A 72,089-nucleotide genomic window follows, 5' to 3' on the forward strand; every position below is an offset into this window, starting at 1 on the left:
TAAACATGAGAAAAAATCAATTCAACTTTATGCATAAACTACATGAGTTTAGGTATCTTATGTTAAGTGTCGAAGGATTTATTTCCAAGCTCAAGATCAAATTTCCACCTAGCTCTCCAATTCCACCAACATGTAATGTTTAGGAATATCCCATCACCCTCGTCATATCACTATGTTCTTAAGGCTCAAGTTACCTATGTTTTATACATTTAGTTATTTCTTCTCATGCTTTCCTAATTCGGGTGTTGATAATTTATATTTAGAGTATATGTATATTTTATTTTACTTGTTGCCTGATTCTCTTATGTCTATAAAGGATTCCCATCTCGATTATTTTGTTTCTTTTCCCCAAGGGGGGAACACTCTCTCTATACATTTTCAATTTTCACACTACCTCTTGAAGCTATGTTTGGTAGCCATATTCTCCATATTATATTGTTTCTAGACTGGTTTTGAAGATGGCGTGCCAAAGACAACAACACTAGTTTATCTAATGCAAATATTTGATATTGTCAATGAAAATTAGCTTATACAATAAAAACTAAATTATAACATTTTATTATTGTTAGAATTACTATTATGAATTATAAAAATAATTAATATATATGTTCAACATATATACATTTGAAAAAACATGGAACACGATTCTTAACCACAACATTCAACCCAAATTTAATATGATAATTTTAATCTATAAATAGGTTTTGTTATAATATAATGGACCAATAGCATGGCTTGTAAATCACAAATGCCCAAAAAAACATAAATCATTTGATATGACACTTATTCATATGGATTTTTTTTTATTAATCACTTTAATTAAAAGGGAAAAAATGCATAACTACTTTGAAGATAAATATCATGCTTTGATTTTTCATGGAGGTTAAATCTCTACCATCCACCTAATAAATATTGATAATTATATTAAAATTCTAGAAGCCCTATTGAACTAGCTTGCCATATAAACTATTGTTGTTGGAGAGCATAGTCCCTGCCACTGAACATACAAATTATGTTTTTGGAAAAATTGCATAAACAATTATAACCTACATTGGTCAATGCTAAATTAATAGTGATCAATAGATGAATTGAATTATTGGCGAGAAGTAAGGAATTAATATGTGTAGTGGATAAACTAATTGATTACTCTTGCACAAGGACTTGGATAAATGTTTCGTTGGTAAATATAAGTTTTCCCTTTTTGAAATCTATTGTTTTAAGGAAAAAAATTGTTTACTGAAATTCTTTCATCGCTCACGTAATGAAATAGAACTCTAAAATTGTGTACAAGAACCAAGTAATAAACACAACTACTATGATGCTTTTTGCAATAGTAGATTTCCTTGAGTATCAATATCTAATGCAAATTATAGAAGTACCAATAATTCAAACTAAAAACTAATGAATTAAACTATGCCTAACACAAACTATTAACTTGACCTAGTTTTCACTTTCATCCCACATGAGTATTGACTCTACTGGGTATCAGACTACCAATGGAGGTTGGTTGTCATTAACTTTAGGACTATAATTTTAATCTATTTATCCCCAATGAGTATTGACTCTACTGGGTATCAGACTACCAATGGAGGTTGGTTGTCATTAACTTTAGGACTATAATTTTAATCTATTTATCCCCAATGGAGACTACCAATGGAGGTTGTCATTAACTTTAGGACTATAATTTTAATCTATTTATCCCCAATGGGGGGTTTTCGACTTGCATGTCCATGTAGGTCGAAGTCTTATGATCAAATTTATTTGAATTTAAATCAACCTAACTAACATGTGCATGCGGAAGGGGCTACATAGGAATCTAAGGGTCTAGGGGTTATATAGATTGCATTTGGAATCGAACTTGTGATGCCCCCAACTTGGTTCAACCAACTGGGGCATCATGCGGCACTGACAAGAGTCATTTTAATTAACATTCTTTTCATCTTCCGACTACGCCTACCAACTGGCTTATTATTACCAAAGTCTTCTTTTTTTATTATTAACTCATTATTTGCGGAAAACATAACATAAAAATGCAACAATACCAATGAAGATACGAATAACAATATCTTATCAATCTAAACTTTCATTATCATTTTTAAAATTTTTATAATATTTTACAAGGGGAGGATGCCCATGAGTGGTCGTAACACTCTACTCGACTTTTTGTGCAACTGTGTTTTCCTGCCGAATTACTACGCACTATGATGCCCTTCCTCCACGTTGTCATGACCTTGCACATTCTCCCGACTCCGCTCGTAAGGAGGGAACATACCCGAGTCACCTAACTCAACCTATGCTCTATTCGACTCCTTCCCATGGCCCGCGGCATTCAACACTTGCCTACGTTATCGCATTACGACTACCCATTCGATGATGCCCTTCCAACCGAGCTCCTCCGATATACTTATATGTGACTCACCACTTGTAATTTCGAACAATCGTGTCTACTCGGTGGTGGGTGAGTTGACCGGCTAGTTGACCTGTCCACCACTTTCACACGCCCTTTAACTTATTTGTGGGTGAGTCGACCCACCATGTTTAACTTGTTCGTTGGCCATTTTCTACATGATTCGACCCATCGGTTCTACCTCGTCACACTATGTTTGTTCCCCTGTGCTCGATTGTGCACCCTCGGTTGTGTGTTTAACCAAATCATATGTCTCATTTTACTGATCTTCGCTCATCGTGTCTCCTTTAACCAAACTTTCCACTAAGAATGCTCTCCATCCTAACGGCTTTAAACAAACATGATTCGGGCGTGTGCCCAATGCACCTTCCATTACGTGTGCACGCTCGTTGCACCTTATAGGCACACCTATAACCACGATTCGCCTAAGTGTCATGTACACCCGGTTGGGCGCCTGAATTACCCAAGGGCGGTGATGTCGACTTAGGGTCTGGACATCCTTTGCCACCATGATTCATTTTCGTCCTTGGTAATCTAATCGATCGTTCCATCTCGTCATTGTCATCTGCAATCTCCTTCTTCCATCTCAACATCGAATCCTCTATTTCCCAACCACTCTCCTCTAGTGCGTCCTTCCGCTAAATGAAGAAATCCCTCCAAACGACATTGCCATCTCCTGTAGTTCTAATATCCAAGATATTATCCAAACCTAAGTTTGGTCTATCCATAATCATGGCTGGTCCCCTTGGTGGTGTTTCTCTCTCAATATGATGTGCATTAAGTATACATCTCTTAAGCGGACTCATATGGAACACATGATGTTTTGAACGCATGTGGTTCAATAGCTCCACCTCATAAGAAACTTTACCAAATCACTTATTCACCCAGAATGGTAGTTCATACCTTCTAATCAAAGTTCTTAGTCCCTTTCGGTGGTTGAAATAGATCTCTAGTGATCGTAAAAAAAGCCATGTCCCCAACATTGAAGTACGCGTATCTCCTATCCTTATCTGTCCATTTCTTCATTCTCATTACTGCATGAGTCAAGTCCACCCATGTTAACTCCAAAGAATCCTCCCATGCTATCAAGAATATCTTCAAATACAAAATTCTAAAAAATCCTCTCGGTAACACGGTGTGTGGAGAAATTGGCATCGATCCATTGAAGAACTCAAATGGACTATACCCGGTTCTAGAACTCTTCTACAAGTTGTATCTAAACTGAGAAACATCGAAGCTTTCAAGACAATTCTTCTAATAATCCATTACATAATGTCTCAAGTAGTCCTATAGTAGTGTGATGATCTATTCAGTCTACCCATCTATGTACAGATGGTAACTCGAACTATTCAACAACTATGTCATGACCAACTTGAACAAAGTGGTCAAAAATCTACCTATAAAATGTGGATGTCTGTCACACACAATACTCAAAGGCATTCCCTGATACTTTACAATGTCCTTGAAGAATAACTTAGTAGTCTTCTAGGCCCCACAAGGTATATTTTTTGGAATGAAGATGACATACTTGAAAAAACTATCCACAATGACCATAGTCTCATTATACCCCTGTACCTGTTGTAAATGAGTGATGAACTCCATAGAAACACTCATCTAAGGTCTCTTTGGAATCAACAAAGGCTGCAACAACCCTCCATGACTTTGGTTATCTGATTTGTCTTTCTGACAAATGATGCACATATTTACATACTCCTCCACATCTTCCATCATCTTCTCCTAAAAGTACCCTCTCTTCAATAATTCGAAAGACCAACACTGCCCTAGGTGGGAAACCCATGAAGAATCATGGAATTTCTTGAAGAAGTGCCTCCTAAGTCCAGATGAATTTGTTATATAGAGTCAGTTACGATCATAGAACAAGAGTGCATCTCGTAGAAAAAACTTCTTCATTTTCCCTTGCTTCACCTGCTTCAGAATTCGTTTCTCCTGAATATATTTCTCCACACTTGCACACGTAGTCTACTCTACATCTCATCGGTTATATGAAATCGACTCCTACTTCGTTCAACACAATCTTCCCTCTCCTGAAGTGCGGACAATTGTCCCTTCGTACTTAGGGCATCTACAAATGTATTGAGTCTACCCTCTCTATACTCAATAGTCATGCCGAACTCTTCCAAGAAGTCCTGCCAATGAGCCTCCCTCACTAAAAAATTTGGTTGGCATGCAAAATAACTCACTGCAATGTTGTCAGTATTGACAATGAATGGCTTCACAATGAAATAGTCCCGCCATACCTGTAAACAATGGATATTTGAAGCATCTCCTTCTCATGAACCAAATATCGTCACTCTCTATCCTAAATTTTCTGACTTTTATATGCCACCGGATGTCCATCCTGCATGAGCACTCCCTTAGTTGTGAAATTAGAAGCATTCATGTGCACCTCAAATGGTCTCTCAAGTTCAGGTAGCTTCAATATCAGTGCTATAACCATAGTATTATTCAACTTGTCAAATGTTGCATGACATCTCTCCATTCAATTCCATTGCTTATCCTTGTTGAAAAGGTCTATTAATGGCACAGTGATCTTGGAATACCTTCTACAAAACAAATTTGGTAGTTTATCATCTCCAAGAAGAATTATATCATGAACATTCATCAGTTTAGCCCAATCCTCATTTTCCCACACCCTGCCTGGATCCATCCGTGTGTCGCCTTGATCGACTGTGTTTCCAAGGAATGGAATATCAATTTGAGCGAACATGCACTTTGAATTCTTCAAGAAAAATCAATACTTCCTTAACGCCTTAGATACGAAAGAAAAGTTCTTCTTATGATCCTCCATGTTATCACTGAAGACCATGATGTTTCCCAAGTATACCACTATGAACAAATCCAAATATGGATGCAAAACATCATTCATCAAAGTGAAAAATGTATTAGGAGCCTTGTGCAACCCAAACTGCATGACAAGAAACTGAAAGCTCCCATATCTCGTCATTGTTGCGGTCTTCTTCTCATCACCTTCTGCTATCCACACCTGATAATACCCATGCCTCAAATTGAGCTTTGAAAACACTCAGGCTTTCACAAGCTTATCAAAGAAATCTGCAACAAGTGGCAAAGGGTACTTTTTCTTTATCATCTGCTTATTCAATGCACGATGATCAAAGCACATCTGTATCTCATTCGTGTCATTATTTTTCACAAATAGCACTAGAGCACCATTTGGGTACCTTAAAGGTCATATGGACCCTGCATTAGCCAATCCATTCAATCGGCACTTCAACTCCTCCAATTATGCCCCTCACAAATGGCTTGGCTCTACCTCAGTGTTATGGTCCATGACTTTTCTCAGTGGTAGTAATTTTGGTAACTCATCGAGCATAAGATATGCATATTTTGCCAATACATCGAAAATATCTATTGGAATAGGTCTCCCCACTCCATCATCAGCCTCAAGTTCCTTGATGACTATGGCATATGTCTCAACATCCAAATCCCACATCACCCTACTCATGCTTAGTGCAAACACATGCTGCACCTTCACCTCCATCTATTGTTGGTGAGTAGGATAATTCCATGTACTTGCGTCTCCAATCAACGTGATCTCATCGCAAAACGGCACAACAATAACCTTGTTTCCCTTTAGAAAATCCTACCCCAGTATCATGTTGAAGTCATTCATTTCCATCATTGTGAAGTCAAAATAACCCTCCTAATCTACAATTCTGACCAACATGTCTCTTTCCAATCCCGAAAATTTAGCCCTTTAGTTCACTACCTTGTATTCGACTTCCTTGGGAGTAAGCTGCAACCCAACTTCCTTTGCTAACCCTGTCATCATAAAATTATGGGTGGCAACTATATCCACAAAATCTTGGGCGGTTCTCCCATGAATCTCCAAGTCAATAAAACCCAAACTATGTAACGAACACTTCTTTTCTCCAAGAACCCTAGCCTTCATACATCTCTCATCTCTATTGCATTCTATTTAACTGGCTCTAATACCAGTTATCGCACCCCTAGCTTGGTTTCACTAATAGGAGGGTCCCGTGGCACCGACAAGAGTCATTTTACTTAACATTTTTTTCTTCTTTCGGACTACGCCTACCAACTCCCTTATTATTATAATTGTCTTCCCTTTTTGTTATTAACTTGTTATGTGTGTAAATGTCATACACCTCTGTTCTACAAATATTTTTTTCTCTTTTTTTCCACTTTAACTATTAATCACTCTTAAACAATACTTAATATTAGTCATTTTATAATCATAAACTAATAATCAAGGGGTTCCCCATCAATCCAATTTCTAATGATTTTACACATAGTTCCCTTAAGTAGCATGTATACAATGTTTTTTCACTATTTTCATTATTAACTATTGCTTTTTCACTTAATTTATATATCCTATGTTCATAACCCTCTTACACCTCTTGGGGACATGGAAAGTTATTGGTAATGAATACTTCCTTGTATGATTTTAATTATATGCCATTCACATTGATACTCATTAATATGGAATTTATTATGGTACTGGCCTATGGTTAAATTTTTGCACTAGTGATTTAATTACGCAGATAGCTCCATGGTATCCCTCTTGTTGACTCGCTCACCTTGAAATAGGTAAGTGACTCATTTATTGACACCTACCCCAGAGCCATAAGTCGTTCACATGGCTTGTTAGGAGCTCACTAATCCACAACGCAGATGTAAAGTGCGATTTTGATAATTGAGATTTCAGCCACGAACCCTAACCTTTATTTGACACTTAATATGCCGTCCTCTGCCTTTTCCACCATTTTCTCAGCTCCTCCTCCCACTGTTTGGTTCACGACGCTTGTGGTGGTGATTGCGCAGAGGTTCGACACTTAGAATAGTGACAGGGAGCTCCATTACAAGGTATAATTATCACGTTTACATCAGCAAAGAGTTTTACATATGTTTTTTGGCTCTTAATAGCTCTATGCCTATGGCGTTATGACGTGTTAGTCCATTATAGTTTATCTTATGTTTCTATTTATTCCAGTGCTTAATTATTGGCTTATTGGATTATATCGCTTCACATTTTTTCTTTCTTTATACATTTGATATTCCTTCCCTTCCAGTGGGAGAAACGATAGACATATTCGACTCACAGGGTTTTCGTCAACTCACCCATTCTTCGTTAGTTCACGGTTTCTATAGTCACCGTCTTGGGTCACGAATGAGGTTCCCCTCATCATTATGTATGCATCCTTTAATTTATGGTTAGTTCACAAAGAGAATAGTCTTTTAGATAGGAAATAACTAGCTAGGTTTTTGTGAGGTTCTCCTTTCATTTAATTTCTTGTTGTTTGGTGTGAGGATAGGGGACACCTGGTAATTATTTTACTAGACCTAGTCCCTATGCCTTCTATTCTAGCTGTAAAGAAAATTTTACATAGGTTGATCATGACTGTCCCAAAATAATGACTTGATTTCCTTTCATTTTGTAATGTTCGCCCTTGTCATCCTTATCTTATTATACTCAATTTGTTTTCTAGTTTTTTTTATTGAACTATGTTTCAGTCAATGGTTTACATGCCTAACTCTAGGTAATTTTTAAAATCAATGGTCACCTACACAGTAAGGTTTATTCTCTTACTCCTTCTCACACCTGTAAAATAACATTGGACTCATTGTTTCCCTCTCTCCTACAATGAACCCCTCGGTTGCTATTACCTCCTTTCTGCTAGAATATCTACATTTAAGGTAAACATTTTGGGAGGTGTTTCGTTTCCATGATTTTTGGATTGGTGAACGACTAAATTTTTCCTACTATATGCACATCCTCAACAATTTATGCATATATTTTTCCATGGTTATACATGTGGATTTTCCTATTCGTGTTCACTTCTTCTCCCAACTTTTCTCTTAAGAGGAGGACTAACTCCAAATTTCTGGTTCGATTTTGATATATGGTTGTAGGGTTTTATTTTGTTTTCTTTAACGGGTTATGCTTCATTTATTCCCATTACAAGTTCTTTGGCTACTTAACCTCGAGTTTAAATTATATGAGGAGTTCTGACTAAGTTAGTTTATTTAGATTATGAGCATGATCTTGCACCACTCTAGTGTGATATCATTTGTTGCATATGTAACTTATATAAACATATTCTACATAGACCATGTAAATTTTGAATACTAGAAGGTAATTGACAGTGGAACAACACAATATGAATCTGTCATGCTATTCTGGATAATTTTTTATAAGTTTTTTTTTCTTATTTGGACTCACTTATAGCTATGAATTCCTTCAAAATTATTATAAAATACTGAGTTTAAATTTTCCAATTATGGGTAAAACTCCAGTCTCTGCTTCATTTTATGTTTATTGTCTAGATGTACTCTAGCTTCAATAATGGTTTATATTTCCCTCTTGAATTCTGATGAATAAAATGAACGGTTTATGATTCATGTTTCCTTCTCAAATTCAAAGGAATAAAATGAATGAATTATGGTTATTTATCCTTCTCAAATTCTAGTGAATAGCATGAATGGTTACTACATGCATGGAGTGATCTCAATTTGTTTTTCTAAATAGGTTGTAATGCTACTTGTAACATCTGCGTTAACGACTAGGGAATTTGGCTACCTATTTTATGTATATAATATGATTCACTAGTTCCTGTCCATCTTAGGGAGTCAAACCCTTTCCATTATTTCTTCCACCTATGTGTATAAAATAAATCCCTCCAAATATTATTCAAAATCTAATTAACTCTATAGCTAAATCTGTTATTAGTAATTTGAATAGTCGACGATTTGGAGAAATTTTATTTGTTCATTATTACTCATTTCAAATAAGAAAAAATAGTTACAACTTATTCAAACTTTTACTAACCATACCCGAACAACATATAACTACACAACATGTAGTAAATATTACATCATTATACTCGTACACCAACATGCAAGAACATATCCCAGAAAAATCCTACTTAACCCACACAACAATCTAGTCTACTTATGACAAATAAAATATAATTCATAATAACTGATATATAGAATATATAATTATTCAATTATTCAGTAACTAGAGTATCTAACCATATAGAACCGAATTAACTTGAAAATAACAATCTTCCTCCCAACCATGAACCTTCTCTCCTGGTTCTCCCTTGTGCTGAAAAATTTCCCCCCAAAATCAACCACCTCTTGTTATTCTTGAGCAAGGTGTTTTATCTTCGGTTTCTCTTGTAGGTTTTCTTTACCAGATTCCCACATTTCTAGGGTCTTCTCAATCCCATGGCCTAGGATTTTCTTACTTTTTTTTTTTACAAAAGTATAATTTTTTTATTTAAAGCCCTACTTTTCCCCTACGATACTTATTCACCCATTCCCAATGTTGTTTCCCCCACATTAGGTGATTTATTATATTTTTATCTCCCAATCTAATCTATCACATAAATTCACTCCTAGGGATTTTTAGGAGTAGTTTGGGAAAGTTTTATTTCCATCCTATCCATCCACATTGGATTCTGGATTGGAATAATGATCTCATTAATTCACATGTTCTTTTACAGGTTAAGCCTCCAAGGTGCTATCTTTAATATTATTCAAATATATTAAATACATTATCATAGTTATTTCAAAGAATCAATTATGGCTTCCTTGCCATTACTACAAATAGTCCAGACTACTAAAAGAATATTTACATGAACATTGAGGGGTATTACATCTTCCCCCTCCAAAAAAACAAGAACATTGTCCTCGGTGTTTATTCCTCTACCACTTCATTTTTGAATAGTGTTAGATAAGTTTCTTTCATTATATCTTCACATTACCAAGTGGCCTCGTCGCGTGTAAAGTTCCTCCACTTCATTTTAACTCAAGCGATGACTCGATTCCAGAGCATGACAGCTTTATGATCCAAGATAAAGAGTGGCTCTGGTAGAAAGTCTGCTTCGTGTTCCACCTGTATCAAATTCCAGTCAATTACATGAGAAGCATCATGGATATATTTTTTTGAAAACGATACATGAAATACATTATGAACTTTAATATGACTGGGTAGAGACAATTGATATTCTACTAGACCAACGCATTCCAAAACTTCAAATATCCGGCATAATCGTGGTGCTAATTTGACACAACTACTACTAATGAGAGTATTTTTTCAAGGTTTAACTCTGAGATATACATGATCTCAAATTTTGAACTCTTTGTGTGTTCTTGTTTTTTCTTCATAACTCTTTTGTCGATCTTGAGATGTCTTAATATTCTGTTGACTTCTTCATACTGTCTGCTCCATTTACTATTATTCATCCAGCCCAAGAATCAACCTATCATCTAGTTAGTTGCAACTGATTGGTGTATGAAATTTTCTTCCATACAAGTCTTCAAAAGGTCTCATTTTCATAGATGTTTGATGGCTATTGTTATAACAAAACTCAACTAAATGCATAAAATCTTCCCCCTATGTGCATCAATCCATTACATACATTCTAAGCATGTCCTCCAAAATTTTATTTTTTCTTTCAGTTTGTCCATTTGTCTAAGGATGGTACACGGTACTAAAGTTCAAATTGATCCCAATGTCCCCAAACAAGCCCTTCTAGAAGTTTGAGGTGAATTTAGCATCTTTGTCTGACACTATCATTTTTGTTATGCCATGCAGTCTGAAAATTTCTTTCATGAAAATGTTGGCAACTTGTGCAGTCCCAAAGGTAGATTGTACTGGTATAAAGTGTGCCTCTTTAGTCAATGTATATACCACTACCATAATGGAGGCAGTTGATATGTGGTCCTTGGTAGCCCAATTATAAAATAGATTGAGATCACCTCCCACATCAAATCTAGAATGGGTAATGGATTTAGTAATCCTGCCAGATGTTGGTGCTTCACTTTTACTTGTTAAGAATCTAAGCATTTTTCAAATAATCTTCTACATCCTTCTTTGTACATAGCCATTTTTTCTTTCTTAATGTTGTTACCATTTTAGGTATCATGGGTGACCAAAATATGGTCTCTGTGATATTCATGTAGTATAATCTATCTCAACACAACCATGTTAAGAATATACATACTATCTTGGTGAATGAGTAATCCTTATGGGTTTGTGGCATATCATGGAATTTCTTTCTCTTATATTTTTAGCTACATTTCCTGGTACTGAGGATCTTGCTACAAATTGTGTTTCACATGTTCTTCAAAATTGGTTTTCATGTTTCTTCCAACACTTGATATCAAGGAATGAACATGTCTACTTAGTGCATCAATAATTTTGTTTTATTTTCCTTTTATATGCTTTATATCAAATTCAAATTCACTAAGGAAGGCTAACCACCTTGCGTATCTCGCATTTAAATCAGAATGACTAAAGAAATATTTCAAGTTGATATGATCCGTTACCAAAACAAATATCTTTCCATGTAAATAATGCCTCCAAATTTTCAAGGCATGTATTACAACATATAATTCTAAATCATATACAATATAATTTTGTTCACATTTTTTCAACTTCTTTACCTCATAAGCTATGCCAACATTGTCTTGTAGTAACAGGCCAATAAATCATTCTAAACAAGCATCCGTGCACACAATAAATTCCTTGTTGGATCCTAAATTTTTAAAATAGGTTTTTTTGTCAACATTTGTTTCAATTTGTCAAATATTTGTTGGCATTTATTTTTCCACTAAAACTTTACTCCCTTCGTTTGCAGGGAGGTAATTGGATAAGCTAGTTTTGAAAATCCCTCCACAAACCTCTGATAGTATCCAACAATCCCCATGAATGAGAGAACTGTTAATACATCTTTTGGTATAGGCCAATTCATAATGGATTTAACTTTCTCGGGGTCCACTGCCAACTGATATTTCAAGATAGTATGTCCCAAATATTGAATTCTGATTTTATAAAACTCGCATTTGCTGGTTTTCGGATAAAGTTGATGTTCCCTTAATGTTTGTAACGCCAAACTGAGTTTCTCTTCGTGTTCTTATTCAATTTTAGGGTACAGTAGGATGTCATCCATGAAAACTAACACAAATTTGTCAAGATACCTATGAAGAATACTATTCATTAGAAACATGAAGGTTGCAGGTGCATTGGTCAGACCGAAAGGTAACACCTCGAACTCATAATGGCCATACTGAGTTCTAAAGGATGTTTTGTGGATATTTTCATCTTTTGTGCACAATTGATGGTGACTAGTTCTTATATAATTGTTTGAAAAAACAATTTCTCCCCTCACTTGATTAAACACATCATCAATCCGAGGTAGGGGCTATTTAGTTTTGACGGTGAACTTATTCAACTTCTTGTAGTCGATGCACATTCTAAATGTGCCATATTTTTTCTTGAAAAACAACACTGGAGCTCCCCATGGCGAAACACTAGGTCTTATACAAACTTTATCTAACAACTCTTGTATACTCATTCTATATGGGGCTCTTAACACTGGTGCAGCACCCTAGACCAAGTCAATAGAGAAATATATGTCTCTACGGGAGGGTAATTTAGGAATTTCCTCTGTAAATACATCCTATAATTCTCTTATTACTAGTAAGGTCTCTAATACTTTTGTTTATGTTTGTTGTTCATCTTTTCCCACATGAACCATATAAACTTGACACCCTTTCCTTGTTGTTCTTTTTAGCTGTAACGATGATATTTGTCCAACTGAGACTGGTTTTGGTTCTCCTTTTATCAAAAAAGGCGATCCCTATGGTTGAATATAGTTTACATTTTTTTCTAAGTAATGTATAACAACTTTCTATTTTTCTAACCAATCCATACAATTTAATATGTCACATGATCCCAAAGGAAGGATGTTTAATTTTAATTTTGTGGGATACCCATTAAAATCCGAAAGACATTGTCTTGACTGATGCGTTACTTTTCATTTGGTACCAGTGCTAACTAAACCTACCAAACATTATAAAATTTACCTTACGGTAATTTACATTTCTCCAAAATCTAGAGACTGCTATGGCTTAAACTAGCCCCAAGATAAATTAAAATAGAAACATATTGGTTTTGGATAGAACCTTTGATCTCAATCATGGCAGATTGATGTTCAACCTGCCGGTCATCTAACACCGCAATAATCCTCAAAATATTCCTAGCCACGTCGTTCAACGTAGTTTCATTATGTATAACTTGAATATTCTGAATTGATCTGGGATTATGTGAACAGTGCCTTAAAAGATGTGGTTTTCCACATCACCAAAATTTTAGTGGCTCCATTTCTTTACCTCCTACGCCTTTCTTATTGTTCAATTGAATGGGCTTGGACCCTGTATGTGATTGAGTTGGTTGATTTATATCACCTATATTAAATTTCTCTTTCATGATCTTTTCCAAAAAAATTCATATATGCAAGCTTATGTCTTTTTACATTCATCCCAGCTTTATTTTTATTCTTATTCGACCATAGTCAGGTACCTTCATTTCGACTTTTTAATTGTTGGTAATAAAGTCTATGTTTCTTGACTACTTCATCTATAGTTCTAGGATTGTCGAATCCATTCCTTTCCTTATACATTGTTGGTAAACATTTCAGAAATCTGTGTACTTTAGCTTTCTCCTCTCTGATATAAGGCACATACTGGAGTAAGTTTGTGAATTTTTTCACACAGTCATCCATGGTAAGTTGTTCTAACTGTAGTTCATGGAATTATTTTTCGCAGTCATCGTAATATCTTTGACTAAAATACTGGGTTTTAAATTTATTTTGAAATTCCTCTCATGACACTATCTTCCCATCTAGCAAATGTATAATTTTTGCTTCTTCCCACCAGAAAGTAGCTTTACCCTACAGCTGATAAACAACCAGTCGAGCCTTCAAATTACTTTCATATTCATACACCTAAAAGTATTTAACCATGTTTAGAAGCCATGCTACTACATCTTCCTTCCTTTCCCCATCAAATATAGGGGTTTTAATATTCGTGAATTCCCCATGGAATTCCATTTTCTTCTTGTCCTTATGTGATTTAGAATCTGTCTTATCTGATTCTTCAGCACTTTCATATTTTTCTGACAGCGTTTTTGCCTCCTTCCTTTTCAACCCTTCTGGTTCTACACTTTTGAGGTTTGATTTTTCATTTAATTCCCTTATCATACATTCCTTCTCCTTAATTTCCTTCAGAAGTCATCCATTGCTTCTTCTAAGCTACACCAATTCTTGCTATAGACCCCTTATAACTTCCAAAATCTGGGAGTTGGCATTAAAGGTAGTTCCTCCCCCTCCCAACTCCATAAAGAATTTCTCCCCACCTGACATGACTGTAAGCCATTTATTTGCCAAATTTTTTCAATATGTTATACCTAGGTACCTTATATCAAGCAACAACATTCTTTTATAAATATTATATATCATAAATAAAAAAAATGAATTAAAAAGAAATTATATCTTTTTTTTTTCACTGTAACTTTAATTGCCCAGTTTAAGCCCAATGTTAAATGAAGACTCTAATACCATTTGTCATACACCTTTGTTCTACAAAGATTTTTTTTTCCACTTTAACCGCTAATCTCTATTAAAAACTACTTGATATTAGCCAGTTTATACTTGTAAAGTGATAATGAAGGGGGTTCCACCATCAAGAATATTTCTCAAGCTTTTACACATAGTTCCCTTAAGCAGCATGTATACAAATTTGTTTCACTATTTTCATTATTAAGTATCGCTTTTACACTTAACTTATATCTCCTAAGTTCATAACGCTCTTACAACTATTGGGGACTTGGTAAAGTATTGGTAATGAATACTCCTTGTATGATTTTAACTATATGTCATTCACATTGCTACTCATCATTCTGGAATTTATTATGGTACTAGCCTATGGTTAAATTTTTGGACTGGGGATTTAATTACACACAGATCTCCATGGTACGCCTCTTACTAACTCGATCACCTAGAACTAGGTAAGTGACTCATTTCTTGAAACTTACCCCAGAGCCCTCAAGCATTCACATGGATTTTCAAGAGCTCACTAATCCACGATGTAGATTTAAAGTGGGATTTGTATGGTTGAGATTTCGGGCCCAAACCCTAATCTATATTTGACAATTAATCTACCTTCCTCTGCATTTTTCTCCATTTTCTCGACTCCTCATCACATTAACTAGTTCACGATGGTTGTGGCAGTGATTGGGCAGAGGTTCGACACTTGGAATATCAACGTGGAGCTCCCTTACAAGGTATAATTATCATGTTTACATCGTGTGAGTGTTTTACATATGTTTTTGGCTCTCAACAGTTCTATACCTATGGCGTTATGATGCATTAGTCCATTTTGGTTTACCTTTGTTGCTATTTATTCCAGTGCTTAATTATTGGCTTATTGAACTATATCACTTCACCGTTTAAATTTTTTTTCTTGTTACATTTTATTTTCCTTCTCTTCCAGCGGGAGAAATGACAAGCATATTCGACTCACAGGGTTTCCACTGACTCACCCATCCTTCACTGGTTCATGGTTGTTATAGTCAACGTCTTAGCTAACGAATGAGGTTTCCCTCATCACTACGTATGCATCGTTTTGATTTATGGATAGGGTATAGAAATAATGGTCATTTATGTAGGAAATAACTAGCTAAGTTTTTGTGTGGTTCTCCTTTTAGTAAATTTTCTATTTTTTGGTGTGAGGATAGGTGAAGTGTGGTAATTATTCTACTGGCTTTAGTCCCCACGCGAGCCATTCTAGTCATACAATTTTTTTTACCTAGGTTGATCATGACTATCATGAACTAATGACTTGATTTCCTTTCATGTTCTAATGCTCACCCTTGTAACCCTTTTCTTATTATACTCAATTTGTTTTCAAGTTTCTTATATCGAAACATGTTTTAGTCATTGTTTTACACGCATAATTCTTGTTAATTTTTAAAATCATTGGTCACCTAGACAATAAGGGTTATGCTCTTACTTTTGCTCATGCTTGTAAAATAATGTTGGATGTGTTGTTTCCCTATACCCTAAAATGGACCCCTTAGTTGCTATTGCCTCCTTCAGGCTGGAATATCTAAATTTAAGGGAAACATTTTGGGTGGGGTTTCTTTTCTATGATTTTTGGACTGGTGAACTTCTAGAGTTTTCCTACCATATGCACATCCTCAAGCATTTATGTGTATATTTTCCCATGGTTATACAGGTAGAGTTTCATGTTCATGTTCACTTCCTCCCCCAGCTTTTCTCTTAAGAGAAGGTCTGACTCCAAATTCTGGGTTTGATTTTTATATATGGTTGCAAGATTCTATTGTGTTCCCTTTAAGGGGTTATGTTCCAATTATTCCCCGCACATGTCGTTTGGCTACTTAGCCTCGAGTTTAAATTATATGAGGAGTTTTGAATATGTTAGTTTATTTAGATGATGAACATGATCTTGCACCACTCCGTCGTGATATCATTTGTTGCATATGTAACTTATATATACATATTATGTATAACCCATGCAAAATTTTAATACTAGAAGTAAATTGACTATAGAAGAGCACAATATGAATCTGCCATGCTATTCTAGATAAATTTTACAAGTTTTCTTTCTTATTTGGAATCATTCATAACTATGATTTCCTTCGAAATTATTGTAAAATACATATTTTAAAATTTCCAATTACAGGAAAAATTCCAGTCTCTGCTTTCTTTTGTGTTTATTGTCTAGATGTACTCTAGCTTCGATAATGGTTTATATTTCCCTCTCAAATTATGATGAATAAAATGAATGAGTTATGATTCATGTTTCCTTCACAAATTCTAAAGAATAAATGAATGAATTATGTTTATTTCTCCTTCTCAAAGCTTAGTGATAGCATGAATTATTACCGCATGCATGAAGTGATCTCATTTTTTTTGTCAAAAGGTTGTAATGCTACATGTAACATTTGTGTTAGCTATTGGGGAATTTGGCTACTTATTTTATGTATATAGTACGGGTCACTAGTTCCAGTCCATCTTAGGGATTCAAACCATTTCCATTAGTTCTTCCACCTATGTGTATGAAATAAATCCCTCCAAATATTATTCAAAATCTAATTAACTCTATACCTCAAACTCTTATCTGTAATTTGAATAGTCAACGAGTTGCATAAATTTTCTTTATTCATTAGTACTTAGCTCAAATAAGAAAAAACAATTACAACTTATTAAAATTGTTACTAACCATACCCAAACAACATATAATTTCACAACATGTAATAAATATTACTTCATTATACTCATACACTAGCATGCAAGACCATATCCCAAAAAAATCCTACTTAACCCACACAACAATCTAGACTACTTATGAAATACATAATAGAATTCATAATAACTGATATATAGAATATACAATTATTCATTAACTAGAGTATCTAACTATAACCAACCAAATTATCTTGAAAAAGTATGATTTTCCTCGCAACCGTGAACCTTCTCTCCTGGTTCTCACCTGTACTCAAATCTTTTCCCCTAGAACCAACCATCTCTTATTATTGTGGCACAGGGCATTTTATCCTTGCTTTCCCTTGCAGACTTTCTTTAGCGGTGTCCAGCTTTTCTGGGCTCTGCTCAAACCCATATACTAGGATTTTCTTATATTTTTTTTTTTTACAAAAGTGTATTTTTTTCATTTAAAATCCATCCTTTCCACCAGGTTTCTCTAATCACCAATTCCCATTGTTTTTTCCCCCACACTCGTTGATTTATTAGATTTTTCTCTCCCAATTTAATCTATCACATAAATTGGCTCGTAGGGATTTTTAAGATTAGTTTGGGAAAATTTTATTTCCATCCAATCCATCCACAATGGATTCTAGATTGGAATAATAATCTCATTACTTCTCATGTTTTTTTCCAAGTTAATCCTCTAAGGTTCTATCTTTAATATTATTCAAATCTATTAAATATATCATCATAGTTATTTCAAAGAGTCAAGCATGGATTCCTTGCCATCACTACATATAATATATACTAATAAAATAATATTTACCTGAAAAATGAGGGATATGATAGGAAAACATAACAAAATAGTGTGGCAATACCAATCAACAAACCAACAACAATTTCTTATCGATTCCAACTGAGCTCCTCTGCTATACTTTTATACGATTCACCAATTGTAATTTGAAGTAGTCATATCCATTCGTTGGTGGGTGAACCGACCCGCTGGTTGAACTATCCAACACTTCCACATTCCCTCTGCCTATTCGTGGGTTAGCCGACACACGATGTTTAACTTTTTCATTTGCCATCAGCTACACGAGTCAACCTTCTGGTTCTACCTCATCGCACTTCGCCTATTTGCTCACACCCGAGTGTGGGGGCACTTCCCAGGGGTGCACCCTTGGTTGTGCGTTCCACCCGATGTTCTTAGATGAAACTTGTGTTTTCTTTAACCAAAATTTTCTCATCGTGTCGCCTTTAACCAAACTTTCCGCCAGGCGTGCTCTCCATCCGCACCCCTTTAACTGAACACGAGTGAGGAAGGCACCGAGTGCACGTGCCACTATGTCTGCATGTCAGATACACATAACGGGTGTGCCTATACCAAAGAGCTTGATGTCAACTTGGGTCCTGATAGACCCCGTGTCACGCGAGTGTGAAACAAGTCTAGTTGTTGATTACTTAGAGAAAAAAAAATAATACTCTATCTCATTAATAATGTATCAATATAGCTCACTAATTTAATCGATGTATTCGTTAATATATCTCATTATTAATGTGTTTGTAAATTATTAATATATGTACATAAATAATTATTTACTTTTCTATCAAAATTATCCACATCCATTACTAATATCATTAAACTATTAACAGGAAATGAAACTGAGAACACATTGAAATAGAATTCAAGCATTACTATTATCATTAAGCTACTAACTTGCAATGAAACAAAAAAACCATAGAAAACAATTTTAATCTTTGTACATCTTTTATAGTTAAATTCAATAATTTACATCATAGATCACAAGTTTGCAAACTTAAAATACCTTATTCACTTCAAAATTTCCACCATGTGCTTAATCCAAATTTAACAAAACATGATCTACCTTATGAGATATCATAAGAAAGTAGAAAAAGTCCAAACCTCAAGCCCACAGTAAGTAAATATTCATAACAAAAAATAATAATTATCTGTATTAATATAAATTTCCATAAGATTTTAAATTGATGCTAAGTTAAATCGTAACAGTTACCATACGAACATTAAAAAAGTCAAAAAAATCATTACAAAAATTCATTATAAGAATTCTAATAAATTGGGTTACCCAAACTAAATAAATTTTCAATGGAAATCAATTTACATAATGAATGTGTATATGTTACAAATTCACATTGAAAATTAGTATTCATTCTAGACAACCCATATCATGTTTAGAAACTCCTTTCTACAGTATAAATTAATTTCATTTATCTCGTGGAAGGATAATGAATATAACACTTTCGATATTTATGTTTCTCTCTTATTTGTCCTCCATTTTCAATATATGAATATTATCTATCCCTAAATTGCACAATTCCGATATTTTGTAATAAGCTTTAAGTAGTAAAGAGTTTCAGCTTCCATGAGTGAAAGAAAACCAAGTGATTTCCTATATATTACACACGTTAGACTTGGAGATTGTGTCTTCCTCCAAAACCACATCGTAGTCTTAAATGAGACAGTTGCTTCAGTCACCATAAGCTTTGATTTGTTTGTGAGATCGAACCTACAGAACCTGTTGCAACTTTATTCTTCTAGTCCCTACTCACGGAATGATAAACACCTTATGTATGAAATTAATTTTTTTTCATTCCATACGTATTTGCACAATTTTAAGTGGATTAATAAAACTTATATATAGATATAGATAATCATTGTGTTAAGAAAAATTCTTTAAACAAAGGTCAATTTTTTTGTGACTTCTAAAAGAAGAATATAAAGATAGGATATTAAATTTTTTCATATTTTAAAATAAAAAAATACGAAATGAATATGAAACTCCGAGACTGGCTCAGTAGCTATTAGAATAAGTAAAACATAGCACGTGAGAAGGATGTTCATTCCTCTAATAATAATAGTATAAATATGATTTTTAACCAAAAAAATAGATTTAGCTAAAACATCTATTCAACGACTTAAATGAATAGAATTACAAGATGTAAAGTTGTTTCAATATTTCAGATCTATTGAAGTCATAAACGAATAGAATTACAAGATCTAAAGTTGTTTCAATATTTCAGATCTATTGAATTCATAAACATCGTAGGAACACAATTCAAAAAGTCCCCAGATACGGATAATGGTAGACAGAGAAAAGAAAAATATTTTTGTTTTCTCTGTCTCATGTGCATCATTCTCGTTTGAATTGAATTATATGGGTTCACCTTTGGTGTCTTTTTCCATGAGATTCTCCACCATTAGTTGAGTTATGTGGTGCGGTGAGCATGGAATTGTGGTCATGGGTTTGTGCCCCACTGTGGGAAGGCCGGATTCTTAAGACATTATCCTCAAGTAGTGACACCTCAATGGTGCAAGCAATAGAAAAAATCATGAGATTTCCATGGGAACCACCTGATCCATCTCAGTAGAAGGAAGCCATGCATGCAACTGAATGTAGCTTCCACTATCTATTGAAGGAAGCCACGAAGGGGAAATCCAAAATAGATTTCTCTATTTCTATAGGAGGAGACGAGCCCAATGTTGTTGAGTGTTATGCAACAACATCTTGTTGCGCTCTTACGGTGTGGATTTGGGAAATGTGATGGTGTAATGATGTTCTGGTTACATAATGTGCACCACTATGATTTACCCAAAGAAGGGCAACATGGAAACCATTTCGCCAATCTGCATTGGAATCAGATGGACCTGTATAAAGTGGAAGCAAGTTTGAGTCACCTACTCTGATTGTGAAATTTATTCCAATGAAGAATTGAAGGCTCAAACATATTGTAATATGTGCATTTGTAGATGTGAGGTGGTTATCTGAGGTGAATACTCTCTTTTGAACTCTCAATTTGCTAATCTTCCTTAGAGGGATCGATTTCTAGAGAATACAAACTTATAACAATCAAGTTAAAGGAAAAAAAGGCTTTCGATGATCTAACTCCTTGGTGCACTGAACTTATTCCCATGTGATGACTCTCCCTCTATGTTTTAGCCAAATAGATAGGGAAATGGATTGCATAAGAGCTGATACAAAGATTTGGAAGCAATTTTAATATGCTAGCTTTCATGTTGTTAACACGGAGGAATATTTCAATATAAGTGTCTCAAATATATAATTTCAAAGACCCATTGACAACACAAGGAGACTTCGCATATTATTTTTGTGTGCATTGAATCACATAATTGTTCACAACATGTACACTCCCACTTGGTGTTGGCCTTATTCACACCCTGTGCTAAATCTCTCGTAGGTCGTGGCCTTGGGAAAGTTGTGATTCTTTCGAGAAGTGGAGTAGCGGCTGGAGTTTATGGAACATCTCTTGCATTCATGTACGCAACACAAATAGAAGAATTGAAAAGAAAATTTATTTCATTTTTTTCATATATGTGCGATGGTTCATGTTAAATGCTACACCATTGGTGAAGTGTTGAACTTCTGGAGGTACGTTAAACTTTGTTTAAATTTGTGCCTTATATGTTGCGTCGAACTGCCTTATGCGTTGGGCTCATGAAATTTATACACAATATCATTTACATTGGATTCCTTTAAGAATTTTGCACATTAGATGATGTTGTTGATATAAAAGTTGGGGCATTTGATGTGAAATGGATTGAATGGGTAATATATTAGTATTATTCAATACTTTTATGCGTGTTAATATTTATGGCATGATAAAAATTAGTAAGGACACTCTTTTTGACATTAAAATTTGTCTACAAAATGCGTAAGAAAACATGGATTTTTTGCAGCTAGAGTCTCAACTTCAGCAAGATGAGCTACATCAAAAGAGTCATCATTTTGAATTGTTTTTTGTTCATAATGTTGAGACATATTCCCATCAGCAACAAGAAAGGAGAGATGCAGTACCCATTTCAAGAGAAGATTTGCATATAGGTGTGGAAATTCAACCTGCAGTTCCCAAGCCCATCATCATACTATGGGAAGAGGTTGTTAGCAATAAGTAAAGAACAGGTCTTGTATATGAGAAGGATGTGTCCTTTCATATTCTGGACTACTCCAAACTAATCATATTTCAAAGTGCTGGGTTTATTCATGATGGTTTATCTTCACCTCTTTCAGATCCTGCTCCTCTTCCACGACAGTCAAAAGCTGTCAAATGCCAACATTGTGATCGAGTTGGCCATATGAAAGATCATTTTTTGATATTCATCTATGTGAGAATTATGGTATGCATAATCATTATTCAAACAAATTATTTAGAAACAAGCTTCCTCAAAGACCAAAGATTCATCATGGATGGATCACTTCTTAGCAACAGGCTTTAAGAGCCAAGAAAATATTTCAGTCATATGTCAAAATTTCTTCTAGAGTATTAAAAAGTCTCGCAGTTGAGTTTCCTTCATCTTCTGACCTTGTATATGACGGGGGGGAATTGATGGTTGCATACAAGCTTCAAAGCCACATGAAGCAAGCCTGAGCCACAACTTGCCATACCATATTTAGAGTTGTAGCCAGAGACAGAGACACCCCTAAGAATGCCTTTAGTTGGTGGTCATCCTTAAACCATCTATGCGGGGTTGAGACCTCTTTCAGTTTGAGTTTCTCCCTCTTCAAATAATTGGGGACACTTTCTATAACAGAAGACTTCAGCTTCTTTCCAGTTTTGGAAGATTTCCAAGAATTGCATTAAGAATTCTAGAGTTGGTGTTCATTCATAAAACACCGCAATTTGTAGACCTTCGTTCTTCTAGGATGAAGGTCTCTCTCTCCAAATCATTAGGGAAACTTCCTTTAGCATAAGATTTCATCTTCTTGCAGATTTGGAAGAGTTTCGGGAATTGCACTAAACATTCCAGTGTTAGTGGTTATCCTTAAACCACCACCGATTGAGGCCTCGAGTTCTCCCACCTTATGCCATCATTTCAGAGAGCAAATTCAGCTTATTGTTGTCATCCATTGTTGTATTTTTGTATTAGACATCTCTTCTTGGACTCGTATATACCCGTTTAGATTAAGGGGGTGAATTTTATACTCTCGACCGGCTAAGGGTTGATGTGGAATTTGAACAGTCACTAGACTCCAAGAGACCATTTGTATATAAAGACAAAGGGTCACAAGGAATTGTATTTATATGTGAATATTGTTAATATAATCTAATTGATGTTATCCTATTTGGTTGTGTGTAAAATTTTGGTTGGTAGTAACTGCTACTAAGTTTGAAAATTTACACTTTTACTCATACATGTTCAAGTGTTGAAGAAAATATAAATAATGGTAAGCAATAAATAAATTTTGAAAGGTATATTTAATTCCATATTTTACCTATTCATTTTTTATGCAAATGTTTGCTCAAATTATGGTGGGCAATAACTAATGGTAAATTGGTAAGACTTCAAAGTTATGGTCCAATCAAATGTTCAAAAATTTTTTTTTCAACAATATTGAAAAAAAATATCTATTTTTGAAAGTTAAACATTATAACTTGTATTGGTGAGTGGTTAGAGTCTTTCAGAGAGTAATAAATGTTTGGTAAATGTGAATAAGTTATGGTCCAATCAAATGTTTGAATATATTTATTTTTTTCAGTAATATTGGAAATAAATATCTAATTTTCAAAGTTAAACATTATAACTTGGATTAGTCAATGCTAAACTAATAATGGTCAATATACAAATCGATTTCTAGAGTCTTGTAGAGACTAATAAATGGTTGGTAAAGGAATATACATATAAATCTGCGATAAGCATCAAAGTACTTACTTCATTAGAAATATCTCATTGCTAAGACTAAAAAAAAAAAAATGACTTTGTTTTAAATTGTTATTATTACTATTATCATTAAGAGTCGTTTATATGTCTATTTGTGTTATTTAAATTGTTTTTTGACTAGATACATGGATTCAACACCCTAAAAAACTATTATAGATCTCATATGAAAATATAAGGCAATGCAAATAAACTCAAGAAATAACAAGATCTGAATATAGGTATAAATGATTCACTTTATTGATCAAACCCTTAAGGTAGGGCAACACCATATATTCACTCCTTAAGGAAGGAGAACACTCCACAAGCCATATGCCTGTTCATACAATAATCCTTCACATCCCTCAATGTGGAGTCTCTAACCTCTTTATAGGACTCATACATACAATACCATTGGTCATTACCATGGTTCGCTCAATACAATCTATCTAATACCATGGGCCCATTACATTATTACTAACTACTTGTGGTCCCTTAAATGATATGGGTTAACCACCTTATTTACTACTATGGCCCATCCCATTATTACATTATTCCCTTCGATACCTCCCTTTGTACCCCATGTTATCCCCCCTAAGTATATAACATTCCACCCCCCTTAACATGTTTCGTCCCCAAAACATGATAAGAACACAAATAATAAGATCTACTTAAAATAGTAGTCCACTGGTATCATGCATGTGCATCTAGCCATCCAAGAGAAAGGTGAACCCTCAATCTCGCTGGTGCCTCGCTCGCTTGAGATGGAAGTTGACCATGGAAACTCTTCTGTGTTGATGTGTAGTAGGTGGATCTTCGCTCCTCTCTATCTGTCATGTGGGGGTTGTTGTCCTTGTGGCTAATTGGTTGCCATTTTGTTGGTTGTTTTCTTGCGGGGTGATGTGGGTGATGATATGTTGAAGTTTTAACCCACGGTGTCTTTTTATTTAATTCACCCTGCTGTGGTGCCTACTGTGGTGTCTTATCTTCCAATATTACCTCAACCACTGAGCCATCATCTGATGTATCATCACCTGTATCATTTTTTGCTTCAGCCTCTATTTGTGTTTGATTGTCGATCATCAATGGCTCATCATCAGATATGTCAGTCCCTGGAACATCTTCTGCGTCAACCTTCATGGACTCTACTTGTTTATTGATGGAAATATCCTGTAATGTAATTTTCTTATTTTTGTACCAGAGCTTCAGGAATTTATTCTGCACATTAATATTAATAGTACCCACAGATTCCATCCAAGGATATCCTAAAACAACATCCATATTATCCATCTCTGAAGTATAAAAATCACCAGGCAACACATATTTATCCATAGAAATCTTCAAATCCTTGTACACTTGAACATCCTCATCATCCACTTGTGTGTTTTCAATGTGTTTTGCTGGAACTTGCAATTTTTTTACGAAATTAACATTCATAAAATTATGCTTGCAACTAGGATTTATAGATACAACGATTTTCTCCTTCTAAATCAATCCATGAACCTGCAATAAGGAGACACCCATAGAAAATAACCCTTTACGTGTTTCATTTTCCTTTTTTCTAGTCCGAGACCATTTGTTTGAAAGGACTCTTTCAAATTCTGCATCTGAAAGTTTGGACAATTGCTTGTCGTCAAGTGAGAAATACCATTTGTAAGCATTATCTCTTAAATTAAGCCACACTAAATCCTTCCAATTTTTTGCCCATACTGACTTAGTTTGCTTTATGTATTCTTAATTAGTAGGACCATTATCTTTTCCTATAAAACATAGAACTACCATGAAGAGGGTTTTGAAAAAAATTCACTTACTTGGCGAAAATTTGAAATGGCCACAATTCCGTCAATATTGATTAGAATCTCTATTATGACCTGTTTTCGGAAATGGAACAACCATTCTGCATCTTCACATATGGTACAAATCCTGATCTAGGATATTGAATTGCCGATCCACGCTGCAACTGTCCCGCCGTCACAAAAAATCGTTGAAAAATAGATAATTTTAAATCAGCGATATCTCCCTCATCTGGAGTCCGATTTGACTGATTGTTTTTTGAAATCGGGTAGTTTTTCACAAAGAATCCAGATATGCAATTATATTCTATAGATCTTGCACCAGGATGTCCAGATCTGCGCCACAAACTCGCTGCTCTGAAAAATTGTCTTCAAAACTACTGATTTTTAGATCAGCGATATCTCCTTCATCCAGACTCCGATGCAACTCATTTTTTTTGAAATCGGGTATTTTTTCACAAAGAGTCTAGATCTACAATTAGATTTTGTAGATTTTGCACCAGAACATCCAGATCTACATAGCAAACTCGCTGCCCCGAAAAATTGTCTGCAACAACACTGATTTTTAGATCAACGATATCTCCCTCATCCGGACTCCAATTCTGCCGATTTTTTTTTTTGAAATCGAGTATTTTCTCACAAAGAATCTAGATTTGCAATTAGATTTTGCATATTTTGCCCCAAAACATATAGATCTAATCTAAAAACTCGCCGCTTTAAAAATTCCTGCAAAAAATTAACAAAATTCTCCACTTTTTCCCAAGAAAGTGCTCTGATACCAATTGTTATAGATCTGATATGAAAATATAAGACAATGCAAATAAACCCAAGAAATAACAAAATTTGAATATAGGTAGAAATTATTCACTTTATTGATCAAACCCTTAAGGTAGGGAAACACCATATATTCACTCCTTAAGGAAGGAGAACACTCCACAAGCCATATGCCTGTTCATACAATAATCCTTCACATCCCTCAATGTGGAGTCTCTGGCCTCTTTATAGGCCTCATACATACAATACCATGGGTCATTACTATGGTTCCCTCAATACCATCTATCTAATACCATAGGCCCATTACATTATTACGAACTACTTGTGGTCCCTTACATGATATGGGTTAACCACCTTATTTACTACTATGGCTCATCCCATTATTACATTATTCCCTTGGGTACCTCCCTTTGTACCCCATGTTATCCCCCCTAGGTATATAACAAAAACCCATACTGAACTTCGATTGTGAAGAATTCACATGTAAAGCTTCTTATGATTTCAATGAATCTGTGGTAGAAAAATTATATCCAAAAATAAAGAGGAAATATTTCCATCCTATGTTTTACCATGGAGATTCTTAATACCATGACTTATAAATAAGAAGTATAAAAAAAACATAATTCATTTCATATGATATTTATTTTAATTAATCAATCTAATTAAAATGGTAGAAAATGAATAACTAATCTTTAAATAAATCTTAGCCTTAGATTTGTGAATACGATTAAATTTTTTTTGGGAATATTTAGTGCACCTTTAATCACTACCATCCCCTAATCATTTTTAATAATCAAATTATTATTTTAGAAGCCTTATTCTAAAATAAAGATGCTTATTGATGTAAAAATAATCATGTGTATCTACTTTTAAAAGATCAATAAAGATTAAATATATTGATTGGTAGATAATGTGGAAAGTAAATTTTAGAATTCTTCAGTAATATTTTGCAGTAACGATTATAAAGGTTACTAAAAATATACATTTTGAATCAAATTTATTTTATAAATTTATAAATAAAGGAAAATCCCTCTTTTAATTATCCAAATAAGATTTTAGAGATAAACATATTAATTATTCAAAAATTATATAAACTTAACGGAAGTAGCATTTAAAAAAAATATCTAACGTTTTTATATATATAAGAAGATATTAGGCTCTCTAAGCACATTAAAAAACAAGAGTTGCATGTCTGTGCGGATAGGAAATAGTTTTTGAGTTAGATGACCACTCACTTTGCGTTCCAATGGCTCTAGAATCAACTGCTGGTAAGTTTATCATTTTCATTTAGCACTATTAATCTACCTCTTAATGTCTCTGGATTCGTAACTTCATCCCCTCACATGCAACCATTTAAAACTTGCACTCAATAAAAGGCAACATCAAGGTTTATTCTTCATCTTTATGCTATTGGCTCAAATATTGACGAGGTCTTCTATGATTAAAAAAATAGATGTTTCCATCCTCATCAGTTTCTTTATGAAGGTTGCTTGTAGCTTTGTTAAAAACGTGACCTAACATGTTGGAAAAGAAGTTCGAATTCACAAGTAAAATTCTGATGGTTGTGTCATGTCTCTATGAAATTTGGTTTTGAAAATGATTAAAACATTGAGAAGATTGTTAAAAGCAACGGTAAAATTCTTCTTTATGATTGTCATCACTAAAAATCCATCCTCCGAAGTTCCTTGAGCCTTGCGACGATGTTCTAATCATGTTCATATTTGTTTTCCCATGGCCATGAACTAAACAAGACTCATGGGTTTCCACACCATAGGTTTCATAGGAACATCATTTTACTCAAAAATGTAAAATGTTCTATGGATCGTGGTTTTGCTTAAAAATGAAAAGTCAAAATACTTTAGTGCATATTGTACTTAAGTATGGGCTGACATATTTACAACTCTATGTGTGAGTAAAAATGTTATCTCCTACCTATATTATTTAATGAATGGCATAAAGTTTCTATCTCTGTGACATTCAAACACATTTAGGGAAGACAATATTTTAATAATATATGTATAAGTGACTAAGCCATTTTGTTGTACCTTATATATAGTAAAATGTTTTTCCTCTTTACATATTGGATAATTTGATCCGTTTTGAAGTTGAACACCATCAATAATTATGATCAAGAGATCTGATTAGATAGATGATCTAATTTCCATGGACCTATAATGGGTAAGTGCTAAGAAATAGTAATAAAAGAACATTTTTCATTTTCATGTACATGTTATAAATTATTTTGAGCATGCTTATTTGTTAAATTTGTTTGACAGTACTACGACATATTTTTGAGACAAGTGCTAGAAACAGTTATATGTGTCACCATTAATTTTTTCGAAGTTTTATTATTTTTTATCACAGGGTCTACAATTATTCAATTTGTTTCATGGAACTTGCATTCATGGTATGTTACATAATACCTCAAATCTCCAAATCTTTTCTTTTGGATCCTTATTTGAATACATATTTTTCATAAAAATAACTCCTATTCTTTTAATAAATAATCCATTTTTTTATGGAGCACCTTGTTTATACTTTCAAATCCAAAAGGGGATTAATTCTTTCATTTATTAGTTTTTTTTATTATTAGGAAAATTGGATCACATTTGAAATAAATATATAGACACTTTGAATTGGATTACATTCTTTATCTTATTAATTCTATAATATGAAATATATATTTTAATAACATGTATTTTATTATAACAAAATATATTGCCTGGGTATCGAGGATAATGACCAAACAGTTCTCTTAGTAGAACCAACTCTTCAAGCATTTGAAGCAATCTCAATGGCGGAAAAGAGGGTTTCTGCAAGAGTCTTCCAGGGGTACGCCACGTCGGGCCTACTGGGCAACATCGATCCACAAAGCTCGAGATCCAATTACATACACAACCAATCTGCCATCATCTTCGTGATCTCAACCGGACTATATCAAGAGATTTCTTCTCATGAACGAGTGTACAACAACCTAGCTCTTGCAAAACTTCTGTTTGGATCCAGGGAATTCTTTAACCCTCTGAAACACACGCTCCCTTATCGATCAGACAAAGATCTAATGGGTCCGCTATCATAAAAAGTAGATATTCCCTTGCCCGAGCCAGATCTGCTTATGTCTTCACTCCTACTCCTGATCGAGCCCTATTAACGACACCCTTATTGGATTTACCATTTGGCACATAGCGAATGAAGAAGGAAAGAGATCGGTTGAGGAGGAACTTGCCTCTATTGTCTTAATATCCAATGTTTTTCCCGCACGCTTCATCAACTTGATCCTTAACCCACAAGGCTATGCGATTAGATTTGATGATAGTCGCTCTCGATTTGGAAATATGAAATTATATCCATGCCCCCACCAGGCCGAAAACAAGCGGAAGCATAAAGGAATAGCAAAAATCGATGGTACTGCATTTGATGATGGACTTTCTAGATCGGGCAATGTGAAGTCTCCACTACCTACCCTACAAGTACAAAACAAGAAGGCGACATGGCACATTCGCTATCCCAGGATGAAAGGCTATGCTAGCCCAGGTCGGACGATACAAGCAATGGATTGGGATCCGTTTTGACCAGATCTATCAGATCAAAGTATCTTACAACAAATCGACCTCTATCAACAACAAATCCACACACCATAGCTCTGGATCTGATACAAATTTCCTCTATCAACAACAAATCCACACACCATAGCTCTGGATCTGATACAAATTTTTATCAGAACTCTACAAGGAAGGACTATCTGCAAGCGGATATGGAAGGGGAGGCGGATACAAGAATTAAAGTGTGAAATCCAAAATCATCTAGGCATATTAGTAAGTATGCAAAGCTTGATTTATTTTGGAAAAATTTTGCAGGATAATCACACACTACATGATTATGGCATCGACACAGATTCTGCCATCATCCTCAATCTGTGACTGCATGGAGGATGCTTTGGAACTAGCTCGAAGGGCACATGCTCTTTTCAAGATGCAATCAAAGGGAAGGATGAAGCCCAAACCAAACCAGCACCACCTCTAGAACTACCTCAACCCTATATCATGGAGCAAAAATCCGAGGTACTAACCTTGAGAGTTTCTTTGCCTGAGGTAAATAAACTTTATGCATACTTCCATACTAAAGCAGTCATATGTAGATTTAATGGTTTTTTGCCTAAATCAGACGCTTTACACCAATGGATATTTTCTACATGGACAACGAATTATGATTCTCATCTATGTTCCAAGGGTATTTTATTGTCAAATTCGACACAGTCAAGGATAAGGAAATGCCCTCAATGAAGGACCATGGTTATGGGTCAATGCAGGGCTTTTCATGATCCCTTGGTTCCCTAGTTTTGATGCCACCACTATGGTGGTTTCTAAAATGCCTGTATGGGTCAAGATACACAATCTTCCACTACATTTCTGGCATCACAAAGTATTAGAAGGAATAGGGAATTCGTTGGGCAAATTTCTCAAGATTGATGTAGATAGAGTTTCAAGAGGCATATTTACATTTTCCAGAATATGCGTTGAAGTAGATCTTAGTCAAGGTTTACCTGACCGCATTATACTGGTCCATAACAATATACAGTGGACTCAACCACTAGATTATGAAAATATGACATTCTGTTGTCGTGGCTGTCAACACACAAGTGACCTTCACAGTGCTTGCCCACAAGCTAAAAAATACTCGAAAAGAAATAAGAAACAATCCCAAAAGCCAAAAGGTTGGCAACGCACTGAGCCCTGAGAAGAAGCAACAGAAGAAGAAGAGACAACATAAAACATTGCAAACAATAATGTACAGATTGTACAGAACAACCCACAGAAGGACAAGATAGAGCACAACTCCACATTAACTCAGAGGCCCAACAACTCTTCGCAACAGCATGAGCAACGCACATAAGGAAAGGAAGTAAGTGGCAACAAACAAATTCATGGATCAGAGGGATCTTATTCTGACAAAGAATATCCAACAAATACCAATGAGAATCAAATGTCTATTATAACATCCACTCCCAATACTAGTGGTTGGCAAAAAGTGGAAAAGAAGAAAGGTAGGAAAGAATAAATTAGTCTTTTATGGATTCTGAGAATCAGCTCTGCTATCACTGCATATGCTCATTAGCATCTATAACATGTAATTTCGCTCAATATGAATAACATTACGGTTTTTCCTGAGAAAAAAAACAAAATTTATTATATATTTTAAAAATAAATAACAAACAAACTATATACAAATATATATATATATATATGACGGCATAACCCATTAGTTTCCAAACCCGGTTACTTTCCCGACTAACAATTATGGAACATCGTATCCCATTACTTCCCCAACTAATAATTATGGAACAGCATATCCCATTACTTTTCCATAAATCATAATAACCCAATACATAATTAATTTCACAAAACTAAAAAACCAAGTCTGTAATTATGCACTAGATAGCGGAAAACTCTCACCGATAAAGTTTATATCCATATATAAAGAGCTGTACTAAATTCAAAAAAAAAACACGTAATTATGAACTATAAGTCTAAAATTATGGAAAACTATGGGCCGGAAATCACGGAAAACTATTATCAATAATAAAGAGAAACTGGGTTATATGCCTCTAATTATGGAAAGCTATTGGTCTATAATTATGAAACCTATTACCAACACAATGAAGCTCTCCTACGGATTACAGTGGAAAGCTGATCCTCATCCTTGGGAAAGCAGAGAGCGGAATTTGCCTTGGAATGGTCGCTTCCTTCATATCCAGCTGGGACGGATCACCTTCAACTCTCCAGCCGAAAATGTGCATCAGCAGAGAAAATGCGAGTTCAATAGCCATGGAGGCCCCTGGGCATCCTCTCCTTCCTGCCCCAAACCGAATCATACGGAAGTCTGATTGATCTGCTAAATTGATATGTTCGTCTTCCATGAATCTCTCCGGCTTGAATTGGGAAGCATCTGGGCCCCACACATTGAGATCCCTTCCAATACCCCACACATTCACGATGACCGTTGTTTTCATACGTATGTAGTATCCTCGTACTGTTACAGCTTGTACAGATTCATGTGAATCCGCTAGGGGCACCTCTGCAACTCTTATTTCTTACCCCATAAAAAAGTTAATGCAGTCTGACATGCAAGGGGAATAGCAGTTTCCTTGTTAAAGTGCCAAAATCAATTTTGAAGGAAATATAAATGCAAGGAAACTGCTATTTCCCTAACATGACAGACTGCATTAACTTTTCTATGGGGTAAGAAATAGGAGTTGCCGGAGCACCACTGGGTATAGTCGCAGAGTCTCTTTCACCACACAGTGTAGATACTTCAACCTTGCCAAATCGGACTACTTTCCTTTGCTATGTTGGCCAACGACCGATTCGACTTTTTATATTTTTCACATGATAAATGTGAATTTTACAATGATGATGAGCTTTCAATATATTTTCTCTAATAACAATAATTGATAACTATATTGATGAATAAAAATTGCAATAAATTTTATGTTTTCAAAAAAATAATTTTTTAAAATAATCTTTCCAGAGTAAATTAATTTAGATTCTTTAATAATAACCATGGGTAATTATTATTTTTTAATGAATAAATAAATTATTACAAATTCTATCATTTTCAAAAGAAAATTATTAAATGCACTTTTCAATTTTTCAATTATATAGTGTTTGAATTAATTATAATATATTTTTTTATATTATTTTTAATAAAAAAAATTAAAATAATAATGAAATTTAATTATTAATATAATATTATTAGTCCATTTTAATGTAGGATTATAGAAACAATTTTCTTCTTTGATTGCTCATAGTGAACCTTTGGTTTATATAATTTCTTCGGATTAATGTTGTCAATTGAATATATGTATTATTTAGTATTGTAAAAAAATAAAAATAAATTTTAAATTTTTGATTAATAATAACTCTAGAGTCTTATTGCATATATCACTAACATAAATTAATTTTGCACTAACTTTTAATTGTTCTTCAAATGTACAATGGACATACATGATCATTGTGTTAGGTAAACCCTATTTTTCCTACGTTGTGAAGCATCCTTGCCCATAGATCCATGACTACCCTCACAACCAACTATGTTCCTCTTGCATCAAGAGTATGATTTGCAAATGTGTGCCAAACAGCATGCCTTACAATGAAATGAGAATAGTGGAGCATGATCAAGGCGATCAACCATAAAAATAATAATGTTGTAATTGTGTGCCTATGTAGAGAGAGAGAGAGAGAATCTATGATCAAATACAAACCATGTGTGAACAATGTTGAGTAAAGAAATTTGTTATATTACTAAAAGGAAGAATAATTAGATATTACAATTAACTGAAATGAAAAATGTCTTTCACCTAATTATGTAATATTTACAAGAAGTAAAGAACATAATAGACAGGTGGATAACACTTCTTTCTCGAGTATAAACAAAATAAAAGAGTATGTAGTCTCAAAATAAAACATATTCATAGTTTGATAAACATAAATATTGTAACCAAGATCTTGACCAATAAAATGTTTACTACAGACCAAATATCATGAGATTATTATGATTGGGTAAAAAGAAAGTGGTCCATAAACAGATAAATTTATCAAAACTCTACGTCAAACATCTAGCTCACGACCATAAAGAAAACTAGCCAAATATTTTATATAAGAAAACTAAAGAACCCAGTTTATAATAAGAAGCATACGTCACAAATGACTCTGAAAGACATTCATGAGTAAGCTAGATACATTCAACCTTCAAGATTAGTGAGCAGAATATTTAAGCCTCATGGGAATGTCAAGGTCAAGCAACCATAATCAAACAATCAACATAACACAGATAAGAGTCTAACCAGAGTGACACATTGATTTTCAAACATAAAACTCTACTCCATAACTTCAAAATTTGGCTCCTTAATACCCAAAGCGACATAAAAAGAATATAAAACATTCTATAAGCACTTGGAAGATTTATGGGAAATAAAATTGGAAAGGGAAAATAGATGTCAAACTCCTACTAAAAGAATTATAACCTAACATGAGAATTTCCTGAAAACAAAGATTCTATTAGAAATCTAAGTAGGCACTCACACTACAAGAAAAATTTCGTCTAGCAGAGGCTATAACGTAGGTTTTTAGTGTTATAAAATTGGAAACAATTGTAAAAAAAACATCTCCTAAAATATATGTTGATGATAGAGGATGTTTTAGTGGAGATTATAACATAATTTCATCACAACTAAAAAAATCTAGGCGGCCAGAGTTTTTAACGAATGTCTTTTTAGTGGCATGCTTCATGGAACAAGTAGCACGAGTGTGCTACATATATAAAATCATTGGGGCCTCATACATAACTAAAAGCACCAAGGATTTGATTGAAAAGAGGACCAATGCCTGAAATGTATACTACCCTAATGAGTATATATCAAACAATGCCCCAGGGTGTTCTTTTAAGGAACGACTCCAAGGCAGGTGAAAAAATATTGCAGACCTAGTGATATTATTTAAACTCGCAACATCGATGCATATGATATAAAAGAACTGGTGTGCTAAGGATATAAAAGAACCGATGTTGTTAATTTTAATAATACTCTTGGGCAGGAAGTAATATTTTGTGGCATCGGGGCATTATGTCTATGAAAGCACTTGGGCTTAAAAAATTACAATGCACAAGGGCATTAATTGCAAACAATACTAGTGCTTGAAGAACTAAACGCCTCGGTGTTGTTTGTTTCCAGAAAAGGCATTGATCACATAAAAAAGATGTTGTCACAATGATTTTATATAATATAACACACCGGTGCATGTTTATGTTATGGACACAATGGTTTTTTGTATGAGATTCTCTCTTTTTTGGAACATTCACCTCTAGCAGTGCAATTATTGTAATTTTTAAAATTCGTTATTCACAAAAAAATCTACTTATATCTTAGAACAATATTCATATAAATTAAAATTTGATTTTTTATATTATCCGATTTTGTATCTCATCATTATAATATTTAATCGTCCATATATTTAATTAGTGGTGTACCATTTCACAGTGACATTGGATATATCAATAAGAGGCTCTTTTTCATACAAAATGGAATTTGTGTTGGTAACACCTTATCTTTCAATTGCGACACTATGTCCACTACATTAAAAAAAATATCTTATTTTCATAGAAGATGACTTGGGTTATTTGGAAGAACATTTTGTTGATTACATCGATTGCTTTATCCTTCTTGATCCTATTCCATATGAAAAAATAACAATAAAGTGAGATGAGTGTATCTACATTGGTGAAATTAATGAAAATTCAAATAAATAATATACTTCAATATAAATTGAATATCAATGTACCATAGCAATAAGTGACTCATAAAGTGTGCACATGGTTTCAAAATGAAGTATCATGCTTTGTTCCAACAATTTTTTTGCTGGCGTAGTTCCATACTTTGTTTTCTACATGTTTTAAACCCCATTATAAATCATGTATTTAATATAAATTATTTTATTTTCTATTAATTATAAACTCAGAGAAGTAAAACAACATAGATACTTACAAATTCCACAGTTAATTTTTGTTGTGCCAACATATACTCAGAACCCATATTAAACCTAACGTCAATCAATTCTTTTGATGTCTCGTCTTTATATGTTAGCACCTATTTGAAGACATTCAAGAATGGTTGTTGTAAAACAACTTTAAATATATAAAAATGAAACCTTAAGTTGTTATAAGGAAACATTAACAATTATTAAAAAAGATTAATATCAACCCTTTACTTCCTTGTCGTCCTGTTTTATGTGCTGAATGACTTCCATTTTGTTTTCTTTTCTGTAAGAAATACTTGAAAATTCATATTTAATACTAAATTATTTGTTTATATGTACAAATTCAATCATGATTACATATATTTGAAGCACGTTGTTGTTGAGATGGCTCCTCTTATGATGCAATAAAGTCCATTTCTTTGACCATCTCCTTGTAAACTTTTTTGGACATTCGTATTGACATGTTTCACATATCAGCTTGTTGACCCTTTGGGATTTTCACAATATTCTTGGAAAAAGTAACAAAGTATTTTTATATTGATATATGAAAACTAAATATAACAAAATCGATATTAGTAAATGTATGGTTTGTAGTAATATATACATAGAGATATCGAAAATCATTTTAATTAGGAATATTACCTTTTGAATGATTATTTTTTTTGTTGCCTGTTTTTTTTATTGCATGCCTGACCTTTCTCATTGCCCATTTCTCTGGAAATTCTTCCTTTAATTTAGATATAATTGGATTCTTGGAATCATTGGATTGATTTTTGTATTATAAGTAGAAAGTACGTCTATACATTTGTTCCACTATATCCCTCATAGTTCTGTAAAAAAATTCCCCATTTCATTAACCTTTGGTGCCACTCTAGAGGAGCTTAGGACCAATTCATCATCATTTACATGTTGTATAATTTTTATTTTCTTAGAACGACATCGATATTTTCCTTCATTTTTTCTCCCTGTAGGACATTAAACATATATGAATTAATAGATTGTTTGAAACATGTTATCTAATATTCTTACGTATATTATTAATAGAAAAAAAACTCATACTAAATAATATTTGTTTCATTTACCTGATTCATCCTTCTATAATTTTCCTATGAGGATTTTACACCCTTCTGTACTTATATTAGAAATAATCTTATTGGCCCTCTTCACTTTAAGGGAGAACTTCTAATAGAGAAAATTTCAAACTACAAGAAACTTCATCACAAGTCTTATTTTACATTTCTAATTTAAATTGGTAAGAGTTGCTATAAGTATTAAATTTGAATTTCATGAAATTCTCATAACTTTAGTGATGAATAAAATTTTATTAAAATAGAAAATTAAATCTAAATTTATTATAAAAATTATGACTTAAGTTTTTTAAATTTAATAGTGTATTAAATTTTATAAACCAATATAGATCCATCTTAATAATAGATGTACCGTGAGTCGAGAGGGATCAAATCACATTATAAGAAAATTCGTTTTTAGAATGTAAAACTTGAAAATAAATGTACATGTCAAAAGATTTAATTTCTTTTAGTGATTCATAAATTTGTGATGAAAATGGATCTACAGTACTAGTTTTATATTTGTATATATAGGTTGGCTATAGTGTAAATTTTCATTTGTTAAATTGTAATATTGAATAATTTAATATTATTAATATCTTTATATTAAAAATTGAATGAGTTACACATTTTTTTCTTATTAGGAACTAACTAAATTATTTTACCAGTAATTACCTTTTCCTTGTGAGTATTGAAATAGTTTATTAATTAGGTTAGAATGAATATGAATGAACTATCTAAGAAATAAAAGAATATGTATCATAATTTTACAATGATGGTTTCAACCATACTAAATTTTTGTAATTTATAGAAATATCTTTTTTTTTTTTTTTAGCTAAGTCATTTTGCATGCAATTTGAGATATAAAATTTTGATATATGTTCACCAATACATAATCTATAATAAATAATATTTCATAAAAAGAAACATGATGATAATAACCATCTAACAAACATAAACATCATCTAAGATACACATTGAAATTCATTACCATCATCTAATTATACACACCTATAGCACATATCTAATAATATAAAAGGGCATCATCATATTGATCACATATAACAAATCACAATCAGTGCAATCTAACATCATCACCACACACGTCCTCAAATTAATATACATCTCATGTCAAATAACTTCTATCACATACACATTTATCTGTAGGCACATTAAATGGACATATCCAACATGTCCTAACATTATACACATCAACACCAACATATAAATTTAGGACATAAACATGAACAAAAAAATGCACCATATATATATACAAACAAATCAGATAACTACTATCAAATACCTTATACAACAAATGTAATAGTGATAGCATGTTTTGCAGTAGAAGACGATGGATGCTCATATACTGCCTCAATTATCGAACTTTGAGGTGGATGGTTTTCTCTCTGAGGAGAAATATGAGGCACATCCTCTAGCTCTGACATGTGATCACTAAGTGAATGATGAGGAGGTGTATTAACAGAAGGCTCACCGAGACCCTGACCATGAACTGATGGGGTAGTACTACCAGAAGCATTATCATTACCCTCATCATCATGATCTGTCGTTATAACAATGTGTGAAGGCTCATCTGACATATCTACAATTGAATGCCCTTCATCCCTTCTTGCTCTTAGTAGACTTCTAACTCCGACAATATGACACATAGCATTCATCATCTCATGTTGATAGTCCCTCAAGAGACCTACGAATGTAGAATCTTCATTTATATATGGAGGCCTCGTAGGGCGGATTCTCTCCTCAACCAAAACTCTAAACAACATGTCACAATAGTCCATCCTAAATATTAGACTAGCCCTATGGGACCAAATGCACACATCCCCATGAGGATGTGTCTCACCCTCTTGGGCCTCACCCATCTCTCATATTTTCCTTACATTGGGGGAGGAAGAATGTCCCTAAGGAATGTACTGGTGTCTAAAAAATATATAGTACACAACAATAATTAGACAATTCCATTAAAAAAATAATAAAATAAGTTAAAGAACGTGCTAGAATAAATATTAGAGGAAATTTCAACCTAAAAGTGCCCATGAAATTTGCATGTAATTTCCATTTCATAATATGTATACTAATCAAAATACTTTAAACTTAAAAAGAGGTACATGCAAATTTTTTGGAGGCAAAAGAAGAAAAACTACCTTTTTAAGTGTATTTTTGGCTTATCTCCTTATAAGTGTACTCAAATTTCATGTGTAGACACTTGTTGGATGCGAAATTAAATTCCATATCCAACAAGTACCCATTATGAATACTTTTGATAAGACCCACATTGATAAAAAAAATTAAAATACATTAAAAAAGTGTGTTCGACATATTTTTTTAATGTATCTTCAATTTTTATCAATGTGGATCTTCTCAAAAGTATGCATAATGGGTACTCATTGGATGTGGAACTTAATTATGCATCCAAAACATTTTTACACTTCAAATTTGAGTAAACCTATAAGGAGACGAGCCAAATATAGAATTAAGAAAAATTAGTTTTCTTCTTTTTCCTACAAAATTCATAACTCCTATTTTATTATTTTAACTACCATTTTACTAATTTCCTTAGGAGGCCACCTTTAGGCTAAAATTTCCTCTAACATTTTATTCTAATTAATTAAGACAATAATTGAAACTGGATTAATTTAAACAAAACACTAATATTACCTCTATCATCTGTATGCTCATCCAGTGTGAAGAGGATCTTGGGACAATGTATCCAATAAATAGCCACATACAGAAATGACAATAAGATAAATGTGTGGTCATCATGATTAGTCATTAGCACTAGTGTGTGGGTGTAAATCTTGTCTGGATACTCTAGCAAGCCCCTCCTGGGCATCATCTGGCACCACATGCACATCTACACCTCATTCATCGGCCTAAAAGGGTGATTCTCAAACGTAAGCCTTGTCTCCGAAAACCCCTTAAAAGATAAAGAAAAAAGCTCTGAAGAAAAAGGGAAGGTCGTCCTCCCATGTATCATCGCATGACATCTATCTAAATCCCTACAAAACTACATCAAGAAAATGGCATACCATTTGATACATTGTGGTGCCTAAATCAAATAATTGACATAATATAAAAGAGGGAAACTATTGTGTTTCCCATCATTATTATAGTGTGTAATTACGGTCACTAATAATCAGAGGAATCTAACCTCCTACGTATCAAAATAAGAAATTTGTACATGTTCACCAAGCACCTGGAAATTTCCTAGACAGACTACATGAGCCCCAACATATCCTTGAGAGTAGACAAGTTGAATCTCTGCTACAACCCCATTGGGGACATCAGGGAACTAGGGAAAATCTCCGCCTCATCTAGATAGGCCAGTGATAAAATATATTTCCTCCTCAAAGGGCCTATACCATGCCTTAGGACTGACACGAAAAGCCTGCTTCTCAACTCCACAATAGCAGATCAGATGTGCCAACAACATTGAGTGAACCTTCAGATTGTAACCTCCTCATAGTACTTAAATAGACCTACATTCCTCAAGAATGATCGGGTTGTTGCGCTAATAGGGAGAGAGTATAAATCCCTCTCCCTCTCTCAGTCCTCCCATGGTCAGAACACATTGTATTTGTCTGCCATTTTCTCCTATTGTTGTTTCTGCTCTCTTTGTTGACATCTTTGCTACATTATTGACATATAAAATACATCAACCTCTTACATAAAACATAATTTTTTTATTAAATGAAAAATGTATTTATAAATATGGAAACATAAGTTTCAATTAAAAAAAAAAAATCTTTAGTGCACCCAAAAAAGAGTAATGCACCAGCTTTGATGTGCTATCAAACACAACTGCACTAGAGACAATGCATACATACATATAACGCACCACTTTGGTTCACATATATATATTTTCATCATGGCTCATCTCAAACTTATGCATCGGTTTGCGTGTATTATTTTTTTTCACCGGTAGAGAAAGTTCAAGTTATCAAATGCACCAATCTATATTTTTTGAATATTATTTGTGTGGTTCGATTGGTAAATATAAACGCGCCAGGCGTAACATAGAAATGTACACATCGGTGCATAATTTATAGCTTTTCCCGGTACATTTTCATTTACGAAATGAACCAAAAAAATAGTAGTGTATTAGGTTCATGGACCGAACTCCAGTGCACCATGTAAATTTATGAGGTGCACCACTATCAGTGTGAGCCATAATTGTCCAAGGACAACACATGATTTTTTTCAAAATGAGTTGATTTTTTGACCTATTTTGAAATTATAATCTACTAAAAATTGAAAATAAAGAGAAATCAAGACATTACCTCAACATTTTTTCATCACAGAGCTTTTGTTGTCACGTAATTTAGAAAAACAAATTTCACCACCATTTGAGAAAATTTGAAGGCCACACACTGAGAATGGTATGGAAGGATGGTGAACAAGAGAAACAATGACATCAGGGTGCTTGCATGAGGAAAGAGTGGCAATGGTGCTTCAAAATTCTAAAACATTGTAGATGGTAAAAATCAAATTTATGGCATGTAGGTATTTGTTTATTTAACCCTCTTTTGTTGCATTATTATAACCACACCGATGCATCAAATATCCAAGAACACCACTTTATTTTTAATTAAAAACCTTATAGCATTGCTTTTATTAAGATTCACTACAGTGTTTGAATACTTGTATTTCACTACTACTTTATCGAGCTATAGCATCGTAATTTCTAAGAACTAAATACTACCTAGAGGTGCTCTTTCAAAGACGCACCAAGGAATTTTAATAAATGAAAAACATCGGTTCTTTGTAATAAGATAGAACGGATTTTTTTTAAACTAAAAACCCTATAGTGGTGCTCTTGTGTAGATACAACAGGTCATTTTAAATAATTGACAGCACCAGTTCTCCATGGGAATATAACATCACAAATTTAAAAAACCCTGCTGGTGCTCTGGCTAAGATAGACAGGAGCATTTTGATACATGAAAAATAACAGTTCTTCATTGGAATATATGAACAATTTTTTTTGAAAATTAAAAACTATAGAGGCAATCCTTCTAAGTATGAAAAGAGGTGTTTTACTACAAGAATAGAATGAGTGTTGTGATTATATATAACACCAAAAAAAAATAAATTAACCTTTATCCATTGCTATCTATTATTCAAGCACCGATGCAAGGTATATTGTGCATGAACCAGGGTGTTATAGTACTAGTTTATCATCGGGTGGTTATTATAGTATAGCAGGACACTGGGAAAATTGAAATTTAAAACTGAATTTTTTCTAAATTTAATCGTTTTTCGGTGCTATAGAGTACTATATGCATCGACGTTGTTTGTTATTTAGCACACCTTTCTTTTGAAATAAACCTAGTACACTGCACCATGTTCTATCGGCACCAATACGTTCATATATTGCCGACCGACAGTCAAAGAAAAAATTGCTAAAACATCTACCTGCCCACCACCACTACTAATCTTTACTACAAACATATTTTTGAGCTATTTTTATAGGGGCTTACACAAAAAACTCCGCTAGAAGGCCTTTTGCTTGTAGTGTTGAGAAAATAACTTAGGGTCCATAAGAAAGGTGTGTTTAGGGTTGCATCTTTCAGCTGTAGAAAAGGGCGGATGTGACCATTGTGACCCTAACCATTGAGGTCGTGATCTGAAAACATAGAATTGACTATTTTCTCAATTTTAGTAAATATTAACTAAGGTTTACTTTATGTGAATGAAGGAGAGAAAATTGGTTTTTAAGTTCTTTAAACATAAACTTGAGAACTGAAAATGAGCATGAACAACATAAAGAAAAGAAGAAAACACATAAAACTTTGATGACGGAGTTCGTCCCTCCTGGACTACATCTCCGAGTCCTCTTCCAAGTGGGTTTCTGCTATATTAAGAATGCTCGGAAGTCTCTTTACATCAAAATGCTTCAATGAACTAATAGCTCTCAGCCTTGGCCCTTCAATGAAACTTTCAAATTACAAAAAGGCCATAGGATGGCCAAGATATGCCCAAAATGGCATTTGCAAGCACAAATATTACATGTTCTTCAACCTCACTGTACAACTCCCCCCTAATGGCGCAATGCCATATCATTTTATAAGGTCACGGGCAGGTCCGAGGGTCAAGCCTACTGACCTCCCGGACATGAATGGAAAATATGCCATTTCGTTTTAACAATATGAAGTTGGTGCATTATGGTTTGAAAATCATATGATATGTTGCAATATGTTACATCATAGTTTAAATATGGTGCATTGAATTTAATATATAACATTTGTTATTAATGTTATAGGTTGGTGGAATGTATATATATTTGTCTTAAATTGTAACCAAATGCAGTGTTGGAACCACATTGCAACCCATGGCATATGAAATGCCTATTTGTAAACTATTAACATACCACTCTACGCCATTGGGTGCCACCTCCTGTGCCACATCAACACTATGTGTTGTTCGAATTTGTTGTTAACTCCGCGCCATACCTTCATTGCCACATATCAAGACTTTTGTTGCCATATAACATTTATACTCTGTCATTTTGGATTGTTGTTGTGTTGATTGAACCATGGCTTTGGGTTGGCAGGGCCACTAGATGTAGCAGGCTCTACCAACCCTACCCCTAGTTTCCATAATACAAAAAAATAAGCACATATTTGCACCCATCACATAATAAATGTAATACATGGTGTATTGGTAAGGTTTTTCACGGTGTAGGCAGAGGTAATGGGTTTTACCCTGACCCTTCCCATCTGACCTTTGAACTATACCTACATTGACTATGACCACCTGCGTTGACTTTGGCCTACCACTTGTCATGATATGAGATTATCACCTAGCCTGCAAAGGCCCATTTTTTATTTGTTTTCCATAAATTTTAGAGTGTCTTTTCTCACTCATATGGAGACCATTTTTGAGACTGAATATACTGTTGGAATTAGCGAGATGAGCTCTTCTACTTGGAGCTATTTTTGTGAGCATATGAGACTTTTGAACTTTGAGCATTTTGAGGATCCTCCTGTATCATTCCTCGCCACTGGAAGATTTTGGGCCACTAAAAGTTTGATTTTAAGCAGAAATGGGGTGAGGGTACAACTCCCTCACCCTTTTGATCCCCATCCACTTTGCCCTGATTGGATTGATGTCTTTCAGTCCCACTCAAAGATACTCAACATCTCCTCACCTGGAAGTACGAACCTTCCTATCCAAGATGGTATCTTCCTGCAACTTAGTCATACATTCAAGTGCAAAATCATCTACAGATGGAATTTGAACATTCTCCTCTAGATCCATGATCATAGTAGGTTCATACAACTTCAAATTTTCATCATTTACAACTAAATATATGTGCATATATGGAGGAAAATTTAACCAGAATGCATTGTGACTAAGATTTTCAACAATTTCATAGTGACCATACCTAATAGGTCTCAACGTTTTACCTTCACCTTTCATCCTTTCTTTGCTAATGTAAAGCCATACTCAGTCACCAACCTGGAAGTGATGATATACCTAATGCTTGTCATGGCGCATTTTGTACTTGGCTTGACTTTTCTACAAATGATCCTAGACTACTTCATGAACTTGATGGCTTTGTTGGCATCTCCATGTTCATCCTCCTAAGATTCTTCACCAAACATGAAGTCCATTGGTGATTTTGGCAGGTAGCCCAAACATGTCGCAAAAGGAGATATGCACATAGAAGAATGCAAGGCCCAGTTGTAAGCATGTTGGACATAGTGTAATGATTCATCCCACAACTTAGCATGCTTGCTGCAATATCCTATGAGAAGATGTACCACTATTCTATTCACCACCTCTGTTTTCCCATCAGTTTGTGGTTGAAAAGTTGTGCTCTTTTTCAACTTAGTGTCAATCATTCCCCACAAAGTGGAACAAAACTCTCCCATGAAACAAGAGTCTCAATCCGAAATGATAGAACTAGGCAACCCAAAATGAACCCATACATTTTGAAAGAACAATTGTGCAGTCTATCAGACAGTTACTTGCTTTCCACATGGAACAAGAATACACATTTTTCTAAATCTATCAACCACAACATACAAATAATAGTGCCCTTTTCTAGACATAGGAAGTCCTCCTACAAAATCCATAGATATATTGTCCCATTGTCTAGAAGGAATTCGAAGTGGCATATACAAACCTAACTTTCTGTTGCTTGGTTTGATTTTGGAACAAATGACACAACCTCTGATGTACTTAGCAACTGTTTCATTCATTATAGGCCAATAGGAATACCTTTGTAATTGTGCCATTGTCTTACCTACAACAAAATTCCCTGAAACACGAGAAGAATGTGCTTCCCTAATCACATGCACTCTTTCTCCCTGTGGTATGCACAACTCTTGAAGATGGTACAATAACCTGTCATGAACATGATAATTCACTTCTTCCACATTAGCACCATGAGTTAGTGATTCATAAACATCTTTGAAATCAATATCTTAAACATATTGTTCAATGTAACTTTCGTGTGCTAAAGAACTATTTTGAAGAATTATGGAAGCATTCAAAGAAGGTCTTGATAACATATCGACTACTTCATTAGTGGTACCCTTCTTGTATTTGATTACTAAGTGGAATTTATGCAAAAACCCCATAAATATATAATGTCGAGATTGTTGCAACTTAGTTTGATATTGAAGGTACTGAGGTGGCTAATGAACTATATGAATCACTGTTTCTTTTCCCATTATATAATGTTTCCATTTTTTAATAGTTTCCACTAATGCATACAATTATTTATCATATATAGTTAGCAACTTCTTTACAATTTTTTTTTGAATGAAAACAAATAGGTTTCCCTTTTTGCAATAACATTGCACCCATTGCATACTCACTAACACTAGTTTCTATTCCAAATGGTTGTTCAAGCTCTGGTAATGCTAAGATTGGAGCTGTCACAATTCTCTGCTTTAAAGTATCAAATGCTTTTTTTTGTTTCCCACCCCATTGAAATGAGACTTTAGAACTTGTTAAAGCATGAAGTAGTGATGCAATAAAAGAGAAATGAGAAATAAATGTCCTCCAATATTGAACTGCACCTAAGAAACTTCTAACTTCCGTCACAATTTGAGGTCGTGGCCACTTAACGATTACATCGATTTTAGTTGCTTCTATTTTAAGTTGACCTCCTCCAACTATGTAACCAAGATAAATTAATTACTTTCTTCCCAAATTCACACTTAGAAAGTTCGAGATACAATTTCTCTCTTTGCAACACATCAAAAACTTGTTTTACATGCTTTACATTTTCTTCCAAAATTGAAAGGAAAATAAGAATATCGTCTAGATAGACTATGACAAATTTAATGAGAAAATGATGAGACACATCATTCATCACTCTCATACAAGTTGTTGGAGCATTGCATTAACCAAACAGAAAAGCCAACCACTTATAAATCCCCTGTCTAGTCTTAAATGCAGTTTTCCATATATCACTATTTGCAATATGAATTTCATAATAACCACTTCTTAAATCCAACTTTGTAAAGTAAACAACATTCTTTAACTGATCAAGAAAATCATCTATTCTCGGAAGAGGATACATGTTCTTAATGGGGATTTCATTTAAGGCTCTAAAATCAACACACATTCTCCAAGTTATGTCTTTCTTAGGGACTAATATGATCGGTGATCGACATAGAGAAGAACTAGCTCAAATGAAGACATTATCAACCAATTCCTGAATTTGTTTCTTAATTACTTCATTTTCTATGACCGAAATATGATACATGAAAATATTTGGAAGAGGGGCATCATATTGTAATTGAATCTCATGTTGTATTTCTCGCTTTCGAGGTAGACTTTTTGGTTCTTTAAACAATTCCTTATAAGAATACACTATTTCAACTAATTTTTCCTTAAATTGAGAATCGCATCATTGAAAAGAATCATACTTATCTTTGGGTTGTTCTTTAATAAACATGAGAACATACTTTTTACTTGAACTTATGAGTTTGTTCATTTGATTTACATTGATTAAATCCAAGCTTGTATTTACTCTATGTGCCATGACAACGTATTCAATACCATCCTTAACAAGATGACACTTATTCTCATTTCTATGAAATATGGCATCTCAATCATAAATATAAGGACTACCTCGAACAACTCCACATATATCCAAAGGAATCACATCTAAATTGACTTCATCAAAAATATTAGTTGTAATTGCAAACCTTAAGCGACACTGTTTTGTGACTTGCATTTGAGTGTTTTCTTTTAACCATCCTAAAGGGTATGGCTTTAGATGATTTTTCTTTTCTAATCCCAATTTCCTTACTAGTTCCTAGAATATTAGATTTTCTTGTTATCCACTATCGAATAATGTATCTATCTTAGTGTGCTTGGAAATAATCCTTAGGTGAAACAATTCAACCCTTTTCTTTTCTTTAATCACATCATTATATTTTGAACAAGATGCAGAACAAGTAGAAGTGAAGCTAGATTCAAAAGGAATACCAATCGAACTGATAATGGTTATCTTCTTTTAATCACCGAAGTTGGATCCCAAATCTTGTTGAACTACAGCATTAGCTTTCATCTCACCCTTCTTCTTAAGAAACTTCCTTGGCTTAAGTTGTAGATGATGCTCCCAACACTTGGATTCATCATGTCCAACCCTCTGAAAATGAATACAAGTAGGCCTTTCTCCTTATTTCTTATTTGTTTCTGATTTATTCCCCTTTGATTTTATCTTACCTTTGTTGTCTTTGGACTCTTTTTTTCTGAGTGCTTGAATGGTTTCTTCGAAAACTTTGACTAAAAAGGTCTGCCACCTTATTCAATATGAATGGATTGTACACACACTTCATCAAAGTCAGTTGGATTAAACATAAGTAATGTATGTCGCAAGTAACAATGCAAACTTCCAATATACTTTAACAAATTATCCTATGTGTTTAGTAGAACATTATGTGCTAATGAATTTTTCATGAATTCCTATCTAAAATCTTGCACACTTCGTCCTTTACTTTGTCTTATATGCTGCCAATCCATTATAGCCCGTTGCATATATCCTAAAGGATAGAATTTCTTTCTAAGAGCTTTAACAAACTTAGACCATTGAGAGATAATTTTACCTTTATGCTTCAAATCTGATTGAGTTTTACATTCCAACCCAAATCAATGTTGTTCCCCCCATTCTAAGTGTAACTAACTGAATTTTTGTAGATTCATCAACAATATTCTAAATTCTACAATACAATGCAAGTTGCTTTATCCAATTATCTAACTTTTCACGATTCATTTCACCATCATATATTGGAAACTCAAACTTAACATCATGCTTGAAAAGAGGAGATTTATTTGGTTTCTTTTGTGAGTCTAAATATGAACTGGAATGATAAGAGGATGAGGAAGAAGAGGAAGACAAAGATCAAGGAGAAGGAGGTTCATTACCATCAGCTTTTTCCTTTCCCTTTTTCACTTTCGCGCCTTTAGAAGAAGAAGTTGCATCTCTAGTCTTCTTATCTTCATAATGTTATACAATCATTGTTAGCATATTAAGGAACATCTACTAAAATTCAGCCTCGCTCTTTGTCTTAGGAACTTCTCCTTCATTTGAACCTGCCATATTTTGCGAGACTTTCCTCCTTCCAATCTCTGGATTAAACTCTTCAATTTTCCCTTCTCCACATTGCACCCTAGATCTAGTTAACATTCAAATTGGAAAATATCCTTTTTATACATGATAAACCTTGCTTTAATACCAAAATATGATCCGAAAACACAAAATTGAGTATTTGGTCAGTTTCATCAAATATTAACTAAGGTTTCTTATATGTGAATGAAGGAGAGAAATTTGTGTTTTTAAGTGCCTTAAACATAAACTTAAAAACTAAAAATGAGCATGAACAATAGAAATAAAAGAAGCAAACACATTAAAATTTGATGACGGAGTTTGTCCCTCTTGAACTACATCTCTGGGTCCGCTTCCAAGTGGGCGTCCATTGTATTATGAATTCTGAGAAGACTCTTAACATCAAAATTATTTTGTGAGCTGATAGCTCTCAGCTTTAGCTCTTCAACGCAAATTTCAGATTACAAAAAGGTCCAAGGACGGCCAAGATATGCCTAAAAAGGCCTTTGAAGGCACAAATATTACATAGTTTTCAGTTGCACTATACAACTCCCCCTTTAGGTCGCAATAGACTATCATTTTATAAGGTCACGGGCAGGTCCCAGGGTCAAACCCGTGGACCTCCCGAACTTGAATGGAAAATATGGAATTTTGTTTTAATAAATATGAAGTTGGCGCATTATGGTTTGAAAACCATATGATATATTGCAATAAACTACAACATGGTTTAAATATGGCACATTGAATCTAATATATAAAATTTGTTATTAATGTTATAGGTTGGAAGAATATATATATTTGGCATATATTGTAACCAAACACAGCGGTGGAACCATGTTGAAACCTATGGCACATGACATGCCAATTCATAAACTATTAACATACTGCTTCGCGCCATTGGGTGCCACCTCCCTTGCCACATCAACAATTTGTGCAGTTTAAACTTGTTCTTAACTCCACGCCATACCTTTACTGCCACATATCAACTCTTCCATTGCCATATAACATTTATATTCACCTTTTCAAATTGTTTTTGCACCGATTAAACCATGGTTTTGGCTTGATTGGGCCACTAGATATGGTGGGCTTCACCAACCCTACCCCCACTTGCTATAATACAAAACAATAAATACATATTTGTGCCCATCATTTAATAAATGAAATACATGGAATATTGGTAAGGTTTTTCACTGTGTAGGCAGAGGTCACGAGTTCGACCCCAATGCTGCCCATCCGACCTTTGAACTATACCTACTTTGACTTTGACCACCTGCGTTGACATTGACCTGCCAATTGTTGTGATATGAGATTTCCAATTGGCATTAAAAGGTCCATGCTTTTACATGTTTGCCATAAATTTTGAGAGTGTGTTTTCTCACTCATTTGGAGCCCATTTTTGAAATTGAATATACTGTCGAAATCAACGCGAAGGTCTCTTCGACTTGGTGCTAGTTCTACGAGCATCTGAGACTTTATAACTTTGACCATTTTGAAGATCCTCCTAGATTAGGCCATAACCATCACATTATACACTAAACATCAAAATTTAGTTGGGGAATGATATACATAAAAAGTTGAAGAAGATAAGTCAATGAGAATAATTAAAAAATAATATGTCATTGTTGCTAACCATAGGTCAAGGTAAGCTATTCTCCTCCGAATATTATCCCTATAATAAAAAATGCATTTAATGACCCATTTTGTAGTTAACATTGGAGGAATATTATTGTACAAAGAGTCTCAGGCAGAGGAAGCTAAAAGCAGACAATAAGTGGAAAGTTTGTTAAACCAAAATTGTAACCCTAGCTGGAAACCCAAAAAAATCACAAATTTCCAATTATCGATGTCACCTAGAAAGACAATAATGGAAAATGCATGAGTAAAATGGTTTAACTAAGGAAGCACTATGAACAGTGAGGGTTCCACTGAAGAGCTCATTCCTTATGGGCAAAGGTGTACATCCGAGTTAGGAGCAGCATCGTGGAAGCGCAGGTAGTTACTTTATAACCACTTAACTCCATCACATTGTAGATTGAAGCACTAATCATTAGGAACATCAAATCATTTTTGTATTCCCATTCAAAAGGAAAACTGAATCCCAAGATCATAGTCTGAATAGCTAGAGATCTAAAATATTTAGATGAAGCAATGTCAACACTATTGTGTTGATGTGACCAACATGTATGGAATGTCTAATTTCCAATGGGCACATAAGGAGGTTGATATAACATCATATAAAACAAAGAAAATTAAAACCCTAGGTTTTGCACTGAGGGAAGAATTGTATATTTCCACATATGAATTAGACATAATGACATAAGTTATGTAAGTTTACAAGCAACCCCAACATAACTACCATGAATTTTATGCACTATAAGTGTGTCACATATATTATATGTGATGGGAAACAACGATAATATAAAGTGTTATCTTGAATTTAGAAGAAATAGCATGACCATATAAATAATTTACAACTGGTGATAAGTGGTAATTTATCATTTACCATAGTAAAAAAAAATGAGCAGGTATGTTACAAGTTGTATGAGAACCATAGTTAGCACACTATGGTCTATTGAGGGCAAACCAATATAGTAACAAATTATATGTTTTGTTCAAGAGAGATAAAGTGATGAGAAGTGGAATTGGTATGATGATCATACCACCTACAAGGCCACCTACAGGGCCTAGCTCAATACCCTTTCCAAGACCCAATCTACAAATTTGGGTTGAGTTAGGGGACTAACCTCGATCCACAACCATAATGCTACTGGAAATAGTGCAATAGTTGAGGATATGAAGGAAAATTTAAGTGCTGATAATGACAAATTGACATGAGACCAAAAAATAACAATTAAAATTTTAATCAACAAATAGAATCAAAGAAACATAGCCCCAAATCCTGATAATGGAAACAAAGTAGAATCACACATGTAGAGAGAGCACAAGATATTTGTGAAAAATCCTAATGAAGAGTCAGAGGGTGCCTACAAAATGGGTGAGGAATAATATTGAAGTGCTTCTTAGGGGTAAATGTAAAAATGGCAAAAAAATATAAAAAAAGAAAATTACAAGGGGAATTTAGGAAAATTATGCCCGCAACCTTTCACTGTGAATTTGAGGAAGCTACAGAAGGTTGGTTGGTAAATATTAATAAGTACTAGCAGATTTATGAATATGATGACAACTTGAAGGCTTGTCTAGCAATATATTATCTCTAAATAAAAGCAACCCTATCGTGGGAAAAAGTTTAGGCATTCCAAGGAGCTTATGAACATGGGATAAAATGGGAGAATTTACAACAATATTTCAAGAATAAGTACTTAACAGAGCAGTTTTATGATGACAAAGCCAAAGCATTTTATGACCTCACATTGGCTCAGTTATCTATGGATAAGTAGGTAGAAAAATTTACTTCCTTATTGATGTATTTCCCTTACATATGAGAAGAAAAGGCTAAGGTGTAGTGTTTTATAGGTAGTCTACCAGTATCTATGAAGGAACGGTTGGAGATTGATAAAATTAATACCACAAAATAAGTTGTTCATAAAGAAAAAATATGTTATCAACGACCGAAAAAAGAGGAGATAATAATAAAAAATCCTCAGGTGAGAAGGGGTTGAAATATATTTATAATACTAAGAATAAAAAAATTATAAATACTAAGAATTCACATTAAAACCAACAAAGTAAATTTTCATGAAAAAGTAGGCAAAAATCTCGGCTAGAGAATGAATCCAAACCAACAAAATTGTCAACCAAACTTGAATCTAGCCAACCACAAAAAACACCATTACAGTGTTCAAGTTGTGGAGAACCACATTATATTAAGAATTGTCTGTATTATGGAAGAAGAGAATAGGTAGAAAATATTCAAGTGGCATCTACTATAGAAGAAGTGGTGAGAATTCTAACCAATATCAATGTTGTACTAGAGGACCGTTAACAACCTACAATGATTGAATTTGAAGGTAGGATTTCCAGTCATGTTGTGTCAATTTTAATATACCCTAGTGCAAGCCTGAGCTACATTAACCCAAAATAGTGGAGTCATGTCATTTGCAAGTTAGTAAGTTTAAGAACCTATGGCTATTTTAGTTAGCCCCTTGGGAAAGAAACGGAGTGGTAGCAAAAATTGAGGATTATCCTGTTAAATTTGCAGTACAACCAATAAAAATAAATTTAAACATTTTTCCCTTAGGTTCTGATGACATTTTAATTGGTATGGATTGGATAGGAAAACATTAGTCCCTTATAGACTGTAAAAGTAAAACTATTAGTTTTATTGATGAAGAAGGTGTTAGGAAATAAATCCAAGGGATAGTAAGACCCTTCAAATTAAGACCAGTCATAGCCTCACACCTAGGAAAATTCATTACGAAGGGTTTTCATATTTTTTCAACCCGATTCGGGTACGCTAACTCTAACAAAAAGACAACAACCTTAGAAAATCTTCCAGTTGTTCTGAATTTTGTAGATGTATTCCAAAAAGAGATTCTTGGGTTGCCCCGGAAATGAGATATTGATTTTACAATTGAATTGATTATGGGAGCCACCGCAATATCTAACACACCATATAGCATGATTATGCTAGAACTAACTAAATTAAAAATGCAACTACAAGAGTTGCTTAATAAAAAATACATTTTTCCAAGTGTATCTCCATGGGGAGACCTATAATCATTGTCAAAATGAAAGATGGCACCTTAGAGCTTTGAATTGACTATTGACAATTGAATAAATTAGCCATTAAAAAAATATTTGCTACCCAGAATCAATGATTTATTCAATAAATCTAAGGTCGCTATTGTGTTTTCCAAGATTTATTTATGCTCATGGTACCATCTATTACATATCAAAGAAGAATACATATGCAAAACTGCATTCAAAACTACATTTAGGACTTGTTACGAGAAATATGGGTTTGTAGTCCTACCTTTTGGGCTTACTAATGCCTCGACCACATTTATGTGCATTATGAATCGTATATTTCAACCATATATAGGAAATTTCGTCTTAATCTTTATTGGTCACATACAAATTTACTCAAAGAATGTGGAAGAACATAAAATCCATTTACAAAGAGTATTGAAAAGCTTGCAGGAAGAGCAACTATACAATAAGTATAGTAAATGCAAGTTTACAAATTGAAAAATATAATATTTGGGGCATGTAATCAAGAAATAGGGAATAGTTGTAAATGCATAAAATATTAAAACAATTATGGAATAACATATTCATAAAAATGGTGCAGATATTAGATCCTTTATGGGGTTAGTGGGTTATTATTTCCGCTTTATATATTGATTTTCTAGAGTCGCATACGTCATTACCCCTTTACAAAATAAGCGGACAAATTTTAAGTAGGCAATAAAATGTCAAAATATTTCTGACCAACTAAAGCATCTATTGAATCCAACCACCGATCTAAGGATTGCAGGCCTACAAAAGGAATTTATTTCTTGTATAAATCATGTCAGGAAGGGGTAGGGGTCATTTTTATGTAAGAGGGTTGTGTGGTAGCCTATGAGTCCAAAACATTGAAGGAGCATGAGAAAAGGTACTATGTTTATGATTTAGAATTGACAATAGTAGGCCATGCTTTAAAAGTATGGGAACACTACCTGTTAGGAAAGAAATTTATTTTGATAACTGATCACAGTAGCTTCGCTATTTTCTTTAAGCAACCCACCCTTAACACACCCTTAACACTCGACAACCATGATGGACTACTTCCATAAGAGAAATTGAATTTGATATAAAGAACTTGAAAGGAAAAGAAAACTGGGTGGTAGATTCCCTAAGTAGAAGGCTTAACTATATTTATGAAATTTCATTTAGTCAAATAAAATTTCATTTTTAAGATTAGATTAAAAATACAGCCCAAAGACACCCAAACTATCAAATTTTGTGGAAGAAAATAAAAGAAGAAAACAAAATTGAAGAACAAATGAGATATGAAATTAATAGGGATGATTTTTTTATCTATAGGAGCAAAATTTATGCTCCCAACCAACAAGAGATTAAGAAACTAATTTTATATGAATATAAGAAAAACCCTTATGTTGCCCACCCTTGTTGCCAGAAATTAATTATTTTTTTGAGGAAGGATTATTCTTTTCCTACTATGCATAGGGAAATGGCAGAATATCTAAAAAAAGGTATAGAGTGCCAACAGATAAAGGATCAACAACAACATCCAACAAGTTCACTTCATTTGATACACATTCCTTAATGGAAATGGGAAATTACCACTCTAGATTTTATCATAGGTCTACGCAAGTCAAAAAGGAAAATGACACCATAATGGTCGCGGTAGATAAATTGAGTAAATAAACACATATTGTTCTTGTAAAATAAACCTACAAATCTCATCAAATTGATGACATCTTTATGAGGGAAAATTTTCATTTATATGGTATACCTAAGGTAATAATCTAGGATAGAGATATGAAGTTTACATCTGCTTTTTGGAAGGCTCTCTTTAGTATATTAAGCACTCAAGTATAGTTATGTATTTACTACCATCCATATATTTATGGGAAAATTGAACGAGTGAAACAAGTGTTGGAGGATATATTATGGTTGTGTCACGCAACAACTAATAAAGTGGGAATATTTTCTACACTTGGTGAAATTTTCATACAATAGTAACTATCATGCTTCCTTAAGGATGAGCCCAATTCGAGGTATTGTATGTGTGGAGGTGTAGGACACCTATTAATTGGAGTAATCTTGAACATAAACTAATATTGGGAGTAGACATGCTAAAATAAAGGGAACACATTATGAGGAAAGTACAATTGAACTTCAAGGTTGCTCAAGATCAATAGAAAAGTTATGTAGGTAAAATATGAACTTATAGGGAGTTTCAAGGGGGACATAATGTGTATATAAGGGTTAAAAGAAAAAATATCACCTTGAGGTGGGAAAGTTGGGAAAAACTAGCTCCCTGATTTTGTGTCCCTTTCCAAATACTTGCACAATTTAGGCATGTAGCCTCTCAATCGGATTTCCCTAGCCATATACATGCACATAATGTATTACATTTTTATTTGTTAAGTAAGTACATACATGATCCTAAGAATATTATAAATTAGGAGGATGTTGTGTAGGTAATATAATAAACCTGAAATGATTTAATTAATGATTGATTGGAAACTAGAAAAAGTTTTAGTGACTGGGAATGTAGGTCAAGTCGAATTGAGAATTCCATGTCGAGGTTTTTTGTATTCTCAACCAGAGAGAAATAATATCATGGAAATGAGTTATCACCCAGGTTAAAGTGCAAGTAATGCACTTCACCCCAGAAGAGACTATTTGGGAGGATGAGAAATTTATGGCTGAGGCATATCCTAGCCTATTCTAAGGGCCCGGAAAACATCAAGGAGCTTGGTTGCATGAGGAACAAAAGAGGAAAGAAAAGTTGTAAGCTTGATACCCCCAGATAGGGTGTTGTTGAGGGAGGTAGTATTTTGCTAAAAGGTAATTATTGAGCTAGTTGTCCAGTAGAATTCCAAATTGGACATTTTGTGGTTAGTGAAAACTTATGCTAAACCTAATGTGGTCAGAGATTATTATGCTTAGGTAAAACAAAATATTTCCATATATGGATAACTCACTTGTGGTTGTAAGGAAAACTCACAAATATTTTATACAAGAAAAATAAAGAACCTAGATTATAATAGCAAGCATATGTCAAAAGTTCCTTTAGAATACACTGAGAAGTAAGATAAATACATTTGACTTTCAATATTATAGAGAGAAAGGATTTAAGCCTCATGAGTAATTCAAGGTCGAGCGACCATAATCAAAATATTAACATAACATTGATTTAAGTTATGAGATGCAACAACAGAATGGCGAAGCCGTGCAGAGATACACTCTGATACTGTGCATGGTAGATTGTTGGTTAACAGAGAGACAATCGATAATTGTGTTCTAATAATAAAAAAACTAGGATTGCAGTTGAGAAATGGCGGGTATGCAACATTGTTCAGATATATGTGTGGAGACCTGAGTGCGTGCATGTGTTGTTGAGGAGAGGCCAAGTCTACTAGTGTTACAGAGAGAGGTTGAGAGTTCCTATGGAGAGGAAAGAGTCCTAGAGTGTTCAAGGGCTATTTTGAGAGTTTAAGAATGCCTATAGAATGGAAGAGGGTCAAGGGTGGAGTATATTCTATGGAGTGTGACATGTGTGGAGAGCTTCGAGTGTGATTGCACTGCTCAGAATGTGTGCCAGAGCAAAAAGAGAAGGTATAGAGCAAAGAGGTCACATGAGTATGTTATTGCAAAGTGTGAAGAGTGAAAATACTATTGTGTATTTGTGTAGACTGATGAATATAATAATATGATTCTCTAGAGTGTGCAAAGGACAGATTGTTGCATGGGCCAAAACGATTTTGAGGAGAACATAGTTAAAAACAGGTAGAGAAGCTACCAATTACAATGTGCAGTAAGTTTTCTTTTGATTATGTGTTGGAGCTGGCATACTAGAAGTTGGTCCTTCCTTTATTAGTGGGTGTCTAAGAACTTGGGTGTTGGTTCCTCCTACAAGTTGGTTCTTGCATAAATCCAAGGAGCTACAAGTTGGTTCATGCAATAAATCCATGAATTTGGTGCTTTATATGGTGCTTCTAGTAGGCTGATCAACCTTTCTCAGAAGGAGGGAATTGGCACTTCTTGCTAATGGGTTATACCAAAAAATAAAAGGGAGTTTATGCTTCTTGTGACTGGTATCTCACAAACAAATTGATGTAATAGAGTAGGTTCTCTTATTTTTGCATCAATAAGAAAAACAAGCTTTGGTGGCTTTTCTCCCGAAAGGGTTTCCATGTTAAACCTATGTGTCATATGTGTGTGTCTCATGATGTGTGTGTTTATGTTTATTCATCTGGCTATTGTTATGTTATTTTAATGGTTTCCCTCATTTAAGTGGATACAAAGTTTGAATAAGTAAAGAAAAATTGGCATAAAACTCGAAATTAGCCTTAATATTAATTCACCCCCTCTCAGTATTAACGTTGTTTCCAACAAAACCGTAATCATCATGAGCATAAAAGTCAACCACAGTAACCATTCAAACTAAGGAAAACCAAAGTCACCGTGGGCACTAACTTAAATATTTTTTGCAAATGTGACACACAACAAATAAATTCACATTGTAACAAATAATAAACAACATAATGATGTGAAAAACAACCAACAAATTTGCACTACGATGAACAAAAGGCAACTTCACAATGTAAAGAACAACAAATAATGTTGTAATTTGAGGAATGAGAAATGACATTGCAATGTGATGAACAAGCAACAATTCATAATTTAATAATCAACAATCCATGTGGAAATGTGACAATATTGAAATGTGAAAAACAAAATTTCAAATTAAAAACAACAAATGATGTCACAATATGATGAACAAGAAATGACAATGCAATTTCAAAAATAATAAACGTCATTGTGGACTGGACTAGGTTTTTTACATTCGCCTATATTTAGAAGGTTACTAGGTTGACCCAAGTTTAGTAAGTAAACTATAGTGAAGCATAGTTAACTAGGTTACCTGGGTTTACAAGGTCTACTATACATTGACATAACTTATTAACTAAACATTAAAATATGCATTAACACATGTAATCTATAGTTCACTATGGCAGGTCATGGTTAGCATGATCAAGCGTAGTCAAAATGAGTATTAAAGTTAACCATAGTCAACATGGGATCCCTAGTGGACCATAGCCACAACGGGAATTAACATTAATTTTGTTCCCAAATTGACAAACCAAAGACAACATCACAATGTGGTGGACAATAAACAACTCCATAATGTGACAAACATCAAACAATGTTGTAATGTGATGAACAATAAACAACATTATAATTTGACAAAACAATGACATTGAAATGTGATGAATAAGAAAAAATGTTGTATTTTGAATGATAAGGATGAATTATGAACACAATTCACAGTATAAGTTCATAGTCATTCCATTCGTGTTGACAAATATACTAGTCACCTTCATGTTCTTGATGAACAACGTTTTCAATAAATATCTAGATAACTTTGTCCTAATTTTGATAGATGATATCGTGATCTACTTGAGGAATGAATAGGAGCATGATGAACACTTAAGGATAGTGTTGTAGACCTTAAGGGAACACCAAATTATATGCAAAATTCAGTATGTGTGGATTTTATCAATAGGAAATACAATATTTGGGACATGTTATCTTCGAAAAGGGGATAGGAGTAGACCCAAAAAAGGTGAAATCCATCCTATATTAGCTAGTGGCTAACGACGTAGCATAAATTAGGTTTTCTATGGGGATAATAAGGAATTATAGAAGGTTTCTTGAAAATTACATCTCCTATAAATTAATTACAGAAAAAGTGTTGCAAGTTTAACTCGACCCCTAAATGTCAGGAAAATTTAGACACCCTTAAACACTTGCTAACCACCACTCCCATATTATGAATTGCAAATCCATATCAAGGTTTCACATTGTACACTTATTTCTCCAAGGATCGATTAAGGGTGTTTTTTCGTAGGAATAATACATGATTTCTTACAAGTCCCAGAAATTGAACGAATATGAAAAAATTATGCCATCGATGATCTAGAGTTGACATCAATCATATACGCTCTCAAAGTGTTGTAGCAGTATCTTATTGGGAAATTATTTGCGCTGATGAATGACAACATGAGCCTAAGTTACTTTTTTGATCATCCTAAATTAAATGTTAGACATGCTAGATGGTTGGTCGTTATTAACAAATACAATTTTGAAATGAAGCACATAAAGGGTAAGGAAAATAAGGTTGCAGATGCTCTTAGTAGGAGGTTAATCCTACTACATGCCACAGTCACAAGTCATTTTTAAATATATATGCTACCAATTATTAAAATAACATAATAATATTAGAAAAAGAGCTAAACAAATTAAATTAAAATTTGTAGATGTTGGACACCTAATCCTAAAGGGTTAGTGTGGAAGCCGAAAAGACTAAGCAGTCCAAGAGACCTTGGGATCTGAAACCCAAGAGTCACAACATTGTATTATAAATGTACATCTCATGTTAATAAAAAATGTACTCACTGATTTATCTTTTAGATTGTCTTGCTGTCCATGTGAGTTTAACATGGTATCAGAGCCGCTTGTTTTTCTGTGGCCTGTTATGTGCACGTCAGTCCTGCACCTCTGCCCATAATTCTGTGTCTGAGCTGCTCATACCTGAGCGCTGTCTCTGTCCTGCGTTTCATTCTCTGCCCTGACACTGCGCCCTCTGTCATGCGTTCCATTCTCTACCCTGACACTGCGCCCTCTGCCGTGTTGAATGTGCTATACACCTGAGCGTTGATGAATGCATAGAAGCGTTGTTACTGGCTCTGCTGCCTCATGAAACCTCTTTCCTAAGCACCCTGAGCTTCAGTTTCCTTGCATGAAGACTCTGTATTGACGTTGGAGAATTTGCGTTGAGCGAGATTCGGATTGTGCGGAGGTCGACGAAGGCTGTGAGAGATGGAGCTCCATACGAATTTCTGAGATGAGGTAGGCGCTGCCTGTATCAGTCCACCCTCCGCTCCATTGCCTATATCAGTCCACCCTCGGCCCATATTCGTTATCCCGGTGGTTAGTAGTGGTGATAGCTTAAGCTACATCCGGAGTTCGAATGGTCCGACCTGCCGGAAGCCGGTGGGGTCTAGAGTGTTCCAGTTGTTGGTGCGTTAGATTTCAAGAGCGTAACTACGACGGTAATATTTTACAACTTTATCAGTGGGTTGCACCTGTATTTAATCTAACTGTTGAAGAGTTGATTTGCTGCATTGAGGATTTTTTCCTGCGTCGAATGGCGTGCTATGGATGGTGCATTAAAGCCGAAGGTGCTGGTGTGAAGTAGCTGCCTGGCTGGTTACGTATATCCTAATTGTGTTATGTATATTGTAATATGCATTGGTTTAATACACTGCAAGCTCATCACCTCGGCCTCGCACAGTCCTCCATTTGATCTCCCATACACATATATATTGCGCCTCCATTGATATCACAGTTAATACCTCAACATATCCTGGTAGGACCTCCGTCTCTGCATATATGCTACCCCTCTCCGCTCCGTGTCTCTATATTTTTTTTGTTCTGTCGGGAGGGATTTAACATTCAGGTGAGCACTGCAGTGTGACTCTCTTGAATCGACTGCATGTGAAAGAGCTCAGCGATTTGAAGAAAAGGACTGTAAAAGTCGGTTTTGACAATCAAAGACCTTTTCGCAGAATGCAACATTTGCCATAATACTGGATATTATAAAGACTGCAAGAGCTCATAAATTCAGGGCAAGTAATCCACTACTTAGGCAGAGGAATCCTGGGCATAGTAATAATCAGAATCCATATACCAAGTTTTTTTAAATGTATAAATCCATTACATCATATGATTCATTGTATGTCATGATCCTTGTATATATCTTCTAGGTGGCATGTAAGAAGGAATACAAACAGTTGTCTGTGGGTGCTCATGGGAAATAAGAGCACAGTATATGTTTATTCTTCCATCTTCATCTATTGTCATGACATTGAAGTTGAAAAGTTAGTGGGCAAAGCACTCAAGCTATGAAACATTTGGATTCATAGAACGTGAGCGAACTTTACTATTTAATGTAGTGTGGACACTGCCTTGATTCTCGACATAGGCATGGTGTATCGTTCTCAAGGATTTGCATAGCCAACGGGTTTTATTCAAAAAAATTCTCTGTATCTTACTCTATTGACTGGAGTAGAATCATATCGAAACCCTTTCGCTCATTTTCAAACGAGGAGGAGGAAAAGGTACGAGATAATCTTCTCTGACAAGTGAGAGAATGTGTCAAGATCTTCCTGCACGTTGAAGGCCTAGTGCACTCCAGGATTAGCAGACATAAAAGACTTGTATTGCGGTATTCAACGACATTTTTAACAGCTAAGTCTCAATGTTGAATAGTGTGAATAGTGTGAAGAGGTCGGAATGGTGTTGTAGTGAATTAGTGCATTACAAAGTCCATTGTTGAATGTTGCTCGTACCTTGGTCTAAGATTCATGAGAATTGTGTGTTGATATGGTGTGAATGCTACCTGAAAAAAAAAAAAAAAAAAAAAAAAAAAAAAAAAAAAAAAAAGAAGGTGTTCTTGTGGATGATTCTCTGCAACAAAATATATATATATATATATATATATATATATACATTCAAGTATTGATACCATTCAAAAAAAAATTGGAGGAGCTCAAAACACAGTTATCTAGTTACTTAATATATTGCTGCTGGTTGTTGGTATTCTGGGTCAATTTCTACCATACCAGAATGAGTTTGTCACAATTTAGATGCCATTTAGAGACTATTTGTGTGGCTGTATATTCTTCTCATTAGCTGATACTAAAGTGTTGATATACGTTGAAGAGTGAAGGAGTATTTGAAGGATCCAAGCAAGTTTGCAATTGTTGCTGCCCCAATTGTGGCATTGAACTTAAAACTCATTATAGTGCATTGTTTCCTTGATTCAACTGCTTCATAAAGATTTTGGTGAGCTGATTGTAATCTTTTATGCTGCACATTGATCATTTGCTGACATTTATAAAGGATATTGCTGTGTATTGTGAGTAGATATTATTTTTCTGTATTAAGACAGATGGCCAGAATCAGTGAAGTATTAGAGTTCATAAAAACTCTTATACAATCTACTGTTGATGACACATTAAAAATCAGCAAAGGATCTCTCTCAGAAATTCAGACATGCTTATATAATGCCCAAGAAAAGATTGATTTTTTGCAGCTTGAATCACAGCTACAACAAGAAGAGCTACACCATTCTGAACCTGTTTCTGTTCAGAACATTAAGACAACCACCCATCAGTGGCATATTAATAATGGTACAGTTCATTCAAATAAAGCAGCAGTTGTATATGCAGATGCAGAAACTCAGTCTGCACTTCCCAAGCCCATCATCAGACCTTGGGAACAGCTTGTCCACAACAAGCATAGAACTGGTCTTGGATATGACAAGGACTTGTCCTTTCATATTCCAGACTACTCAAAGCCCATTCAGTTTCAGAGTGCCGGATTCATTCATGATAGTTCACTTGCTCCTCATGACAGTTCACCTCCAGCTGTTCCAGATTCTGCCCCTCTTCCACAGCAACAACAACAACAGATCGTGAAATGCCAACACTGTGACCGAGTTGGCCATCTGAAAGATCACTGTTTTGATCTTCATCCATGTAAGCACTGTCATAAAACCAGCCATTCTTCACACAGATGCTTCAAAAACAAACATCCTGCAAGAACAAAGATTCATCTTGGATGGAGCGCTTCTTGGCAATGGGCATCAACAGCCAAGAAGATATTCCAAACACATGTCAGTACTTGTTCCAGAATATTGAACAGTCTTGCAGTTGAGTTTTCTCCATCTTCTCACCTTGTACCTGACAGGGGGGGAAATGATGGTCATCTACAAGCTTCAAAGTCACATCAAGCGAGCCTGAGCCACAACCTGCCACACCAGTTTCAGAGTTGTAGCCAGAGACAAAGATGCCTGAACATGCCTTCAGTTGGTGATCTGGGACACTTCCTCTAGCAGAAGACTCCAGCTTCTTGCCAGTTTTGGAAGAATTCCAGGAATTACAGAGTTGTTGGTCATCCTTAAACCATCACAGATTAAGAACACTTCCTCTAGCAGAAGACTCCAGCTTCTTGCCATTTCCGGAAGAGTTCCAGGAATTGCATTAAGCATTCCAGAGTTGTTGGTCATCCTTAAACCATCACAGATTGAGAACACTTCCTCTAGCAGAAGACACCAGTTTCTTGCCAGTTTTGGAAGAGTTCCGGGAACTGCACTAAGCGTTCCAGTGTTGGCGGTCATCCTTAAACCACCACCCTTTTTACCAACATTTCATAGAGCACATTCAGCCTAGTGTTTCTATGCATTTTTTGCACATTTTGTATTACAGCTCTCTTCTTGGACTCATACCTAACCCTTCGGATTAAGGGGGGGAATGTTGGACACCTAATCCTAAAGGGTTAGTGTGGAAGACGAAAAGACTAAGCAGTCCAAGAGACCTTGGGATCTGAAACCCAAGAGTCACAACATTGTATTATAAATGTACATCTCCTGTTAATAAAAAATGTACTCACTGATTTATCTTTCACATTGTCTTGCTGTCCATGTGAGTTTAACAGTAGAAAACAAAGCATAAACGATAAATAAAGGTTAGGAATTTAAAACAATTTTTTTTCAACATATTTAGCATGTTTAGAGAAAAATATGCTTGATGAGATTCATAAAAGTCCATATTCTAGACATCCAAGATACTAGAGAAATTTTACAATAGTAAAATGTCAGTATTATTGTCCAAACATAAAAAATGAGGTAACAAAATATATACCAAGACACTTGTAGTGCCAATTAGGTAAATTTGAACAACATCATCCTACAATGCTTCTACAACCCCTACCCATACCTAAATGGAAATGGGAAACCATCATTATGTGTTTCATTACTGGACTCCCTTAAACGAGAAAATGAAATGACTCAATTATAGTTGTGGTCAATAAACTAACTAAAATGGCCCATTTCATTACCATGAAAGCCACCTATAAAGTTGTTAATACAATAGAAATTCTTATGATAGAGATATTCATATTACAGTGAATCCCAAGGAATGTGATGTCAAATAGAGACCCAAAATTGATAGGGATTGATGGAAAGGCTTGTTTGAGGGCCTAGGTGCTCAAGTCAATTTTAGTAGTGCTTATCATCTGCAAATAAATAGGCAAATATAGTAGAAAAAATAAATTATAGAGGATATGATTAGGATGGAGTGTTATGTACATGCCTATGAAATGAGAAGAATATTTACATCCAGCTAAATTTTCATATAATAACATGTATCATTCATCCTTAAAAATTTTCCCCTTTATAGTTTTATATGACAGGAAATGAAGAACACAGTAATTTCTAACAATCCAGTGGATCAAATGATTCTTGACGTGAACATGTTCGAGGAATTAAAATAGGTTGTACAAAAGGAAATGAATAATTTAAAGGCCACACAAGACAAGAAACATAGATAAGCAGATATAAAAAATGACAACTTTAGATATCAATGTAGGAGACCACATATACATTATAGTTAAGTCGAAAATAATAAAACTCAGGCTAGGAAGTTACATCAAGTTAGTAGAAATATGTTGTGGGCCATTCAAAGTATTAGCCCGAGTAGGCTTAGTAGCGTACCAACCGACACTACCAGTAAATGTTAGAGTACACAATGTTTTTCATGTTTATCTTTTATTAAAATATGTGTATGATATGTCTCATGTTATTGATTATAATTTTGTAGAGGTGGAGCTAGAGGGATATTTTCTGATAAAGCCCCTGCACATTCCCAATTGAACGGAGAAAAAGCTCTAGAATTGAGTCATCACGCAAGTTAAATGTTTGTGGAAGTAGTACACCTCTGAAGAGTCTATGTGGGAGATGGAGGAAGAACGTAGGAAAGCATATCCATATCTACTCTAGGATCAAGAGTTTGAAATAAGCATCAAGGACAAAGTTTAATATTAGAGGGGAAGAGATGTATTACCACAAAACTTTAATTAAAAAAAAAATTACCATGGACGATTATTGTAAATAAGGAACCTGAATGTGTGCTAGACATTGTAATAAATATTTCAAGCAATTTGACTTCAATAATAATAAATAAACACATAGATATTGGTGATTGAAATTAATGATTATGGATTCTGATTTTATGGAAGAGGACATTGCCTGATTGTTGGTAAGTTGTGAAAGTCATCATGTTGAGGAAATTCGATTCTCTGAAGGGAAATTTAAATGGGGTACAAATAATAAATTTTTAGGGACCACCTAAAATAGAGGGGATATGTTCTAATCGTGGAACAATTCCTATGTGATAATTAACTATTAGGGGGAGGTTTCCTGCATGCTATGACATTGCAAGAGGTCAAGGTTGAGTGTAGAAGTTATTCAAGAAGAGAAAGGAGTCTCAAGCCATGGGGCACAAGAAATGATTAGCTGGAGGTTGTATCTGTGAGTTCCAATTCTACTACATGAAAGAAAAATCTGCATAGCTAATAATAGGCACGGGGAAGTTGTATCTATAAAACTATAATCCAGGCTTAGGGGACTCTTGGTAAAGAAATTTTTCTTATTGATCGTCTACATACGGGTGGAATGTCCCTTATAAGTCTTATTCGCCCCATATCATTACAAGTTCATCTAATACTTAACATGTATGTTACAATAGTATTGTCAAATAGAATGATTAGTAAGATTAATACTACGTGCAAGGCCTTTTTATTTGCTTATCAATTCCTTAATTTATACTAGGAGAATGCTACAATTCTATATGTAGATAGTAAAAGAATAGTAAAGTTCCTTATATATTTAGATACAATAAAAATCATGTAAGTTCATCGTCGATTTATTAGAATTATTTTTGGAATATTTTCAAATGAGAGTCATACTTCACACAAGAATAGCATAATAGTTTTATTTCCAACAAAACCTCCGAGTTAGATTAATAGGGATAAATGCTAAACCCCCTTTAATATATCATTAAGTAACTGGTGACTAGAATAATTGCCATCTAAAAGACTTCAAGGGAAGGAATATAGTAGAATATATGTGTTTAGGAAATGACCCACCTAACTCGGGAAACCATATAAGACTCGAAATGTTGCAAAGAAAAATGATGCAATTAACCTCCTAGATCTAACAAAATGATAATGGTTAAACTAACTTAGTTTTGGATAGGCCACCATCATATATGGTTTTTCATTAAATTTACAAAAATATGCAAAAACTGGTGATGGTTGTCGGTAATATAAATTAGTGATGTCATTTGTGAGATTGAATTCAAGCAACACAAACTCCAAAACTTAGAATGGACTTTTGAACCCACCCCTTAAAGGGTCATTATGATGTGAAGCCTGATATTCTCAGGAAGGGGAAATTCTCCTATGAATTATGCCATACCCATGGAAAAAAATGACAACAGACCAGTTATATAACCATTCATATGAGAAACCAATTTCGTGCACAAAATCTTAGCAATAACAAAAATGAAATGGAAATAATAGATGTAATGTAGGAAAGGCATGTCCAGAGTTTGTTAAATTTTATTTAGAGATAAACTCCAAATCAAGATTGAAATTCAAAGATATAGGTAACAACAACAACAATACATACATCTCATATTAGAATCTCTACATTTTTAATGTATTGCAGACAAGGGTAGTGATATATGTAATGGAAGACAAACTTCGTAAATTAATGAAAATAACATTAGGGGAATTTCAAGGTTTGAAATGGGCCTCCTAAGAAAAATGTACAACCAAAATAAACTTTATAAGAACCAATAATATTCAAGATGATAATGTCAACCATGGGGATGATTCACCACTTTTTGTGTAAAAAAGTAAAAAGATAAAAAAATAATAAAATAATAAAACTACTTTTTCAACTCGTATTTTAAACTTATATCCATAAGGTTTTACTCAAATTTTGAGCGGAATTACTCATTGGATGCAAAATTTAATTCCTCATCCAAGGAGTATCCATGTTTCATACTTTCAATGGACCCTACTACACAAAAAATGAGAAATACATAAAAATAATGTGATTGCAATCACGTTTTTAATGTATTTCTCAATTTTCGTGTAGCAGGGTCCATCAAAAGTATGAAACATGGGTACTCCTTGGATGTGAAATCAAATTTTTCATCCAACGAGTGTTTCTGCTCGAAATTTGGGTAAACCCATAGGGAGATAAGTTGAAAATAGGAGTTGTAAAACTAGTTTTTTCTTTTTTTCCTCTAAAATTTTGATGATGTAATTTAATCTTATTTTATTATTTCCACTATTATTTTATAATTTCCTTAGGAGGCCCAATTTAGAGCTCAAAATTCCCCTAATGCATGGGTTATTGACACCCAGAGTTTGGATGGTATAATGGGGAAGGGGAAGTACGAAAATACCACAAACAACTCTAATCGATAAGAGGAAGAACCATAAGGATTGAAAGTAAGAGAAAATAACGCAATTTAAAACCTATTTGGAACCACAACTTCCTTATGGTATAACCACCAACCATAGCTACAGAGAAATAGAATACACTTAGCCAAGGGAAGGGCCAATGAACAAAGGCTCGCAAGGAACATTGATGTAACCTCTGAAAATATTAATAGAGCAAGAAAAATCATAGATCCAAGGGAGTAGTTGATGAATGAAGGAAATAAAATGAACATTGAGGATATTATAACTCCTGGAGCATGTCTTAACTCTAGTCTTGAGATATGCCTACCAGAAAATAAGAAATTTTCATCCACATATCCACCAATCATGACCATGCCATTGCGATCAACTCCAGTTAGGATAGAATACATAAACCTATGTCAAACTATATGTTGACCATCGATGAGCACCATTGATAAAAAATAAAATGGTCAAGAAAATGTCAAGCACGTGAATAGGGTGAGGGTGGAAGACCACTGTCTAATATGGGGGAAAGTGCGTACACCCGAGTCGTCCATTGTGGATCACTCTACACGTATGGCAAGAGCGCTAACTAAGGTAAAGGAGAATTTTAGCTTAGAATTAGTCATGCCAAAAGTGAAACCAATGAAACCATTCCATAAAATTAATCCCTTGTTAGGATTGACCTTGGGTGGAATCAACATTCAAGAGGATGGCATCCCCTTTGGTGGGATTTGATCCCCAAAATATTATTTGCATATATATATATATATATAACCACATTGATGTACATCGAAATTTGATTAAAATATTTTGGAATGTGCTTTCAATGCAAAAGTTGAAACTTGTACATAAACAAAAAAGCATAATTAAATATATGTAACAAACCTCTTGAAAATTCCATGTAATATGTGCTAATAAAGGGAAAATAAGCCCATGGTTAAAGGACGCTTATTCCAAGCTGATTGTTGGGTAATGATATCCTAGTTGGCATCACTAGATGTGTTTATGGCTAAAGGAAAAAAATCATTATGCCACATTTAATTACGAAAATAAAGAAAATTAGGAGAAAATTAAGGCGAAAGGTCATAGGTTTGATGTGAGGAGGAAATTGAAAGAAAATAATGGAAAAAGAAGAAAAAAGAGACCTCATTGATAAAATGGCGTCTAAGGATCAGTTTTTAACCTTTTCCAATTCATTTTTGGAGCTCTCCCATTATTCTCTCTCTCTCTCTCTCACTCTTCGACACTTAGAGTTTTCTTCAAGCACTCTAGTTTTGGAGCAAAGAAGGAAAAGAAAGTAAAGGGAGGAAGAGGAAAGGAAAGGAATGCAAGGAACAAGTAAGGAAGAGAAGGATCAAAAAACTTTAGAAGGAATACTTTTAGGTAACATATTCCATGTGTGATTTCCTAGCTAGTTTTGGCATGCATGGCTTTGCATGTTGGTGTATGGTTCTCTTGCTGTCGATTGCATGCCTTTATCGGGTTGCGGCAATGGTTTTCAGTGTAGCGTTTCCCTTTTCTAGATGCCATGGTGTGTTATTATGTTGATATCATTTTTGAGCTTTGGAATTGTTTGATGGATTCATAATCCGGGGCAGAGGTGGTCTCAAGGTTCATTCCCAAAGGCATAGGAATCCCTTGACCGATTTTTGTGGTATAGACAATAAATTCTGAGCGAGGTGTCTCGGTTTAGGGCGTATTAATATGGGATTGGATTGTGGTAAATCTTGAAAGATAGGGAGATGGAAATTTCCTGAAGTATAGTGATGGATTTCCAATGGCATTCCAAGTTCGGTTCAGTTTTGTGATCAGAGGACCGGTTTTGGTGTGATCATGGTATGGTGAGGGTGGAGGTGGTTTAACCTCTGGATTCCCTTGGTTGTCTTTGGGTGGGTTTATCGATGAGATCCCACATTCATGCTTCGAATATGGCACAGGGGTGACTGCGCCAAGAATGAAATATGTGGTTCAACCATGTCTATGGTCATGTGGTACATGGATGTCCCGAACTTGGTCGAATTTTCCTATGTTTAATAAAATCTAAGTTCTCTTCATTTTTTATGTATTAATATGAGGATTTAATGGTTGTTATATCATTGTTATTTTCATGGTTAATGTTGTTTATAAGCATTGTTATATGACGATTAATTGTCATGGTTATTTCGTGTATTTACTTGTAACTGAAAGGATAATAGATGCAATACCTAATTGATTTCAAAACAATTAAGGGAAGAGGGTGGTGATCCTTCCTTTCAAGTCTCATCTGAGTTATCAGTAGTTTATGGTTTGTCTGTTATTCATTTCTTGTAGATCGCATTTATGCCAAGTGTTTAAAAAAATGTTAGTCCCGGTTGGGGATGGTCAGGCCTAGTCCTGGAGTTAATTTTTGATTGGTAATATTTGTTGTTATGTAAAGCATGGATTCTGGAAGTGTTATTTAATTCTGGGAGATGACCTGGTCTTTGGTCCTCAAAAAGTGGTTCAAATCCCAGGGACGCTAGCATAAAAATGAGAAAAATAGTCTTTGGACACTGGCATGCCATGTTGTGGGAGCATCTAGATCTTCCTATATGCTTTCATGCCCATATCATGTGAGCGTCAACGGGTCAAGTTGTCTAAAATCTCAGTAGGACCCAAGGGCTAGCTACCAGAAGGGGTTGGATGGTTCCTGCAAGTCTTGTTGTTGATGTGGAAGGTGTGTATGATGTGTTTCCCTCGATTCCATTTCCTTAAGGTCACCTAGGAGGTTGAATCCAATCATAGTGGCCTATTGTCGCATGCTTACCTGGGTGGCTAGTTACGTGGGTAGTTGTGGGATGGGGGTGTTATAGAGTGGTATCAGAGCATGGTTTTCCTCTCTGACTGTATGGGCTATGTGTGTGGACATGCATTCATGTCAGTTGCACATGTGTTAATCATCCTCTGATCTATATGCTTGTCGCATATGCATGGTTTTGGTCATGGTTGTAGTGATGTCACCATGTGAAAGAGGATGTTTTTATTGTGAAGTGTGTCATCATGAGTGTGTGATTGGTTACATGTTTATGCTTGTGTATTTTCAGTGTAGAGTGGCATGGTTGTAGTTTTCGTGCATGAGGTCATGCTATGTGTAGTTGATATGGTCATGCATTGATGACTAGACTCTGGTCAGAATGATGGATATATGGTTACATGCTTATGTGTTACATTTCTATATGTTGTCATGATTATATTGTACATGTATCATGTTGATTTTTTGATCTTGTAAACAAGGTATCCTCCTCGAAGTATACTAAGGTGCGTTGATTTATTGTGATTTGGTTTAGCTGACATAGTATGCATTGAATGAAAGAGATCAAAATGGCTACAAGATGTTAGACCACAAGGACTCTCCCCATGAATTAGATGAGTAGCATGGTGTTGGAAACTCCTCTGATTTAGAAGACACATTGAGAATCTTGATGGAAGAAATAAGATGTTGTAAGGCGGAAAATGATAAAATCATGTAGTCACAAGAGAAAAAAGGAGAGCTTAATGCAATACTCCTTCATAGTTTGTCACAGTTACAATGACAAGGACCACTTCAGATCAGCCATGAGCAGGAAGACATAAATAAGGGGGCATATGGCAACAGGTCTCATTATGATCATAATTCGGATAGAGATGATAATATTAGAGATGGAATGTTGTTGGATACTCTGGATAGGAGAGGTTATAGACACATGTACTATTCTAGTTTTGGTTCTCACAGGCATCATGATCATCCTCATTGTCATCCTTACAAGAAGAGTAATAAGGGATACTTACCGGATGAGTTTAATAAATTAAAGCCACCTAGTTTCGATGGAGAGATGAAGAAATCACAGGATACAGAGGCATGGATACTTGGTATGAGGAATTTCTTCAGATTGCATGATTACTCGGAAAACATGAAAGTAAGGATAACCAACTTTAGTCTCAAAGGTAAAGCAAATATTTGGTGGGAAGATGTGAAGAATGTCAAAGGTTTTTATGAGGATGACTTGACTTGGAATGGGTTTGGGAGGCCCTTCAATAAGAAATATTTGTCTGAAAGGTACTATGATAACAAAGTTAAGGAGTTTTATGAGTTATGGATGGGTTCCATGATTGATGATGAGTATATTGGTAGGTTCT

The 72,089-nt window shown here is 34.4% G+C and overlaps 1 pseudogene; it reads right to left on the reverse strand.

Moving 5' to 3' along the window:
- Positions 1-32,419: 32,419 nt before the first annotated feature.
- LOC149252148 (cytochrome P450 750A1 pseudogene) lies at positions 32,420-60,232 on the reverse strand (annotated as a pseudogene).
- Between the last annotated feature and the right edge of the window lie 11,857 nt (positions 60,233-72,089).

The sequence above is a fragment of the Pinus tabuliformis genome, chromosome 7 (genome assembly GCF_031772625.1).
Source record: "Pinus tabuliformis cultivar Carrire ecotype Pingquan chromosome 7, CPIR1, whole genome shotgun sequence".
Classification (NCBI taxonomy): Eukaryota; Viridiplantae; Streptophyta; class Pinopsida; order Pinales; family Pinaceae; genus Pinus; species Pinus tabuliformis.